Source organism: Crinia signifera, chromosome 1, assembly GCF_055691185.1.
Source record: "Crinia signifera chromosome 1, ASM5569118v1, whole genome shotgun sequence".
Lineage (NCBI taxonomy): Eukaryota > Metazoa > Chordata > Amphibia > Anura > Myobatrachidae > Crinia > Crinia signifera.
This window is the reverse complement of record NC_139217.1, coordinates 432,105,501-432,177,589: the sequence shown is the minus strand read 5'-3', so window position 1 is coordinate 432,177,589 and position 72,089 is coordinate 432,105,501. Positions and strand designations below refer to the sequence as shown.

At 44.9% G+C, this 72,089-nt stretch overlaps 2 protein-coding genes across 4 annotated transcripts; both read right to left on the bottom strand.

Annotated features, from left to right (window-relative positions):
• Positions 1–16,105: 16,105 nt before the first annotated feature.
• On the bottom strand, positions 16,106–25,693 carry LOC146031847 (G2/mitotic-specific cyclin-B1-like). Of its 2 annotated transcripts, XM_083158462.1 has the most exons (9): positions 25,603–25,693; positions 22,771–22,896; positions 22,623–22,700; positions 22,299–22,478; positions 21,755–21,913; positions 20,640–20,876; positions 19,255–19,398; positions 18,651–18,761; positions 16,106–16,291 (listed from the first exon to the last, which is right to left on the bottom strand). In XM_083158462.1, the coding sequence occupies exons 1-9, from the start codon at positions 25,621–25,623 to the stop codon at positions 16,190–16,192; spliced, it is 1,158 nt and encodes a 385-aa protein (XP_083014588.1). In that variant the 5' UTR covers positions 25,624–25,693; the 3' UTR covers positions 16,106–16,189. The 2 variants fall into 2 exon arrangements, with proteins under 2 accessions (XP_083014588.1, XP_083014589.1); XM_083158463.1 differs by lacking the exon at positions 19,255–19,398.
• A 10,964-nt stretch (positions 25,694–36,657) lies between these two features.
• Positions 36,658–66,123, bottom strand: SLC30A5 (solute carrier family 30 member 5). 2 transcript variants are annotated; one of them, XM_083152636.1, is made up of 16 exons: positions 65,755–66,122; positions 61,183–61,305; positions 59,584–59,650; positions 58,511–58,596; positions 57,222–57,309; positions 56,940–57,027; positions 56,554–56,630; positions 54,293–54,463; positions 51,300–51,588; positions 49,469–49,677; positions 48,567–48,724; positions 46,757–46,886; positions 42,852–43,092; positions 42,484–42,710; positions 39,571–39,699; positions 36,658–37,709 (listed from the first exon to the last, which is right to left on the bottom strand). In XM_083152636.1, exons 1-16 carry the CDS (start codon positions 65,823–65,825, stop codon positions 37,539–37,541), a joined length of 2,325 nt encoding a protein of 774 aa, XP_083008762.1. In that variant the 5' UTR covers positions 65,826–66,122; the 3' UTR covers positions 36,658–37,538. The 2 variants fall into 2 exon arrangements, with proteins under 2 accessions (XP_083008762.1, XP_083008770.1); XM_083152644.1 differs by lacking the exon at positions 54,293–54,463 and having other exon boundaries at positions 65,755–66,123.
• Between the last annotated feature and the right edge of the window lie 5,966 nt (positions 66,124–72,089).

Below are 72,089 nucleotides of genomic sequence, written 5' to 3'. Positions count from 1 at the left end.
ACATGGCCACATCAAGGCCAGCCCCAGGCCATGCCCTGGGCATCCAGCCCCAGCAGGAGGAGGTGGAGGATCCGCTGGCATCCCCATCCTACAGCCAAGACCTTGACCATACCCCACAGCAGCTGCAGGAGGGCCACATGTCAGAGGTGGAGGAAGATGGTGGTGAGGAGGAGGAAGACACTGGCATGGAGGAGGAGGGGTACATGGCTGGAGTAGAAAATGAGGAGGAGGAGGAGGTGGAAGCTGGCCGCACAAAAAGTGTCCGAAAGGTCCGTTTTTCATATGAGGAAAATGCAGCACTTGTCCGGGCTATCATGCCAGTGTTTGACCGTTTGCTTGGCAAATCTCACCACAAGACCACTGCACAGCACAAAAGGGCTATGTGGAAGGACATCACCCAGGCGGTGAACGCTATCAGTCAGCACAAGCGCCTGGTCCGCAATGTGAAAAAGAGATTTAACGACATCAAACGGCAGTTGAAAAGTAAAATGGCCATGGAGTTGGAGGAGGCCACCAAGACTGGAGGAGGAAGCCCCACCACTGTGTGCTACAATTCGTATGAGGTGAAGCTGAAGCGCATCATACCCCCTGAGGTCCTGCCTGGCATGCACGAGGCGGATACTGATAGGCCGCAAACGCCATCCAGAGCTGGTAAGTGTGACCCCATGCAAACTTAAACATACATGCCAATGTTTTATAACTATAATGTTCACTTGTATTGTTATGCTAAGTAAAGTGCTGCTGTGGAACTACATAGCCCAGCAAGGTCATGCACAAGAAATTGCATGCTCCTACTTTCAAATTGCTCATAATGCTGGGCCCTGTAGTTCCACAACTGCTCATATTGTTCAACACTGTAACATTCTTTCTAGCAGCCTAACATGTATGTGGCCAAAAACACAGAGGTGTACTGGTGGTTTAGCTGCCATGACCACATACCACCGATTATCCAATAGTTGTCATGTGGCCACTAATTTAATATTAATTTTACCAAATAATAGTGTTAAAAAATAAAATAAAAAAATGTGGTGAATAAATAATGCAGTCCAAATTCAAAGGAAGTATTGTCCATTATAGTCATTTCAATGCATGGGTTTTGTAAATGCTTATCCATTGTAAGGTCCATAATGGCTGCCCATCTTTCCATGTACAGGTTGTCGATCCCGAAGTGCTGCAGCATCCAAGACAAGAAGACCCGTTGCTGCAGAATCTGCGGAAGCAGGTAAATGAACAAAAAACACCCCATTACACATACAGTACACACACCCATGTCACATCAACAATATCTCACACTACATTCATCTTCTGCTGCTACATTGCAACGGAAATTAATGTCATCTGAGCTAGGCATGTGACTTATTATTAATGTCAATGTTACATGCTGTATCGGGGTACATGTGTAAGTACATAACAACCCTAGGTATGTGCGTCCAGCATCTCAAGCCCTATGTAAAACAGTATAGATGACAGTGTGGCATATATATGCATCAGTACTTACCTCTTCATCTGTATCCACAGGTGCTATACAACTAGGGACCAACCAAACAGATTCTTCAATAATGGTGTTAGACGAAATAGACATCATTCTTGAACCGGTCGAGACCTTTGCGGCAGACAAAGAAATACAGACCTCATCACAGAGTGATCTTCCCCCAAGTGGGGTGTCTCCCAACCCACCCCCACCCACCAACACACCCCATACAGCAGCTTCTGCTTCCCAAGTAGCTAACTCCTTGGTCAATTTCAAGGACAAGCAGATAGAATTCATGGCCTCCCAAAGCCTCCAAATAGGTAACATCCAGGGGTACATGCGTGACACCTTTCTTCAATTACGCAAAATTGCACGTAGTGTACGGGTAGGTGTAGGCACTCATGTGCGCATTGCTAACAGCATTGACACCCGTTTTGCAGAACAAACTTCTGCTATAAGGGAACAGAATAGGCATATTGGCAGCCTGGCGCAAAGTATAGCTGCACTAAGCCAATCATGCACAGCGCAGACCAATGCCTTAATAGGTATGCAGGCCCAAATACAGCAGCTGGAAGCCAATGTGGGAGGTGGCGCAGCATCAACCCTCAGCAGTGTATCCAGCACCCCAATAAATGGCTCCCCCACTTCCCCACCCCGGCGGAGTGTTAGGACCCATGGTGGCCTTGGTGCAGGTTCTAGAAGTGGTGTAGGGGTGCCTGATGCTGGGAGAAGGTAGCCGATATATGTTTGTTAATTTTGTCAAATCCCAAACATCTTGTAACATGCCCCCACAGTTGTTATCTTTCACCTGCAAAAATGCAGATTGCGTCTGAAAAATTAGGCAGAAGTAAAAATGTCTAACCGCATACCATTGTGTTTGTGTCTTTTTATAAAAAACAATTATTGTGTGAATTCTAACATATTGTAATGGTATATGACAATGGGATTGCACTAAAGTAGTGTGGGGTAACTCCATGGCTGGCAAAGGTTGTGGATCTACATATTCCAGCAGGCTCTGACACTCATGGTTTGGACTGTAATGGTTGTAGTGTGTCAGGGCATGCTGGCACATGTAGTTCCACAACACCAGTGAGCCATGTTTGACTGCAAACTTCATTCATACATGTATCAAATGTACTTACAAGCTAGATACCAGCAAGGGATACCACCATCTGCATCCGTTGGGCACTGTGTATTAGGCTAAATGTGGGTGGAAACAGATGGTATTGGTCAATAATTTGTTTATGAGTACACTTACACCACAGGTACATTTTTGAGTACAGGGCACATGTGCTTACCAGAAAAGTAACGGCTGATGATGTATGTCCGGCACAACTTCTTTAAAGCAAGTAACACTTGAGTAAAATGCTTAGAGAAAGTGGCCGGTGATACCCCCAAGGCCCATGAGGTCACAGACTGAGTGGAGCCTGTGGCCAAATAGTAGAGGGCACACATTAATTTGTGCTGGCCAGACACTGCATAGTTGGCTCCCCCAAAAGGGTCCAAATCATCTCTCACCTGCTCATATAAGTCCAACAGGTTAATGCGGTTCAGCGTAACCATCCCCACAACCTGTTGATCCGAGAGGGAGTCCAGGTACAGGCGAGCACGATACATACGTGGGGTACGCAGTAGTCGGGGGGCTACCAGGATCTGGTGCGCAGCTTCCTCCCTCCTGCGCAGCTCCTCCAAATGGGCCACATCACAGATAAGCAACTCCAAAATAGTCTGCAAAATCTCCATGTTTGAAACCCTCACAGGTGTCCTTAATGATGTTGGGGTTTATGTAGGGGTGTTTGTGAGTGAAAATGAGGGCACCTGTGCTGAAATTAACCATGTGTGCACTTGACCAAAATGAGTTCTGGGCCAAATCGCCAAACAGAACCTGGTCTGAAATAAGTGCGATTATTAGACACCTAAAAAGTGCGATTTGCGAATGCGCATTGCATTAAATAAGCGAGTTGTATACTTTTATATACGAAAACATCTGGATGCGATAAAAATGCGAATTAATTTCGCACTTTTGGTCCGCATGCCTTAACGCACATAATATGCGATTTCAGTCCCTTCGCGCACCCTATTAAATTGGCGATTTGACGGAAAAATGCGATGTCGCCATTTTGTTGACTAATTAACGCCAAAAAACACAAATCGCATCCCATAGAATGTCACCCTTTGTTTCTGGTGAGTTTAATCTTCAGGTCAATAGCATTTAATATTAGTTTATGTTGATGGTAAACGTCGCAGTGTAACGGACCTAGTAATTCAACCGTGTGACTCTGCGCAGTTGCTCCTGCGCGTTTTCTGAATCCCATATTCGGGCCGTCCAGCAACCTGTTATGTTCTCTAGCCACATCTTTGTAAAATAATCCTGTGGTGTGCTTTGTTGACAAAGCGTCTGAGCTATAATTCAATATAGTCTCAATATACGCACGGTAAGCATAAAGGTTGTTGGATTGTGATATGAGCCTGTCCCCCAAAGTTACATCCACCTGACTGAATAAAGTCGCTATGGGGTAATTAATAAGGGCTACCCGGGCCCCTTGGGCCATCTGTAGGTTATCGGCTCGTACGATCTTACACATCGCGTACAGCAGAGTGTTGTTCAGATCATAGTAGTGTTCGACACTGGCCGCTATATAGAATTCAAGTGGCGCAGTGTCAGATAACGCCGTTAAAGGTTGAACTTCAACATATAGACTTTTTTCTATGCTAGTTTGTGCCGGGGCACGTCAAAAAGGTCCAGCTTTGTTTTTGCGCATTAGATGGACTCTGCGTGTATGAAAGACCTGTTGTTTAAAAAATATCACCAACAGTACGCTTCAGCTTTCTCTTCTTCTTTGAGTTACATCGTCTCTGGTTTTTATTTGAAAAGGGGATACCCCAAGGCGGAAGCGCTATCATTTGCTTCCATTTTCTTTCAGGCACGCCTTTTCTTGTATATATTATTCCTGAACCATCTTGTTTTGATTGGTTTGCTTCGTGTATTTTATTCACCACGGCTGTTGTGGCTTGCCCAATAAAGTCTTTCGCGATATTTCGCGCTGCGGTCTTCACATGCAGTTTAGCTAACTCTAAACCTCTCCGGAAAAGAGGTACTGCTTTTCTGAAAAGGCTTCGAAAAAAAACGCCTAAACCGCATCCGTACATGTACGGACTACCGTGAAAACCGGGTAAACCATTTCCGGCTTGCATTTTATAATATTGTGTGTTGAGACCCGGATCACCATAATTCGGTTTAGTAAATAAATATAAATTTTGGCAACGTCTAAAGTGAAGTTTCACGATCGCTTTCCCAAACTTAAATGAGATGTTCTCATTCTGGTCATTCTTTATCTCTATGGATATGGTGTCAAATGCGCTTTGCACAATGGTACGCAATCGGGCTTCTCGTACCGTATAGTGACCATCTCGTTGTTACGATCGAAGGAAGTGACTGCTTGAACGTAGACCTGGATGTTTACACAATTACACAATTGATACATGTGGAGCTATAATGTTGCTATTTTGCATTTACTAAAACAAGGCAGAGATATGTTTATATGTATTTAATAGAAACTAGCAGAATGAGTATTCTCTTTTTTTCTAATGGATAACCAGTTTCTCTATTTAACTGTATCTATTCTGTGTCCTTGAGGAATTCCACCTCTTCAAATACTTTCCTAGCTTTTGGGAAATTCAAATCCCACCCAATAAAGGTAGCAGGAAATTGATAACACATCGAAGTATCAAACTAGCATTGGGTGTTATTTTAATCTCTGTTCTGATCATCTTTCATATATGTATGTATGTATGTATGTATGTCTATTTTGCCACATTTTAAACGTATTTGATTAAGTTAGATTTTATTATTAGCAATTTCACTACTAATCTTAAGAGTGCCCCAGCTAAAGAGTCTTCTTTTCTCCGATCCTATCTAACTGTAGACCAGGGGTGTCCAACCTTTCACCTTCCCTGGGCCACATTAGAAGATGAAAATTTGGTTTGGGCCGCACATAAAATAAAATAACAGTAACGATACCTGATCATCCAAAAAAACCATAGAAAACATAGTTAACATATTAAACTTAATTGGAAATGAAGTTAGTGAGATGTTTGACATTGTTTCTCACATTTTGACACAGAGAATAAGCCAAAATTCCCATTGTGACACAGAGAATAAGCCAAAATTCACATTTTGACACAGAGAATAAGCTGAAATACACATTCTGACACAGTGAATGAGTAAAAAAATTCACATTCTGACACAGGGTGCCAGATGACACATATGCCCCCACAGTGCCAGATGACACATATGCCCCCACAGTGCCAGATGACACATATGCCTCCACAGTGCCAGATGACACATATGCCCCCACAGTGCCATATGACACATATGCCCCCACAGTGCCATATGACACATATGCCCCCACAGTGCCATATGACACATATGGCCCCACAGTTCCTCTTCTTCACCACCCCCCAAACCATGCCACCCCACCTGTATTAAGTCTGACTTACTATTTTTGCTGCGCCGTCCGCCCCTCCACATTCATCACTGCAGCAGGACCCAGTCTTTATGCCACCAGATATGCCGCCTTGTCTCCCTATGGCCGCCGACTGCACGTTAAGTGCCAGCCTCCACCAACTCCTTTTGGCGCCTGACCATTCTGTAAGCGCCGTACGTCAGTGCGCGGGTGTGTGGTGACGTCTCCCGTGCACCCGCGCACCTCCGCAAAGGACTGCTGGGACCGGGTTTCAGAAGAAACATCATGCCCCATTGAAGCCCGTTCCCAGCAGGTTTTATTGCATTGGGCCGCATTACTAGCGGACCTGGGCCGCATGCGGCCCGGACAAGCGTGTCAACCTAATGACCGCATACCGGTCAGAGGAGATGGTGCTGTCATATGAGCTCCAGCATATACAGAAGAGCCAAAGAAAGTAGATAGTCTGCAAGAAAGTGCAATAATCAAATAGAAAAGGGATTATAAAAAAGGCCCCCCCATACAGGGCCGGCGCCACCACTAGGCATTTGCCTAGGGCACCGGCCACTGGAGGGCGGTACTGTGCGGCAGAAGAGGGCAGCAGGGGCAAAGAAGGAGCTGGGAGCAGGTTAGTGACCCCCGCCCCCCCCCCTGGAGCCCGCCCAGTGCTGCGTCTCCAACCCCCCTCCCACCACCGGCCAGATCGCACTGACCCTGCCCCCATAAGTAAGCAATTTACCAGCAATTCCGGCTCTTTTCCTGTGATTCCAGCAATCAATTGCAAAAAGAGCCCAAATTGCAGGTGAATTACAGCAGGTCCGATTCAAAGCACAGCCCCGTGCACATCACACCAGAGCCTGCAAGGCGCCACGGCTGCGGAAGCAGCAAAATTGCAGTATGCAAATTGAAGACCACTTTGTTTATATAGTGCATAAAGCCAAATATTGCATTGCCTTCAAATTATTTTAGGCGACATGCACAATAAAATTGGTGCTAATAAAATGGCTGGCAAAAATAGTTTGAGCTGTTTTTCTTCATTACATATATATTGGACGTGATGTTTGAGAAGAGCACAGTCACAATAAAGCCCCCATAAACTGGGCAATTTACCTGCAATTTGGGTTATTTTCCTGTGATTGCAGCAAACAATTACAGGAAAAGAGCCCAAATTGCAGGTGACTGACAGCAGGTCCAATGCACATCGCACGGGACCCTCCGAATCACCCCCGCTGGAAAGTAAGAAATAGGTTTTATAGTTAATCATAAGGGTATAACAAGCAGATGGGGGCGGGGCCACGACGGCGTCGGAGTAAGGAGCACGGTGTGAGAGCTCCCCAGCAGGAAGGCAAATCCCTGTTCTACTACACGGCGCTGAAATCTCCCTGCCTGTACCTGAGAGACAGTGTTAAAGTCGGGGACGCTCCAGAACGCAGCCGGTCCACCCTGAGCTCCGTGCCTGATACGCGCAGTCCGGGCATCTAACTAGAGAGAGAGGAAGCCGGGGATAGAGCGCTGCACGTGCACTCGGTGTCCGGAAGTACCCGAGTGGAACGGTGAGAGCCTGCGGCCCCGGCGCCCTCCCCTTGAAAGCTTGGGGTCCTGGCGCAGACTGGAAGCCCGATACCCCGGCACGGACCGCAGCAAATAATTATCGGTCCCCAGAAGCCTCCAAGCAGCTCCAAAGTGGGTCAGGTGACCACAGACGCCACTGCAGCACAAATCCAGCGGGCAGGATCACACCTACGGAAAGTGGGTTAAGGCCTTGGACGTCAGGGGGTGAGCCTTGAGGAGTGGTGGTCAGTGAGCGCGTTAGTGTGTAACCCTGAAAGTCGCGGGTGCTCCGTTACAGCTGCACGAGGAGGGGAAGCCTGCAGTCGGAAATTCTTTCCATAAAAACTGACTTCAAAGTCATAACGGAGCGTATGGAGGAGGTTGAGAAACGTATATCACTGATAGAAGACACTAACGCTCAGTACCTCAAGAAACTGTAGAACGCTACCCAGCAAACCTCTGAATTAAAAAATAAGGTTACAGAGATGGAGGGTAGGCTGAGACGCAATAACCTCAGATTCGTGGGGTTACCTGAGCATGCAGAGGGGCAAGATCCCCAGAAATTTGTGGAAAACTGGCTGTTAGATTCATATGGAAAAACAGCATTTACAGCCCAGTTTGCGGCCGAGCGTGCACATAGGGTCCCCCCCCCCCCGGGAGCACCCCCACGCACCTTTATTGTAACATTTCTAAGTTTTGTGGACAGAGATATCGTGCTACGCTCAATTCGGACCAACTGTCCGTTATTGTACAATGGAAATAAGATTGCGGTGTTTCCCGACTTCACATTGGAAGTACAAAGAGAAAGAGCAAGATTTGGTGAATTGCACTACAATTACTCGATGTTATTTCCATCTAAGCTCAGAGTAGTGGATAACAATACTACACTCTTTTTCGCTACTCCCACTGAAGCAGCGCAGTGGCTGGAAACAAAATCTGCTGACTCTGGACAGAGGGCACCTGTGTAGCAAATACTACAGATATGATTAAGAAACTAATATAACCTGCTGGGTAGACCCCTCTCCCTTTTCCTTCTCCGCTCAGGGGTGGCTTTAGATGGCTTATATCCCTAGCCCCCAACGCGGGAAGTTTCTTTTCTTTGTCTTGTTTGAATTTTGTTTGTCATTGTGGGGTTTTTGTGTTTTTTGTCTTTTTTATTTTCTTCTTGGGGAGGGATGGGAGATAGGTATGCCTACGGGGTATGGGTATACAGGGTGGGGGGCGGGGGGTAGGGAATCCTGCTTGGTAATAGGTAACAATAGAAGAAGAAGTTTTAATGTATATGGTAATATGTTTATATGTGATTGGCCTTTTTGCAAAGGCAGACAAGCTATTTAAGGGTCAGAGTAAACCATTCAGAGTATACTACATGTACGACGCCGAATAACCAGGGATTTTGTAGATGGTTAAATTATTAGCCTGGAATACCAGGGGACTAAACAATAAGATCAAACGCTCCCTGGTCCTGAACCAGCTGCGCACAAATGGTATAGACATCGCCTGCCTCTCTGAAACTCATCTTACAGGGGGGAAACTTCTGGCCCTTAAACAACGGTGGGTAGGATGGGCATTTCATGCTCCCATTACCACATCCTCTAGAGGGGTATCAGTGCTTTTAAAAGCAACCAGGTGGAGATAGATCCAGGGGGCAGATATGTCTTTTTAGACTGTTTCATTGGTTCTTTACCTGTGGTAATAATGGCAGTTTATATCCCGCCCCCCTTCTCGTACGAAATAATGATCAAGGCTACTGCATTTGCAGCAACCAATGCTTCTGCATCGGTCATATGCGCAGGTGATTTTAATAACATCCTCGACCCATCTATGGACAGATGGAGCAGTAACCACATCCCAGTAAAGGGTGTGGAGTTCGCTTTTTCAAATTTCCTTCGAGATGTAGGGTGGAAGAACATCTGGGGGAAACGCAATTTAACATCGGTACAATTCTCCTGCTTCTCTCCATCATATCAAACGTTCTCTAGAATTGATCTGGTGTTGGTCTCCGGCCCTCTTGGGTCGATGGTCGGGAACATAGAATACAAGCCACGGGGTATTTCTGACCATTCACCTATAATTATGGAATTCTCGAATGAACTGGAAAGAGGCCACGGGTATTGGAAGTTAAATCCGGCATGGCTACATTATTTAGGGCAAGAAGATAGTATGATTAAACTCTGGAGAGAATTCTGGGAGGCTAATCAGTCCCCAATAAAAGCTGCCATTGTATGGGACACTTTCAAAGCCTTTATGCGTGGAGTATACAGGAAGCACATAGCAGAAACCAACAGGGCTAAGAACCACCGCCTGCAGGAGTTGGAGGATGGCTGTCTGGAGTTGGAGTCTGAATACATACTAAATAAAACAGAAACCACCAGACTGAAATGGCAAGAAGCTCAAAAAAACTGGATGGAAGCCGTTCAGGACGAAAACTCCAGACTGCTGATCCACCAATCCTGTAAGTCATACCAGACATCGGATAGAACAGGTCGATATCTGTATAGAGCAAAAAAGTCTGTTTTTTCCTTTGCGCAACAATCAGAATTCTTTAGGCTGCTATGAGAAGACACCTGGAGCCTCCACCAATCACTCCAAACAAATTCAAATGTACATGCAAAAAGTTTGTGCTCTCAATTAGCGCCACCAGATGTTATCATCCACCAGAATAAATAATTATAAGAACTTTCCTTTCTTCTTTATAATGTGTGAAGACTTCCAATATGTGTTTACTTCGAATTCAAATACTGGATCTGAAAATAACTTCAAAAGACCAAAATAGTGCAATATTGTTTAAATACCATAAGTGTAATTGTTGGTCTGATTTTACACTCACATGAACTGATTTTTAAGATCGCATATCAGTCCACCATATGTGGATATTTGCAAGGTGTTATCTCCTTCTGTGCAGATACTGTGAAATCTCAAGAACAGACATCCATAGTGCAAAACTGTCTTATAATTTAAAAGAATACTTTATTACACAATTGCACTCACATTTAAGACATAAAAAATTTGCATATCACCATATATATGGTTGTTGCCCCTCTGGAGAGTCCACTGCCAGGATGTCCAAGTGATGGTATAAGGAAGCAGCCTGGTTACAGTCCCGGTAACTGGTAGTCCAAGATGCGACTCCTTACTTGTAGTCCCAACAGCAACTCCGTTCCTCAGATGGGGATTCAGTGACTTGTAGCCTGAGCGCTTTCGGACGTGTTGTCCTTCATCAGAGGCATAAGTCACTACTGTCTGATAACATATTTATACCCTCCTTCATTACACAATAGCCAATCGTAACTTTTCTAAATTCCCGCCCTCTAAGTTGCCTAGGAAACCGCGTCTATAAGCGGGTCTCCCGGGAAGTTTATCTCGTTGTCCGGGAGATTGCGTCACTTCCCCCGTCACGATGACACATCTTCCGGAAGTGACGTTACGCTGTATTGGACCCGTACATCGTGCAGCCGGGACCGGATATGACGTGACATTTTATTGTCGTTGAGTCTGGTTACCACAGTAACTTTCCCGGATATGACGCTTTGTTACTCCTGGTTTCCATAGTAATTCTCCCAGATTCTATGAGTAGTTGCGGAAGTATGGCTGCACGATGTACGGGTCCAATACAGCGTAAACTGGGGAAAGTCACACATTTTATATTTGGACACTACGCCGGTTCAGGAACCCAAAACTGAATACTTCAACCAGACACACAGACACTAGATCCTCCATTGGTTAAGCAAGCCATAAAAATATGGCAGGAGGTGGACAGAATGGCATAGGCGTGCGCAGCACATTTTATTAGGGGGTGCACTGTCAAAGGGGGTGTGCCCAGCACCACATATTGGGCATGTATAGCACCGCCCATTGGATGTGTCTAACAGCACCAATCAGGTGTGTCTATCATCATCTATTGGTATTCGCAACAATATAAAATGGCTCTCAGTGTAATAATACATGCAAATAAAGTAAAAAACATATGGATGATATGTAGTGATATGACAATGGTCTGGTACAAGTAACAATGCAAAACACACATAATGGATTGATGGGTGCTTGTTTCAATGGAATACAGTTCTAAAAAGCAAAAGTCTTTGGTAAAAGGTATGGTTGGTAGGGAGATGTTCATAAGGGTGGGCACAGCATTAGGGGGTGCCTGTGCACCCATAGGACTCAATGTGCGCACACCTATGCAGAATGGTGAATATACAAACTATCAACCCACAAACTTTAATAGATAACCCGTTGGTATTTAAGGAATTGAGAGCAATTCAAGTCCAAGTAGTTTAGAATCGATATCAAATAACAACTCTAGGTCAACTATACCATGGCGGCCTTTTAAAAACGTTTTCCGAACTAAAAGCCGAATTCGGCCTCCCGAAATCATATTTGCATAGATACTTGCAGCTGAAAGCGGCAATGACAGCCCAGTTCCCGAGGGGCCCTCCGAGTCTACTCGAATCCCCGATAAAAACTACGATAAAGACAGGTGGGCCAAAAAAGCTGGTCAGCAGGATATATAAACGACTTAAATCGAGATAAGGGGAAAGATAGTATGGAAGACCTGAGACATAAGTGGGAACAGGATGTGGGACCAATAGGGCAGGAAGAATGGAGCAGGGCGGTCTCTAATCCTGTACATGCCACAAATGCACTCAGGGATGCAGCAAGTACAATACTACATATTACACAGAGCCTATCTATCTACAACTCGAATTGCGAAATTCAATGGTAGGGCATCCACTTTATGCCCCAAGTGTAACCAACAGACAGGTACTTTTATTCATCTTATATGGCCGTGCCAAAAGGTAGATTCATTCTGGGTGGAGGTTATCCAAGTATTAATAGATTCAGGTATCCCAGGGACAGTACTTTCTGCAAGAGGCTGCCTGCTTAATATATTGGATTATGGCAGTTGGAACCCGGAGATAGACAATATGTCATTAATCTATGTGCCCTAGCAAAAGTAATAACAGCCAGGAGATGGATGGCAAAAAATGGGCTGAAACTTGCCTGCTGGAAAGCGTTAGATACATATACTCATAAACAAGAAAAGTCCCTCTATAGTAGTCGTAACATGTTACATAAATACCATAAAATCTGGCACAGATGGACTGAGCTATTCCCCATTAGTCAGTAAAAATAATTATGCGGTTTTGGGCAAATTATATATATATATATATATATATATATAAAAATTCAAATTCACGTTTTAGAATATGAAATGGAGTATTAATAGCTATAATAAACACATTTTTGAGTGTGAGAAATATACAAACACGTGTCACAAGAGCACAATGTTAGGGGAACTTAGGTTCTCACAAGCCCTGTAACGATAAAGTAAAAGGTAACTTAATGTACTATGAATTAACTCGAGTATACACCATTAAATAAATCGATAACTAAATTATTAAAAAAGGAAAAAAAAACAAAAACTTTTTTTTTATTTTGTGTCTCACTCACTCGTAAGTTTGTATAGACCACAAGATAACCTTAGGAGCGAAATATTATCCATAACCACAGGAAGGCATGAAATATAATAAAAATCAATAAGAAAATAAGCCAAAAGCGTAGAGATAGCATAACATACAGCACGACTAATTGGAAATAAAAAGTTACTAAAAAATGTATATCGTACTATACCAAGCGGAGGGTTGGGGGGGGGGGGGGAGGGGAAATGGGGTGGGAAGATCTAGGGTGGGTGAGTTGGGGTGGGGATATGCAAATTAAACTGAAATGTTTGTAATCTGAATGTAATATTTTTATTTGATATACCCCACCGGGGATTTATATGTTATTTGTGAAAAAGAAATAAAGAATATTTAAAAAAAAAAAAAAAAAAAAAAAAGGTATAACAAGCATTAGTTCAACCACTGAAGATCGACACATGAAAAAGGTCGACCGGGCAATTGGGTTGATACAAGCATTAGCGCGATTGTCAAAATGTCGACATGGGGGTTTCCAATTTTTTTTCCCTGAATGTCGACATGGACACGGAAAAAGTGCATTGCATCCCTTCGTATGGCTCACTATGCTTTGGGCTTGGTGCCTCGCTATGCTCAATACACTATTATATTCTCCCTAGTGGATGGTAGGCAGGATTTAAGTGGAATGCTCACTGAGGATAATGAGACAAACATGCAGGAGGCAGTCACTTGGGTTATTGAGAAGTCTCAGGGAACTCAGAATGTTGTATTGGTATTCAGACAGCATACTATGGTCATGGTTACACAACCACCAATAGCACAGCGGTAGAGCAGGAGTAGCCAAGTGAGTGTGTCTGGTGCAATCTAGGGCAACACTTACATGCACATTGTAACTCATTAGTAATTAATCATGGGTATTCTGGATATGTATGAGTGCTTGAAGAGCACTCTCCTCCATTAACGTTAGTAGGTATGACTTGATGTGGAGAATCAAGTACCAAGGAAAGGGATTTAAAAGTTAGGAGACCTATTGATAAACAGCATGGCCACATGGGAAATGCTGAACCCATGAGCCACCCACCTGTTTCCAGACCAGCGCTTTCCCCAGAGCTTCTGGAGCTGGACAGCCCCCAGTCTTTTCCAGATCCAGCACAGTGTATAGATGACATGTGTAAGTCATCCAGCACTTTCTGCTGTTTTGCAGTAATGTCAAGTTTCCTTCTAAACCCCCCCACTGCCCATGGGACACTGCAGCCCACAGGTGGTGCAGGCCCAGAAAAATAGTATGGTCCTCCTGAATCTGAATAGTTGGAAGTGTCATTATGTACCAACCAGCTTCCAACTGTCATTTCAGACAACCTGTACCACTGAGGCCAATCAATGAACCATTGTATGATAAATGGTGCTTCAGCCAATCAGCTACCAACTGTCATTGTTCAAGCAGATGCCATTGCTGAATACACTACAGTTATCTGATTGGGTGGAGCACCACCATTTATAATGGGTCTTAATGATACAGCCCTTTCCTGGTTCTCATCTGATCGCTCTTTAAGGGTTTGCTTCTGACTAACTCTGTCATTCGGAGTTCCGCAAGGCTCAGTCTTAGGTCCTATGCTTTACTCAATCTATACTCCCTCTCTTGGCAAACTCATCAGCTCTTTTGGATTTCAGTATCATATGCAGATACTCAAATCTATCCATTAACCCCAGATTTGTCTCCAGTGGTTTTGGGCCATCTCATCTTGGATGTCTTCTCGCCACCTCAAACTCAATATTTCCAAAACGGAGTTACTCATATCCCCACCAACTAAGAACAGTTACCATCCGGATAGCTCCATCACTGTTCACAACTCTACAATCTACCCTACAAGCTCGTTGCCTAAGAGTCACCCTCCACTCTGAACTGTCCTTTGTTCCCCACATTCAATCTATCACCAAATCATGTCACATGCATCTAATAAAAAAAAAAAAAAAAAAAACACACATATGACACACACAGACTAAATCTCTTATCCATGCACTAATTATATCCCGCATTGATTATTGCAATAGTCTCCTAACTGGTCTTCCCAAGAACAGACTCCCACCACTGCAATCCATTCTAAATGCTGCTGCGAGGCTGATCTTCCTTGTAAGACGATCATCATCTGCTGATCCGCTCTGCCAGTCCCTCCATTGGTTACCTGTGTTCTACCGTATTCAATATAAAACACTTCTACTCGCATAGAAAGCAGTGGCGTAGCTTGGTTTGGGGCACCCCCCCCCCGGCCACCCGTGCCCCCACCCATTGCCACAGGCTTACCTGTCTGCGTGTCCCGGCTCCCCTCCTGGCTTCAATTAATTCTATGCAGACGGACCATGATAAAATGGCCGCCCCCATACCGCAGACAGTCTCAGAGAACTGTCTGCTTTATGGGGCGTCCATTTTATCGTGGTCCGTCTCCATAGAATTGATTGAAGCCAGGAGGGGAGCTGGGACGCGCACTGCGCACAGACAGGTAAGCCTGCGGGGGATGGGGCGGGGGCATTACTATAGCACCACAGCCCCCCGGCACCCCCACAGCGCCCCCCCGCGCGGTGCTATAGTTACGCCACTGATATAAAGCTATTAACCATACTGCACCAGAATATATCTCTTTACTTATCACAAAATCTCCCATCTCGACCACTCCACTCTGCAGAAGATCTGCGTCTTTTCTGCACGGATCACCATCTCTTATTCACTATAATAGTCATCGGGCTGCTCCCACCCTATGGAATGCCCTTCATCACACAATAAGACTCTCCACTAGCCTCCAAACTTGCAAGCATTCCCTGAAAACTCAACTCTTCAGGCAAGCATATGATATTTAAGTACCACCCACATAACCCTCTGAGGCAATTATGTATTATATAGCTTCCCTTCTGGACCTACAAGCTATGCTATTACTGGTGCCTGTCCTTGTATTTCTCTCCTATGTCCCTTTAGAGTGTAAGCTTGCAGCAGGGCCCTCGTGCCTCCAAATCTGTCTGTTGCCCAGTTTGTTTTATCACGGTCTACTATTGTAAAGCGCAAAGGAATAAATGGTGCAACAAGTTTAGACTCTGATAAAACGGGCCCCTTCATGACTGCTTTGCTACAGATCCCCAGGGAGAGGGAGGGAGTTTGTGCACTAATATTCCTGGGATGAACACAACATGCTGAACAGACAGCTAGGCCAGCCAAATCTTTTAAAAACGTTAAAAAGCTTTATTAAAATAAATTCCATTTACAGGAACTATGTAAGACTAAAAATCAGGAGAAGAGATGTTTAAAGACAAGGGCTAGCCAGCTTCAATACAGTGTCCGACGTCAGTTTTGGATGACAGCTTATCTTCATGTATTGACTGCTTGCATACTTGTTCCTTACAGACTGCATAGAAGACAAAGAAAAAAACAAATCATTTCATTCATGCAATGTCTATTCAGTGCTCATAAGTGCTTAAGTTTCCAACTTCTAGCTCTATCAAATAAAGCAGAACCGTCTGAGCTGTACTTTGTGTTTCTCAGAGTTAGCTAGGCTCTCCCATGGACATTCTTACAGTCCCTCAAAACCCTTTCAGACTGGGGAAGAACACCATGCAAATCCAGTCTACCACATTGCAGCTACCCCATGACCTTCAATAGTGTAAGGCAAGCATGTCAAACTATGGCCCTCCAGCTGTTGTGAAACTACAGGTCCAATCATGCCTTGCCACAGTTTCGCTATTAGGGAATGCTAAAACTGTGGCAAGGCGTGAAACTACAGGTCACATCATAACAGGAGGGCCATAGTTTGGACATGCCTGGTGTAAGGTATTCCTGGTCTAGAGCCACCTTGTTCCGGAGACCCTAGATTACGAAACTGTACCAGCAACGCAGGCTTTATGGCCCCTGGCAATCGGTCAAGTTGGTACCTTAGTCTCTTCTGCACGGATCACCAGCTCCCATTCACTATTATAGGACTTTCATCGGGCTGATCCCACCCTATAGAATGCCCTTCCACGCACAATAAGAACTCACCGCTTCAGGCAAGCCTATCATATTTAAGTACCACATGCATAACCCTCTCAGGCACTTATGTATTCTATAGCTTCCCTTCTGGACTTACAACTTGGTGGGACTGCTATGCTATTACTCAGGGGCGGAACTACCGGCGGTGCAGACGGTGCAGCGCACCGGGGCCCAAGGAGTTCATGGGGCCCGCTGCCATCTGCACCGCATCCCGCTGTCTCCATGTTTTTTTCTTTCTTAAATTTCATCTCCATTAATGCGGGCCGGATGGGATGTTGCGCGGCAGCAAGGGAGTATGGACGGATCGGATCTCTGCTGTGGATCCGATCCACTGCCCTGGTGCCCCCAGTGACAGCCGTCACAGCCGCTGGCGCCGTAGATTCAGTGCGGGCCAAGACGGCTGTTTGTGCAGCCTGCGCCGGATGCGCACAGGAGACCACAGCCCGTCCCGCCGCAGAGGTCACGGAGGTATACTGTTACTGTGCTGCTGTTCGGGTATGTGCCATGTGATGTTGAGGCTAGCTGGGGCATGGATGATTGGAGGTATTTTAAGGAGTGTTAAAAAAGGGGTATTGTAATTTAAGGTGAGTGTATGGATGTGTGCTGAAATGGGTGAGGAGCGCTGTGCTGATGGCTGTGGTAGGATGGGGGTGCAGTGCTGCGATCAGGGTGGCTTCTGTGAAGGGAAAGGTATGCTGTGGTGGGAGACTTGTAATAGAATGGGAGATGGGTGCTGTGTTGTGAAGGGAAATGGGTGCTGTGATGGAAGAGGGGTGCTCCGCTGTAATGGGTGAGAAGTGCTGTTCTGTGCTGTGATGGGAAGGGGTATTGTGCAACTATTGAGAGTTGCTATGCTGAGAAAGGAATAAAAATGGTGGACAGTAAACCTATCAAACAAAAGAGAGCTGGGTCCTGGGGGGAGCAGCGTATGGGCACTCACAACCCACCTCCATGGCTCTGTGCGGTGTGCACTCAGCTCCTCGGTTGCTGAGGTACTTATATAAGTGCTGAAGGACATTTGAAATATGGCTCCTGCGGTGTGCGGCAATGTGTCATGGGCATTACGGTGTGCAACAATGTGTAATGGGCACTACATTGTGCGGCATAATGTGTAATGGGTACTGTAGTGTGTGACAATGTGTAATGGGCATTATGATATTGGGGGGAGGCGGGGGCCCGAAGCATATTTTTGCACCTGGGCCCACAACTCACTAGTTCCGCCTCTGCTATTACTGGTGCCTTTCCTTGTATTTCCCTCCTATGTCCCTTTAGAGTGTTAGCGTGCAGCATGTCCCTGCTACCTCCAAGTCGTCTGTTGGTACCCAGTTTGTTTTATCACTGTCTACTATTGTAAAGCGCAACAGAATCTGCTGTGCTATATAAGAAACTGTAAATACCTGTGGTCTACATGGGCAGCTGCCAGAAGAGGGAGGAGCTGTACAGAACACTGGTCAGCGGCACACCTAGGGGACAGACTGGCAGCTGCTGAAACACCTCCACAGACAGACTGACAGTAGCAATCAATCATGTAAGGTAGCTGGAGTCCAGACCACAGTTCTGGCCTATCTAGACATCTGAGCTTAATAGCCACACTAGTTACTACAGTGTACTGCCTTGTAAGTAACTTTTCCACTACTGGGCCGAGACCCCTAAAACAGATTAGTTTAGCTTTAAAGTGTACCCATTACAGCCTAGTAGAGGCCTAGGCAAGAGGTGAACTTTGTATGCAGTCTACTTACCATTTGCACAGTAAGTTTTTTATTCACCTTCACCACATTCTTTGCTATATGCTGCATAACTGGAAGAATTGAATCCTCTGTATAAGCCGTATAATATTGGAGTGTTGTAGTCTGAAATCAGTGAGATGAGATTAGTTATTTTCCTAATGCAAGGTTAAGGCCTTTTAGTTTGTAGGCAAAGCAGGAAAATCTAAACGCTTTTCCAAAGTTTCCACATGTTTAAGGACTATACTATAGGTCAGCAGAAGGTGCCATTTCCATTTCCATATTAGGCAGCAGAATAGAAACAATTTAATTCTAGAACTAATTGCATAATGTATGCCCAGATTAAGATTAAACAAGGATGACCCAAATCACCTGCTCTATTGCTGCGCAGGGTCTTCTGACCTTTTAGTTAGTCCAGGGCAGGTCAACACCAGGACAATTTAGCGACAATGTAATACCCATAGTACAGATACTCAGACAAACAGCCCTATAGGGAGATCCACTTTCCCAATCTGCGCTAGTCAGTTATTGCCAGTAGATGCATCAAAGGCTTATGGTGCATGGCCTAGGATTCTTCAAGGCGCCCCCGCCCCAGTCACTATTGGAAAATGAAACTCACCCACTTCCCATCATCTACAAGAAGTTTCTGGGATAGGCAGAAGGCTGCTGCTGCCACTTGTGAGGGTGGATAGTGAACCATGTCGTAGTCCACCATAACCAGCTCTATCAGGTACTTTGCCAAGGTGTGCTGTCCCGAGTCAGCCTAATCCAGGTGAGGGAGAAAATAGAGCAGTTAGGCCAACAGGTACAGTATGTTGAATAAACTAAGAGGGGAGAGGGGCAACATGGTGACAGATGTGGTACTAGGTCTTATTGCAAATTTGGGCAGATGTATTAAGCCTGGAGAAGAGATAACCTGGAGATAAAGCACCAATAAACTCCAAACTGTCATTTTCAAACAGCTCATTGGTTGGTGCTTTACCTCCAGTTCTCACCTCTTACTGTAACTTTTTCTTACAATGGGGCAGATGTTTTAAGTTATAGCCAGTATGTACAAGTGTACTATTCTTGCTTAGATGCAGACTTTGTTACAGTGCAAGACTGTGGTTCCCAAACTGTCCCATGGCACCCCGTGGGGCCTTTGGGGTACCCTGGGTTAGTTATTCAGGACCAATTCAAATTTACAGTCAGTTTAACAGCCAAAACCAGTGATTGTGACTGCCAATCATGTCATCACCTCATAACGGAACTGTAGGATCACAAAATAAATTAAAGGTCTTTTGGCTTGGGGAATTTTTATATAGAGATCTTTTTGTGTAGGTGGTTTAGGTTCCTTGCTCTTGTTATCAGCAATATGCTGAATTTATACTGTGCTACATTGCCAGCACAACAGATCGGTGCTGGATTATCTACAGGGGTCCCCACACCGACACTGCTGTGGGGGTGGTAGGCAGGGTGTCCCTGTGACGGATGGGAACTAGTAGCGCTACTAGCTCCCATCTGCTGCAGGGTCCCTGCTGCTGACTGCTCATCTGCCGCAAGGACCCTGCTGCCTCCCCATCTCTGCACGGATCCCACTGCCTGGACTCCATGCTGCCCAGGTACCAGGGAACAGACCTGCCTCTGGACAATTCTGTTGTCCAGGGCCCCCACAGGCCTTAATGATAATCCAGCCCTGGATCAGATGCTGGCAAGGAATAAAGTGTATCCCAGCATTAGGACAGGGTTGCACTGTACTCAGGAGGTGGTATGGGTCATTAGGTCAACCACCATTTGTTAATAATCAAAAATGGACTTGGTCAAAATGTTGACACAAGCAAAAAAGCTAGACATGCATTTTTTACGGTCTGTCAACATTGACACCAAATAAGTGTACAGTGTCCCCCAGCATGGCTTGCTGTCACATTATATTTCCCCTCTATGCCGACTTAAATGGCAAAGTATGAACAAGTCGGTTATATATAAAAAAAAATAATAATAATAAAAAAAAAAAAAGTTACTTACCTCACCAACCTTGGATACTCTCCTCAGGAAGTGCAGGGGCAGGGGCCTTCCAATTTTAAATTTCAGCACAGTGAGGATCTGCATTTCCATGTTCCTGATCTGGGCTGTGGTGTATGCATGATTGGTCACATAGGCAAAGTCTCCTATCTCTGGTGGAAACATCTCTTCATATTTACACGCAACAAACATAGATGTCACGCCAACCAGTTGCATGAGCTTCTTGGACACCGGGTTCACCTAGTAAAAGCAGTCAAACAAGGACCGATCATGAGATCAGGGGTAGGATGTGCTGGAGAGAACACTTCGTAAGATCGGTCAAGTGGTTACATTGTTGCTGGTCTGTATAACAGGAGGATACCCCTTTCACACAAACCTGGCTTTAACCAGATTCTGACCCAGGACATTGAGCATGGGTAGTAGTTAGCATTTCAGTACTTATCCTCATTTCACACATGGCTGTTTGACCTAGGTTATTCCCTGGGTTGATGCTAGACCTGCATCTTCCAAGTGACCAGTCAGGCAGTGGATGCTTGGAAAGGTCATCACCAAGTGCCACTGACCTCCAATCTACACTTCTTAGAAATGCCTTTGGTTATGTTGTTTGCAACACCCAGGTCCATGTGTGTGCACCAGAGAGGCCGGTGTGAAAGGGGTATTGGGAGTGACAAGATAGTCACCATAGTAACAGTGAAGTATCATAGCCAGCAGCAATTTAACACGAGGCCTGTTTAAGAGTTGATGCCAAATTCCTCAACTGGACAAAACCACTCTGCACTGTTCAATGTAACATGAACAGAGCGTTATATTTGGACGAGGTGTGCTTAAACTGAAGTTTAATTGCAGTGTAAAAATAAAGCAGCCAGTATTTACCATGCACAGAAACAAAATAACTGTTCTGCTGACAAAAGTTTGTTCATATTTATGATATGCTGCATTAGAGCAGATAAAGCACAAGTTAAAGGGGCATACTTTAATTAAAATATGGCAAGTCTATCTTTTAGAGCAGATGTGTATGTTACTAAGATACAAGTTCATTCACTGATTTGCCAATTCAGGTCATCCACACAGAACTAGCGGCATGTTTACGACTTCCAATTCCATATTGAGTCACTTACTTGCAGAAACTGATCCATAATAGCCACCGTCATGAACATAGTCTCCTGGAGAAGTTTGAACTTCAGGTGGACCTGCACCAGCCAGTCTACCAAGATGGTCCTCATTTTCCCTGATATTTCTTTGCCCGTCAGGTAGTGCGGTCTGATTTGTTGTTCAGCCTATGGGATGACATTAAACATGCAAATTTATATTATTGGAGGGTCTATTATGCTGGGTAAACACCTACAGATTTGTCTGTCCAATCTAGTGGGAACAAAAATCTGGCAGCATATGAGAATCATCCATTTCCTCCAAAATGCCGGAAAATCCAATACTAATGCAGAAAAATTGGTTACCAAGTCTACAGCAGGCATTGCCAACCTCAATCCTCAAGTCACTTCAACAGTGCAGGCGTTAGCGATATCCAGGTGTTAGAATCGATTTTTAAATCAAAATACAGCAACACATTTACTAATTAAGTCACCTGTTTTCAGGTTTGAATATTGCACATTACCAGGCAATTTTTCCAAGGCAGAGTAACAGCCAAATAATTCATAGACTTACCTCCAAGGTCCTCAGATAGGAGTAAATGTCCATCACATAATCGCTACACAACATGGGATTATCAGCATCATCTGCATCCATATCCTTGACAGAAATAAGGACACTGGAGAACCCAAGAGCAAGTCCAACCTCTTGGGAGCCGATTGAGATCTCCATAGGATCTAGAGACTCTTCTACAGGCTACAGAAGCAAGATGCATTTTATTGAAATTGATTTCCAGCATGCCAGACCAACAACATAAAAACATCAACAGTCAACTATTTATTTTGATCTAGAACCTAAAGTTCACTGGAAGACTGTTAAGAGATCAGATTAAAATTTTACCTCTTTCAGTTCTGAAAGAACTTCATTCTTAACCAGTTTATCTTTTCTTCCAGGAGGTTGCAATGCTGGTTTCTTTTCCTACACAAAAATGTTTAGTTAGTAACAGGGAGTATGTACTAGTTTAAATGTTTAGAAATGAGCAATTTACCTTTAGTGGAACTTCTGGTTTATCTACTTTGTTCCCAATATCACCCAAAGCTCTACGAGGTCTAACTTCAGGTTTCTTCCCAGCCACGTTTGGCACCAGGTTGCTCTCCAAACTCCTCATCTTACTCTGGTAAGGGGATGAGAATAGTTAAAGGTAAAAAAGCTCCCCTGGGCAAGCAGTGCAGGTAGAAGAGACAAGTGCTGGTAGACCCAGCTGTGGCTACTATAAACTACACCCATGCAGGGAAGGCAAGGGGCATACATAAGGGAGTCAAAACGAGAGAAGACCACAGAAAGGCTGGCCAGCAACAGACAGAAGTAATGCCAATGGGAGGACAGATTCAAGGAACAACACCATTTTGTACCCGGTGGCCACCATGCCCATTTACAATACTATCACATCATTCCAAAGGGTAAAAAAGGGTTTCCAATTACACAAGTGTCCATCATGTGATACCATACTGTAGGTTGAAGCATTTTTTTTTTTTTAATTTACTTACATGTCTCAGGTATTGTATGGCTGTCTCACATGTTTCATTGGACAAGACCATGCACCCTCTAGTTTTACAGGAACCTCAGTCACAACTATGCTGCTCAAGTCCCTGGATACATCTAGCGCCCATCCTCTGACTTCCTTCTTGGCTACTTGGCACTCCTAGATGAACACTCGCCCCATACAACAGTGCAATATCACATACCCTATTAGGTACAAAATGCTGTTCCAGGACTTCCCTCTTATATGATTGTGTCACCACAGGTGATGGCACCTTTCTTATAAGTGAACTAGTTAAACACAGGTGACAGCAATCAAAAATTAAGAGGGAAGTCAAGGGACAGTATTTTGTACCTAACGGAATGGGTCATGTTGAAGGGTATGATATCAAAGCTACTGGGCCATTAACTTTTGTAGCAGATCGCAGATGTCCATAGTCTGATCAAAGTAATATTTCAATTGCAGTCATGAAAGGAGCAGTAACGTCTTGCCACTGAGCAACAAAGTCACACGAGTAATATCTCTCCAGATTCAGTTTGTACCAATTATTTGACCCAAGAGACAGCCTGCCTTAAAGGACACTAGACCGGTTTCTAACACTACACCAAATTGCAAAGTGGTCTTGACATTAGATAGGCAAACATTAGGATTCAGGGAACTGGGTGGTGAAGGACATGTCCACATAAGAGATCTGGCCTTGTACTCAGAACATGATGGGTATACTTTGTAGTACAGAAGTATTAAGCCCCGTACACACGGGGGAAGATATATTGCTCAACAATATATTGCTAGCAATATATTGCCCAGTGTCTCCTTTGCATCAGTGACCAGAGATGGTCGCTGATGAAAAGGAACCTCTGCTGGGGGAGCCGCAGAGGTAATTAGCTGGTCGCAGGAGCAAGCTCCTGCGACCAGCGATTACAATGGGGCAGAAAACGGGAGCGCGAACCCGGCGATTTATCGCTGGTGCGCACTCCAATCACTGGCAATATAATCGCCTGCGACCATATTCCCAGCGATTATAGCCCCTATCGCCCCCGTGTGTACACAGCATTAGCTTCTACAGTATTCCATACTGTAGTAAATTATTTGTTTACAGTTTCAGTTACGTTTCTTCACCGCTTTATGGAAGATGTTAACCCTTTGAGTGCCCAACATTGCTGTGAGATTTGCAAAATAGCCGTGAAAAAAAAAAAAAAAAAAAGCCAGCCTTGCTCAGTGACTTTTTGGGGTGCAATAATTAACTAAGCTTCAAATAAATTGCCACCAATAACTAAAGTGATACATACTCCCTGGCATTTTTTTTTAGCGCATATTTTGCACATCTCACAGCAACGTTGGCACTTTAAGGGTTAATTATCTGAGCAATTGTAGCTAGTGCCATGGGATTAGCTGCATGAAACTATAGATCTATGCAAATGACACTGCAGTTTGGGCACAAAAACAGTAGGTGGCCAAAAGTCAGACTTTAGTGTGATTCTTCCATCCCAGCGAGCAGAAATCCACAATACATAACGTGCCCCAGCAACAACTGAATAGCTCCTATTACTAAAACTTTTTAATCCCCCTGTAAGCACTTCCCATTGGACAGTAGTGAATATTTTTACAACAAGTTATATTTTGGGACTATTTTTGTTAAGAAAGAAAAAAAAAATTAACTTTTATTTTTTGTAAAGTGGTACTCTTTAGAATTTATTTTAGGCTGATCCACGTGTTATTTAGCCACAGATATAAAAGGTATCTTTTTTACAAAAACTGCTAGTGCTTCACAAACTATGCCAGTGGTTTTTAGAAACTGGTCATGTTTCAGGATTTCTGTCTGAAAGCAGGTGGGACAATTACTGAACCAGCTTAAATAAAATATACACAATGGTTCAGAAAGATTAGTTAAAAGCACCTGGTTCTATAAATGTGTTTCAACATCTTTTCTAAAGTCAAAGAGCAAGAAACCAATTTAATTTCACCCCCATCTATTACCAGATGGTCATTCCAACCAGACAACTAATACTTTAAAATGAGTAAGCCAGTTAAATGAATAGTTTAAGGGTAGAACTCTGGGTCTTGTTAAGGCTGTTTTTAAAATACAAAGAGGAAAGGGTAGAGACTATATCCTTTAGTCCTCCATTCTAATTGGAACACATTAAATAACTACAGTCATTGTAATCCTAATGCAGTAAATAAGGTTGTAGATTGCCTATAAATCTAGAATCACCAGATAGCACAAAGAACTTTGTGAAAGGTTTTGTTTGTCTGAATTAGGATAGCCTTGAATACAGAATACACTGCTTGGTTTCTAGCTAATATAATTATAAACTACTCCAAATGATACAAAGACATTACCCTGAGCGCATATGTGTCCATCACTGCTGCACCTTCTCAGTTGATCCCAAATTCCAAAGCAAAGTAACAACCTACCAATTCTCAGGTTTAAATACCCACCAGTCATCACTCTGATTGCCCAGCATGCAGCAATTTACCAATAATGAATATACTAATCATTTCACTTCAAGAATCCAGCCAAATAGCAGTCAGAGTTAAGCCCCGTACACACGGGGGGAGATATATTGCTCAGTATCTCCTTTTCATCAGCGACCAGAGATGGTCGCTGATGAAAAGGAACCTCTGCTGGCGGTGCCGCAGAGGTAATTAGCTGGTCGCAGGAGCAAGCTCCTGCGACCAGCGATTGGAAAGGGGCTGAAAACGGGAGCGTGCACCCGGCGATCTATCGCCGGGGCACACTCTCAATCACTGGCAATATGGTCGCCAGCGACCATATTTCCAGCGATTTCAGCCCCCATCGCCCCCGTGTGTACACAGCATTACGAAATGCATAGGAATTGTGTCATTTATTACATGTTGCAGAAATACGACATCATAGTGAAGTTGAATTATTTATTCTAAAAATGTTATACATTTGGTATTATTTAATGGACCACATGATCGGAAACAGTTTTATCATAGCCCAATAGCAAAACTGTAGCAGGACATGCTGGGATGTGTAGTTCAACAACAGTTGGTGGGCCAAATGGGTTGGGATCATTAGGTCTACAGCATTATGGTCGACAGTCATTAGGTCGACACCATTAGGTCGACATGGGAAAAGGCCGACATGGCTCTAGGTCGACATGGGAAAAGGTTGACATGGTTCTAGGTCAAAAGGTCATTTGTTCGACAGGTCGTTAGAGATGCCAGTGTAAAGGTGGCCATACACACGCAGATTTATCTGCAGATCTGTCTGGTTGGAACAAAAACATGGTTATGGATGAGAGCAAATGACAGTTGACCATTTGTTTGGAAATGCTGGAAAACTGACAAACTGTCACTCATCCATAACCATGTTTTTGTTCCAACCAGCCAGATCTGAAGATAAATCTTACTAGTGTATGGGCACCTAAAATGTATGAAATCTAAATAACAATAGAAAATAATTAGTTTATAAACTCATGTAAAAATGAGATGTTACACAAGCATTTATGGAATTAATTTTTAATAGTGGCTATTCAAGAGGTTATATACGGATGACCGGCGGTGGGGATCCCAGAGGTCAGAATACAACACCGGCACCCCTATGGAGGGTACACTTACCTGCCCCCTAACCTGACAAGATTCAGGCAAGTACATTTACCCTGCCCCAATAACACTTACCTTCCCTCACCGCCTAAATGCCCCACTTGTGCCTAAACCTAATCCCCGCCCCCCCCCTTCCGCATACTTACAGAGTTAGCAATTTCCTGGTAATAACAACCAAGTATACGGGATACGGTCATATTGTCTACAAGCATTAGGTCTACACCACTTGGTCAACCTGCATTAAGGTCGACCTGCATTTAGGTAGACATGCATTTAGGTCGACATGACTTAGGTCGACAGGGTCATTAGGTCGACTTTTATAAGGTCGACAGGTTCATTAGGTCGACATGGGGAAGGTCGACAGGCAAAAGGTCGACATGGGGTCATTTCACTGTTTTATGAGTCGACATGTACCGACAGGCGGTATTTCATGCCCTACCATCCACTAGGGCGTGGTGGGAGAATAAAATAGTGTGCCGAGCGTAGCGAGCCATGCGAGGGGACGTGGTGCTATGTTGACTGTGTCGACGCTTGAAAAATGATTTTTTTTTTAATAAATAAAAAAATCATGTCTACTTTTTCACTGTCGACCTAATGACCCTGTCGACCTAATGACCCTGTCGACCTAACCCATGTCGACCTTCAGTCAGGGCGACCTAAATGCAAGTCGACCTAATGGTGTAGACCTAAATGCAGTCTGACGAATGATCCCATTCCAAGTATACACACCCCGGAGCCCCCATGTCACAGAGCTGCCAGCCTGGAGACAGACAGATCGTCACCACTTTGGATGTACATTAATTGAATTTAAACAATTAGAGATAACATTTTGGATAATCCTGAAAATGTCGGGTACACAGCAAATTCAATGCGGCAAACCGAATGTGTTGACAATATGAAGGTCGACACATACCTCCCAACATAACCCTCTCCAGGAGGGACACAATGCTCTGTTTCTGAATTTCACTCTTAATGTATGATTGCCATCATCTGTGGGGAAGCACCTTTCTTGTCAATGTACCTGTTAACAGGTGACAGCAATCATACATTACCGGGGAATGTGCAGGAGCAGAGCAAAGTGTCCCTCCTGGAGAGGGTCATGTTGGGAGGTATGTCGACATACAATAAGTCAACAGGGCTTAGGTGGACACATGGAATAGGTTGACAGGTCAATGTCGACTTGAGTTTTTCCATGCTGCACTCGGCACACTATTCTGTCTCAATGCCCTAGTGCACTGGTTCTCAAACTCGGTCCTTAGTACCACACACAGTTTACGTTTTCCAGGTCACCCGGCAGGTGCACAGGTGCGCTCATTACTCACTGACACATTGAAACAAATCCACCGGTGGAGCTAATTATTTCACTTGCTATTCTATGAGGAGACCTGCAATACATGCACTGCGTGGGGCCCAGCGGACCGAGTTTGAGAACCTGTGCCCTAGCGGATGGTAGGGTATGAAATACCACCTGTGCTTGAGTGAATTTTTTTTAAAACTGACGTCAACCTTATCCCTGTCGGCCCTTCGTGGTTGATCGAGTGTATGTTGAACTATATACGGTTGACCTAGGGACTGTAGGGGTTATTGTAATTTCCACACTCCTCTGGCTGTACTCGCAGGGGAGCGATTTTTCACGACTGCGCATGTGCATAGTCATTTATGTGTTTGTGCAGCCGCTGTGTGCAAGCGGCCACAGCGAATAGATTATTTACCGGGTGCTCGCAGCCTTGAGAGTCAACCAGAATAATGGTTCCCATAGCAACTTTTTATCTTTAGTTTAAGCATGAGAAACTTGCTTCCTTGGTCTCTTCCGACTGTATGTTTAACTGTATGTATATCAGGGTTGCCTACTTTTACAGTCTCCTCTGCGGGAGAACCCCAGAGAGGAGACTGTCAGCATCACTTCTGGGGGCGTGGCCTGATGGAGACCCTGCCCCCCGTAATGCAAATACTGCAATGTGCGGGTCTCCGATGAGGGGCGGGGCCAAATGTGCACAGTTTGCATATTTAGCCCCACCCCCTTCCGCCGAAAAGCCGCCAATTTAAAGCTTCTGCCACCAGGTACATGAGGGGCGGAAGGGGGTCCGCTGGAATCCGGGAGGGTTGCCCACCTTTTTGGGGGGCCGGGAGGGGGACCCGATTTTCGGGATCCTCCCGGCCATTCTGGGAGGGTGGGCAACCCTGATGTATATACATAATCTGTAACTACTGTAACTAATCTTTTGCAACCTCACATGTTGGATGGAGTATATTCTTTTCTGAAAGGTGAAGGGAAATCCAAGGCGATTAAGAAGTTTGATTTTCTCACTTTTCTAGAATTATAAATCTGCCCATGTATCAACATTGTCACATTACATGACAGGAGAATATACACTGTGGGTGAGATTTAATGGGATGCACTTTTTCTGCGAATTCGCACATTCTAACCTGGTGATTTTTAGTAACACTTCAAATCGCATCCAGATGTTTTCCCATTATAAAGTATACAATTCGCAAATTTAATGGGATGGGTTTTTTGGTAAACGTTACTAAAAATCGCCAAATAAATAGACCAGGTTCTGAAATTGAATTTGATAGAACCATGAACAGATCATTAAGATCTGTGCATGGTTCTGTCTTGAAAAATGTGTAAAAGTATATAAAAAAATAATGGTGTGGGTTTCCCCCTTCTGAGCATAACTAGCCCCAGGCTCATTGAGCCAGACCTGGATCCAAAAATATGGGGGACAAAAAGCGTAGGGGTCCCTCTCCGTATTTCTGAAACCAGCCCCGGACTCTTGGACCGGTCCTGGTTCCAAAAATACGGGGGACAAAAAATCTGGGGGTCCCCCATATTTTGAAACCAGCACCAGACTCCAACAGCCCATGGTGTCATGCACTGGGGACACTTTTTACATAAGGTCTCCCAGCGGTATCATGCTCACTGTAGCTAGTCAGCCGTGGATGGGGTACCTGGGGGAGTAGGGGCCCCCCCCCAGGCTTCACCCATCCAGGGCTGAAGCACGGGGTTGCCCCCGGTGTCCGTGGGCTGATACGCGTTAAAGTGTAAAAATACCATTGCTTTTTACAGATGAACTACAAGTCCCAGCAGGCGTCCCCGCATGCTGGGACTTGGTGAACCACAAGTTCCAGCATGCGCTGCATTAATGGGCCCCTTGGACTTGTAGTCCACGTGTAAAAAGAATGTAAAAAAAAACTCCACAGACACAGAGAAAAGTAAAACTTTATTTTAGTGTATCATCCTCCGGTTTTTGGAACCAGGAGCAGTCTAAGAGTCTGGGGCTGGTTCCAGAAATACGGGGGCCCCTACACTTTTTGTCCCCTGTATTTTTGGAACCAGGCCCGGCTCATTAAATCCACATTAATGATGTAGCCAAAAGGTCGACAAGCAAAAGGTCAAAAGTCATTAGGTCGACCACTATGGTTGACACATGAAAAAAGGTCAACGTGAGTTTTTCATTTTTTTTTTAAATGACTTGTTCACATTTTACCATCCCATAGAGGGAGAATATAATAGACTAAATCGGATCATAAGTGTATGGCATCCCCACGCATGGCCCGCTGCCCTAGCCAAGCTTTGGGCACGATGTCTCCCTCTATGGGATGGTAAAATGTGAACAAGTCATTAAAAAAAAAAAAAAGAAAAACCCACGTTGACCTTTTTTCATGTGTCAACCATTAGTGGTCGACCTATTGACTTTTGACCTTTTGCTTGTTGACCTTTCGACCACATCATTAATGTGGATTTAATGTAATTATATAGTAGGTACTTGTATTGTTGTGAATTTGTCTATTTCTTTGCGGTTCAAATACCTTTGTATTATGTATATTCTATCCTACTGTACGTATGACACTGCGGAACCTTTCTCACACATGGAAATGAAATATAATGACAATAATATGTATGATTTCCTGTCACATGGAAGACGGTTATGGTACAACTTTGATCATGGCAGAGCATTAATGTTTAGCTGGGAAGGTGTAAGCCTCTGTGAAATCCTGCCTCTGCATAAGGTCTACCTCCTTCTATCTACAGTAAGTGTTTACAGACAGTGCTGGTTTTTCGGGACTAGTCAAAAAACAACGTCACTTTTATTGTATAGGTCAAACATAAATGATTAAAAAACCAGCAACTTTCTGTAATGAAATATCAGCAGATATTCTAAAACTAGTGTTATTAGTAAATCTGACAGTGTAATACTATAGATAGGTTTGGAGGTCCCCTGTAATCCCAGCAGTCGCATACAGGCAGCGTGTCGTTTCCTGAGTAATCCGGCTGTTTTAGTACTCCAGCATGAACATAGTATATTTACAGGTAAGCTAGGGAGGCGATGCCTGAGGAGGGGAAGGAAGACCTGCCCTGCCCTGCATGGGTGCCGGACGGGTTCCCGACAGTCGGGATCCCGACAGTCGTTTACCCGTCGTCGGGATCCCGACTGTCAAAATGCCGACAGCCAGGTGCCCGACGGCCGCCCGCTATTTTCCCTCGTGGGGGTCCATGACCCCAATAGAGGGAGAATAGAATAGGTGGCTCGCGTAGCGAGCCCGCAAGGGGCTTTTTTGCGCTCGCCATGCTGTCGGGATAATGACTGTCAGGATCCCGACTGTCTGAGTCCCATACCACACCCCCCTCTATGACATTGGGAGATGAGCCTTCCACAACTTCCCATGACCTTATTGGGATTCAGAGGTGGAATAAACCATACGCACTTGCCAAAACCAGTACTGGCAGTGGCAAGGACCCGGCCTTAAAAGTGCATACTCACTTGCCGATTCCATCATTAAGGAGAACCTTCCTCAGAACATGCAGGATGAGGGAGGGAGTCGTTAAAGATGCACGGGAGTGCGCATCCTTGATAATATCCAGTTTACACACTAGACAAAATAGTATAAGATATCGCTCAGAGGTGCCCTTCTGAGTGATATCTTATACTATATCGTCTAGTGTGTATGGGGGCTTAAGTTCTTCCAAGTCACCCAGGGCCTTATTCTGATCGGTGCGGATATTCCCGCTTGCGTACGGGCCGCCGATGTTTATCGTCTGCGCATGTGCAGAGGTCACTCTGCGCATGTGCAGGCGATTTCGCCGCATGGATTCTTTATACGCCGCACGAGGGGCGTGAGGGGCTACTTATCCTCATTACCCTATGCATACGCCCCGCGTTTCATGGGCGTTCCCATGCAAACGCGGGGCGTATGCATGGTAATGAGGCCGTGACGCGTGGGTACGGGGCGGGCATCTGACATCGCCGGATGTCAGCTGCCCGCCCCCATACAAGATTTCACACGGACAAGTGTCCGTGTGGTCTTGTGTTGCGGGACCTGGTGGAGCGTGCGGCCCTGCATTCGATGTTCGGCGACCATCGAATGCAGGGGCTGCTCCCACCATGGAGGAGGCGTATCCCCGTCCACATTCATGCGGACCGCCACATATCCGCATACGGACGGCGGTGGCGATCCGTATGGAAGGCGGGGATTCGCCAAGACGGACATCACCGCATATTTCTGATCGGGCCGCACCGATCAGAATAAGGGCCCCAGAGACAAGTTGGAGTTTGGTGTCGGCCTTCTCACACAAAAGGGGAATCAAATTATGGTGTGTGTGTATATGTGTATAACCACGCAACGTACAGAGTTACATAGATAGTCAGCCAGTCTACAGGGATCTGAGCCTGCAATGCATTGCCGGGGCTCCAGCTACGCTGGGTGACCATGGCTGGTGGGTCAAGGTCAGACGCACGAGATCCAGATCAGTGCTTGCTGCAGCACAGGCTGGATGGTACCAGGTGGAGGGATGCAGTTAGAATCCCGGCGTTCAAAATCCCAAAACTTTCTTAAGGTGCGTACACACAGGGGCGATTTTGTGCAAAATCGAGGGAAATATGGTCGCTGAGCGACCATATTGCCCGCAATGGGAGTGTGCACCGGCGATATATCGCCGGGTGCGCGCTCCCGTTTTTGCCCCTGTGGTGATCGCTGGTCACAGGAACATGCTCCTGCGACCAGCTGATTACCACTGCCAGGCTCCCCCGTCAGTTTATTTTTCATCAGCGACCATCTCTGGTCACTGATGTAAAGTAGAAACTGAGCAATATATTGCTCAGCAATATATGGCTGAACAATATATCTCCCCCGTGCGTACACAGCATTAGTGTGCCGAGCGTAGCGAAGCATGGGGCCCGCTGCATGGCGAGTGCAGTGAGCCCGCAAGGAGGGGATCCACGCCGCCACCCCCCCCCCTTGTCGGGATTTCAGCGTCCGGGATTCTGAACGCTGGGATTTAGTACCAATCCCCAGGTGGGAACCATCCTGTCCTTTATTAGCAGGGCTCCTGGTAAATATCCAATTTTAACTAGGCAGCAGAGCTCCATTGGAAGAGCAGCGGTCACACTTGGATTTTGCAATGAACCACACAGGTGCTGCTGTACAGTTGACCCTTCAGGTTTTGTAGCACAGAGACCGGCCACTCCATTGGGCGGTATTATATGAGACTGATTCGCCATGTTTTTATGGCGAATTTGTGCTGTTTGGCGAATTTTTGATGACCTATTCAATGACCACATGGCGAATACATTTAAAGGTTTTTTTCGCCATGATTCACCGAGTAGCAATTGCTATCTTTTTATGGAGAAGTGGAATGTGAACTTTTAAAATAAAGTGTTTTGTTTTTTACATTTGGTGTAAAAAAATCAGGAATTTTATTCTGAGGAGGGGCATGCTATTTTTATTCATGTGCTGTAAGCACATGAATATATATTTAATAAAAAAAAAATATATATATTTTTTTTTTTACACAGCAGCCAGCAGGGGGCGCCGGAGCCGAGCCGCTTATTACATATTCATATATTCACTGCACCCGATCGTTACGATCGGGTATAGTGAATATACGGTCCCCTGCTGGCACCCCCGGGGGGCAGCCTGTGCTGCCTGGCACCCGGGGAGCCCACCTCCCCCCCACAAACGTTCTGGGGCAGGCAGAGAGACTTCCATCTCTCTGCCTGCCACCATCCTCAGGCTCCCTGCGACATTCGCCGCAGGAGCTTATATTCGCCAGTCAGGGGCAGCGAGCCCCTGACACGTTGAATACCAGAGCCCGCCGGCTCCGGAACGTGGCGAATGTGCAGCGAATCCTAAAAAGGATTTGCTGCACCTCGCAGGTATTCTCATTGAATACCGCCCATTGTCTCTGGGAGTTTCCAACCTGCTAGGAATGAGGGAGAGGTTTTATATATACAAACAACCATCTCTATGGTACACAGTGACCACTGGAGAGCAGTCACTGCATTCTCGGTATTAACCTAGCATCCTGAACAAAGGTCCATCTGTGAAGATACCGCTATGGTACTTCTTGTACTAGTCATCACTATGGCCCTTATTCTAATTCGGACGGTACGGCCCGCGTGCGGCCGTACCGCCGATGTTTTTATTCTGCACATGCGCAGAGGTCAATCTGCGCATGTGCAGCCCCCTTCGCCGCAGACGGATTTCGTCCGCCGCAAAGGGGGCGTATAGGGGCGTGAGGGGCTTCATACCCTCATTTCCCTATGTGTACGCCCCGCGTTTCATGGGCGTTCCCATGCAAACGCAGGGCGTATGCATGGTAATGAGGGCATGACGCAACTCATGGGGGCGGAAAGCTGACGTCGCCGGATGTCAGCTCTCAGCCCCCATGCAAGCTATCACACGGACGATTGTCCGTGTGGTCTCAGCTTGCGGGAGCTGCTGGGGCGTGCGGACCTGCCTTCGATGGTCGACGACCATCGAATGCAGGGGGCAGCTCCCACCATGGTGGAGGCGTACGCCTCCACCATTTTTATGCGGATCGCCAGCCGTCCGTGTACGGACGGCCGTGGCGATCCGTAGGGTGGGCGGGGATTGGTTTGTGCGGCCGGAGCACCGTGTGCGGCTCCGGCCGCACCAACCAGAATAAGGGCCTATGTTTGCTTGTCAATTTTCACACCTATTTTGACAAATTCACTTTGCACTCAAACCTGTTCCCAGTGTCACCCACTTGGAGGACTAAATCAATCAGATTTTTTGTATTTTATATCACGGCAGAGTACATGGTTCTTCCATTATTATTTATAGGACAAAATCTTTATTATTAAATAAATGATATACACGATATTGACCATATAAATAAAGTAGCTAAAATATTTGGGATTGTTTATCATAATAAAAACTGTGCAAAAAAATTAAATATCACCAAGACTTTTTTTTAAACAAGAAGACTATTATACATATTGTATAATACTCTATAGAGAACTCTCACCAGCAACTGCTCAGACAGAACAGCCTCTTCTGTAGCTAACCAGCATTCACATCCCTACATCAAGGCAGCCAGACAGTGACTCCTGACAGACTGCCTCCCTCCCTGACACACCCCCTGATACACTGGTATTATCCACAACCTGAATAGAAAAAATTAGAACCCAATATATCGTCCAGAACTGAGATCTATGATTACATTGGAAGCGAAGCAAAGCACAGTGAAGACAGAAAAAAGCAGGATAGAGTAAAATATGTGGCAAAAGGAGAGGAAGATGGAGGGACAGATTTAGTGCCAGATGTATCTAACTTCAAAAAGTGATAAATAAGAGAGTGCTAAACAACCGGCCAATCAGCTCCTAACTGTTCTTTTTCAAACCCAGCCTGTAACATGGCAGGTAGGAGCTGATTGACTGGTTGTTTATCACTCTCCAATTTATCACTTTTTGAAGCTTGATACATCTGGCCCAAAAAGAGATAGAGAAATGTGAAACGTTGGGATAGTAAAGTCATATTAGGCAAAGGATAGGAGTAGAGAGATAGGGAGAAAAGGGGGTGCGAGGAACTAGGGTAGAATAAGAGAATGTCAGACTGGGAAGAGAGCACAAGAAAATGATAGTGTGGAGAAAGAGAGAGTGGGGAGACAGCCAAATAGGGGCAGGAGAAACTGAACAGGACACACACACACACACACACTCACACAAGTAACGATACAACACCTGCAAATGACAGGTTTAAAATACAGGTGGAGCATCCCTTATCCGAAATGCTTGGGACCACAAGCATCTCTGGATAAGGGAATTTTCCGGTTTTTGGAATAAAATTGTTTTAGGCATACTTACCTGTCCCCTGGTGGTGCCCGGTGGTCCCTCGGTGTCCACAGCAGGCATTCATCACAGTCTCCGGCGGTCCCAGGAGAGCTTTGCGCGAGTTCCCAGGCGCACCAGTGACGTACCGGCACTCACGCAAAGCACTCCTGGGACCGCTGGAGACGCCAGAGAGGATGCTGAAGGCCTGCCATAGACGCTGGGGGACTTGGCAAGTATAAAAAAAAGTGTGTGTGTGTGTGTGTGTGTGTGGGGGGGGGGGGGTGTTTAGAAACAAACAAAAAAAAAATTGAATTGTTCAAAAAAAAACACGGTTATTGGAATAATTCGGATACGGGATGCACGGATAGGGGATACTCAAACTGTACTTACATAGAGAAAGCTTTAGAAACCTGTGGCACTTTAGCTTTTGTGAAAAATACAAGTCCCAACAACGTATGCATGTCATGCTGTTCCACAATAAATCCATTTAGATTGCCTAGCACCAAGATTTAACAACATATTTGCATTCATGACTGAATATGTGCCACACAACCAAATTTAACAACGCTCAAATTAAACCTGTGACAATCAGTTCTGAGATTGTAAATGTAGATCAAACTTACAAATCCGTTATTTCAGTTTGTTTTGTTAGAAGATGAATGCTAAGGAATATAACGTTGTTTGGCCAAGGTACAACTCTCAATCCTATTGGTTGCATCTAAGGTGATGAGAAAGAAGACCCCCAGAGTATAAATGATGCCAGTGTGTTTTATTGAACAGTTATAGAAAAATAAAGCCTAGTTTTTTTTTTCCTTTAAAGTTCAGCCTTCTATATAAACAGGTACCCCAAAGTGCGATATTGGTCCTTTCATGTGTCACAGAGGTGTCTTATTACATGGGAGAGTCTATAGAGCGACAGAAATAGACCATTTTATTCTGTTTATTACAGACAATGCAAACTGGTAAAAAGGTTTTATTCTATCTTCCTATGTCCACTTGTGTTGTGTCGTTCAGTCCGTCACGCTACAAAAAGGGAGTACACTTGGAGTAGACAACCGGACAAGATGCTGAACCACAACTCCCAGCATGCTCCAAAAGCCATTGAGGATTGCAGTCCAGGACAAGATTGGCAGGTTTTCAAGTAAACCTGGTATAAACCATAGGTAGATTTGTGAATAATTTACAGGTATTTGCTGAAAGGCACAATGAAAAGAAATAATAAAAAGAAATAAAATATATTAGATCCCATATATTAAACACATAAAATGTCCCAGATTCAGTCCACTCCTTTATATTAAAAATGTTTTCTCTAGTGTGCAACCCATAAGCACATACATCATCCGCAATGCATGTACTAGGTCTACACATACATGTACACATACATGGAATGGTGGATTGTTGGTCAGATGACCTGTCGCACGTTTCATATATAACTTTCAAAGCTTCAAAATAGGGAACCGATTGGTACAAGTTGTCTTTGAACATTGTATAAAAACTTCCTAATAGACAAGAATAAACTTGGTGTATAAAATCCAGATCTGTACATGTGATATCTGTACAATTATGTTCAAGTCTTTGTTTCCTCTTAAGTGCGCAGGAAGAATACTGAGCGGAAGAGCCGACCGCTGGTTACATGATGTAGGTCCCGTCCTTGTAATATTTGATGGTGTCCGTGTGCTTGGTCATGACTAAGACGTCATGGAAGCCTGTACTCAGGCCAGACATGTGCTGGAAGTAAGCCTCCTTCTCCACTTGTATTGTGAGATTATTAACGCCGGCGTCTTTTAGTATCGATGTGACCTTTAAGAATAAAAAGGGATACGTAAATCCAGGGGATATTGGGTTGATAATACAATACTGTAGTTGAACCATACAGACAGGGGAGCAATACAGTAAAGTTCACCCAGTTTATTTTGATTATGCTCTATTTCGGGTGTATTCAACATTGGACCCTCCAGCTGATGTGGAACTACATAGCCCAGCATGCTCTGCTTCAGTTTTAGCATGAACTAGTATCAAACTGGCAGCGCATGCTGGGATATGTAGTTCCATGGAAGGTGAAGGGAGGCATGCTGAATATCCTGGCTCTATCCGACGGGTATGGATAATTGGATAGGCAGCAACTAGGTTGACATACTGTACATGAAGGTCGACAGCCAGAAGGGTGACATGGGGTTTTTCACCTTTTTTTGTCACAAATGTCGACACAGTCTACATGGACACCAAAACGTGGCACCGCGTCCGCTCGCTATGCTCGGCACATTATTTTATTCTCTTACAACGCCCTAGTGGATAGTAGGGCATGAAATACTACCTGTCGGCATAAAAAAAAAAATTGTGAAAAACCCCATGTTGACATTTTGACTGTCGACCTTCCCCATGTTGACCTAATGCTTATGTCGACCTAATGCTTGTACCCCTATCTGACACTGGAACATTTGGTATTGCTGCACAAATAAGGAGAAGAGGGACAGGACAGAAACTATCCTGGGACTCATACTCGGTACAGTTTCAAAGGACTGCTGTTTACACACTGATGGCACTCGCATCTGGTGCAGCTCCGGGGTGGCGGAAATGTTCTCTGATGGCACTCGTACCATATGTAGCTCTGGGGAGCCTTGCTGGCACACGCACCTGGTGCAGCTCTGGGGTGGCGGAAATGTTCTCTGATGGCACTCGTACCAGATGTAGCTCTGGGGAGCCTTGCTGGCACACGCACCTGGTGCAGCTCTGGGGTGGCGGAAATGTTCTCTGATGGCACTCGTACCAGATGTAGCTCTGAGGGGGCCCTGCTGGCACACGCACCTGGTGCAGCTCTGGGGTGGCGGAAATGTTCTCTGATGGCACTCGTACCAGATGTAGCTCTGGGGGAGCCCTGCTGGCACACGCACCTGGTGCAGCTCTGGGGTAGCGGAAATGTCCTCTGATGGCACTCGTACCAGATGTAGCGCGCTGGGGGAGCCCTTCTGGCACTCGCACCTGGCACAGCTCTGGGGTGGTGAAATGTTTTCGGATAGCACTCATACCAGATGTAGCTCTGGGGGAGCCCTGCTGGCACATACACCTGGTGCAGCTCTGGGGTAGCGGAAATGTTCTCTGATGGCACTCGTACCTGATGCAGCTCTGGGGGAGCCCTGCTGGCACACGCACCTGGCGCAGCTCTGGAGTGTCGGAACTGTCCTCTGATGGCACTCGTACCAGATGTAGAGCTGGGGGAGCCCTGCTGGCACTCGCACCTGGCGCAGCTCTGGGGTGGCGAAATGTTTTCGGATAGCACTCATACCAGATGTAGCTCTGGGGGAGCCCTGCTGGCACATACACCTGGCGCAGCTCTGGGGTGGCGGAAAGTTTCTCTGATGGCACTCGTACCTGATGCAGCTCTGGGGGCCCTTTGACGCCCAATAACTTTTTATCCTCATTTATCTATCCCCTTTAGCAATAAACCCTGCTGGGGTAATATTTTAATCATATAGCATCTTTCACTGATGTTGTTAAAATGCCCACTCGTATTTATAATTAATAATAAGGAACAGAGGGCATTCACAGAGCTGTAGTTTTAGTTTAATACACAAGCAAGCCAACTGGTGTAAGAATGTGGCCTAAAGTCGCGCTTTCTCCCACCACCAGCTTTCTACAGTTACGCGTGGAGAACAATAATTACCTGTTGAACAGTCCATTGTTCTACAACATCTGACATCACTTGAACATGTATAGTCCCTGCAACAATAGAGGCTGAGTGGCGCCAAAAATGTGGGTCCCGGTAAGAGATCAGACCATCCACCTTAGATATCTGCAAAGAGACATTTATACCAATATATTTTATTCAGATTTATACAGCGGTTTCCCATGAAAAAGGTGTCCACATTAAATACAGAGGGGCAGATGAATTAAGCCTGGTAAAGTGATGAAGTGGTGCGTTATAACCTTCCACGTTATCACTTTACCATGCTGAATACATCTTCCCCATACTTACGCTGTAAGAGAGGGTCCTAAGCTACATCTTCACAACATTATATCTAGAATACACCTTAAAGAGAAGACCCAGTATTACATAAAGAGAAGACCCGGTGTAATGGTTAGCATTACCGCCTCACAGCACTGAGGTCATGGGTTCGATCACACTGCCTGTCCGCTCACACAGATTAAAAAAAGACAAGCGGCTGTCAGGCTGCGGCGGCGGCACCCCTTTGACAGGGCTGCGGCACCCATGAGAGCCACGTCGCACAGTTTGGGAACCTCTGGTCTAGTGTATTAGTTCGTTATTTATTAGAGCGCTTTCAAAAAGGTTCCTACAGCCAGGAAAACTCAATAAAATGAATTTGATATTGAATTGGGTGGCGGCAAAAAGCTCCGTGCTGCTTGTGCCCTGGGATATTCCCAAACGCATCCAGTGTTTGATATGGTAGATGATAGGTCATCCGCCTGCACGTATAGGAATTCCATATATGGCACTTTGCTGTTGTGTTTGTGATTCAAACACTCTAGCAGGAAAGTGGCCTTATAGAGGGAGTGACCAGAGGTACAGTCGCTTCTGCACCCTCACTGGGGCACAAAGATATCAGCTACCATGTGATGTAGCTCTTAAGCAATCGGAAATAAATATAGGAGATGGCTTAAACCAGGAAGAAGCAGTGTAGTTTTAGTATGATAGAGAGTACACAAAAGAAAAAGGGGGGGGGGGGGGGGTAGATTTACCAATGAGTGATATTCTTGTTATTACTCGCTATGAATGATTTATGATGTTCCAGCCAATCATTTCCACCAATGGAAAAAGGCCAGTTGTACCCAACAGTGTGCACTGCCCAGCCACTTCCTAAATCTCATCACTAACAGTACAATTACAATCAGCACTGCTCTGCTTCTCAGTCTTCTACATATTCCCTTAGCATCTGCGGTTATAGGTGACATCATTGCTTAGTGGCTATGTTCCCACTGCCCCTACACATTTCTTCTACACTGCATCCCTGTCTATCAGCGACGTGCGGTGAGGTGAGAAACTGGTGAGGCTCTGTGGCCCCATTTTTGAAATGCGATTGAGTCCCACCACCAAAGCCAGATAAAGCAACTCCAGCGACAGTATCCCCACAATGCCCAATTGTGAGAGCTTTGATGACTACCCCCTAGGTATGTAAAATACAGGGTATATATTATATAGAAGCAGTGATGAAATGGACTGCTTGTATGTATATATATATATATATATATATATATATATATATATATACACACATACATACATACATACATGTATACACACACACACACACATTGTATTTTATATTCAGATGGTGTGATAGACCGAAGAAAATGCCCCCCCCCCCCCCCCCCCTAATCTGTGAGAGATGGCTGGATGAAGGATTCACTAAAAACTTTCCAGATACTGCAGCTCCCTCTGGAACCCATTCCCTCTGCCCCAACACACAGACCTCAGATCATAGCATAGCCCCATCAATCATTATGTACTGTATGGGTGAACAATCCTAGAAATGCTGCTGAGTTTGTAGAGATAAGGGACGGGGTAGGGGCTGACCTTGTCCTGTTTACTGCAGTCAGATGCAGGGAGAATCACCACGGACAGAGACAGACTGTGCTACTGATCAGTTTTAACAGAGCAGGACACAGCTGAAATACTTTGCTTGCTGGAGCCAAGGCTGGCTCACAGAAGAGGGGAAAAGCCAGTGAAGGGAGAGAGGAGGAGCAGGCGGGGCAGAGTGGATCCTATTGGCCGGGACTCGGGAGAGCTCTCCTACCTCGGCAAAGTGCTGCTGCTTTCTCACTTCTGTCTGTCTGAGCCAGCAGTGACTTCACTGTTATGGGAGGGATTGATTCAGATTCCTGGACTCCGACTTCAGCACACCGCGGCAGCACATGGTACTATGGAGCTGTATAATGTATCAGAGGTGATCTCCTTAACCCGCCCCTGCCCGCAACCATGACAGCGGATACAGGCTGTCAGTGTGTGACAGCCTAATCCGCTGTCCTATCACATCTGTCACAGTGACAGGGGTGTGCCTTGTATATGGGGTGAAGGCACATCCCTGTCACTGATGCAGATGTCTAGGTGCCACTTCCCCATTGTTTTTCAATGGGCTTTGCAGCCTCTTTCTCTGCCCGTGATTAGCCCCGCCCCCCGCTGCTGATAGTTTGTAATTGTCAGCGGGAGGCACAGCTCCCGCAGCCTCCAACCCTCACAACAGTGTCCCACCTAATACTTTATAGAAAAAAAATACAAATAAGATATTTATTACACAGTATATGAGTTATAAATGCACTGCCTCCCCTGACTGCACGTCCCTGCTGTCTATAATCAGTCTGAGGAAACATTAAAATAATCCTCTCCCCTTTAACTACCATGTCACAATTTCCTTAGCAACTCCCCAAGCTCTCTCCACCAAGTACAGTCTCCAAATGAACCGCAGACAGTGTACACTTTCCCTAAGGTTCCTACTGAAGCCTCTGCAAAGTGCTGAGCTAGTGATGCAGCTGTATGTGTATATAAGGCATAAGCACAAGCGAGTTATGTAACATACAGCTCAGTACTGGTCTATGAAACACAGACCCAACCACCTCTCACCTTCTCAAGGGCAAGATTTATCCCCTTCTCAATCTCAGGAGGCACTCTGAGGAGGATCACCTGGTAGGCATCTTTCAGCAGGGGGATAACGCTTCCAAAAATGAGGACGGCAATAAATAGGGAACACAGAGGATCTGCTATGAGCCAGCCGAACTGCTGAATCAGTATGGTAGACACTATAACGCCCACGCTGCCCAAAGTGTCCGCCAGTACATGCAGGAACACACCTGGATGGATACAAAAGTGGTCACTACCGCACAGCACAAAGTAAGCGGTGTTAGTAGACGTTAGCGCACAATGCTGCCAACAATAGGAATGATACTACCATTACAGCGCACTACTTGTCTCTACCACATACACACACTTACCGCGCATGTTAGCATTCATCCCTCCTCCGCCAGACCCATGAGAATGGCCATGGTTGTGAGAATGGCCATGGTCGCTGTGTGAGTGGCCATGACCATGTCCGTGGCTGTGGCCATGTCCATGGTGAGAGTGGCCGTGGTCATGAGACGGGCATCCTCCTCCTCGGGAACCGCCGTGGGAGTGGGCATGACTAAAGGCACATATACCGACAAGGTTGACAAGTAGTCCTCCAACTGACACCGGCTGGTACAAGAAAAAAGAAACGGAGTCAGTATTGATGGGGGAGAGGTATCAAACGATGAAAACAGTCTAACAACTATGGATCAGTGGCGAAGTTGTCCCATAGCAACCAATCAGCTTCAAGGCAGCATTTATTAAGTACAAAGCAGTGGCGTAACAATAGCCCTGCAGATCCCACGGTGAGGCAATGGGTAAATGTGAGCCCGGGGGTCTGCGGGGGCTATCGCTGCACTGCTACCGGGACCTGCCTTAAGCCTCCGCTTGCCAGCGCTGGGACCTGTACATCTACTTATCTGCGGTCCCAGCGCTCCTTCTGGCTTCTGCTGTTCAGTGCTGCTAAGGAAAGATGACCTTCACAAAATGTTCGCCCCCTTACAGCAGACCGTTTTTGAGGATGCTAGAGGAGGCGACGGTTTCCTCTAGCATCCTTATAAAATGTCTGCTGTTGGGGGCAGCCATTTTGTGAAGGTCATCTTTAGTTAACATCAGGAGCCAGAAGGAGTGCTGGGACACAGACAAGTAGGTCTGCGGTCCTGGCAGCACACTCAGAGGCGGTGGCGGCAAGCAAGGCATGGTGGAGTGTTTTTTTTTTTACTTTAATTGGTGGAGTGGGGGGGCTGAGTAGTTCCTCTTTTCTGCATGGGGCATCTGCTGTTGTACTTCTAGTACACTCTGTTCCATACCTCAGTATTGAAATACAAACCAGATTGTACCTGAAGCACCAAGGCAAAGAGAACACCCCATGCACGAAGAATGAACTACATGGGTTTTGAGAAGTGCAGGGTGCTACAATGAACACTAAGCGGGTTACTCAATTAAGTAACAAAACCAAAAAAAAACACCTGGACTTTTCTATTTAATTGCAGCAGGTTTTGTCTGGTTTTTAGACATGTTTCACCACTGTAGTTTCACTTTTTTTAAGAAGCCCAAACTGCGGCGGCAAAACATGACTCAACACGTTATCTAACTGTACTGGATCCGCACTTTAATTGAATAGGCTGAATGGCAATTCAACCTCAAAACAGCGAACGGTGTAGATTTTTTGTTAAAAAATCTGGCACGTAATTGAATGCTCTCTAAGTACATTCTATAAAATGATCGGTAAATGCTGATGAGTTACTTTGGCCAGCTTCTCCACTGGTACACTCAATCTCTGACTTTACATGGTCACGGTTTCAAAAATTAATAATATTAATTATATATATATATATATATATATATATATATATATATATATATATATATATATATATATATATATATACACACACACAGTATGTAACTGTATGTATATATCTGGGCGCCTGATGTATTATCTGGGCGCCTGATGTTAAAATCGCATGCCTTAACTTAAGGCATGCGATCAGACCCGACCGACCCGATTTTCGGGGTTTTTAAGAGGTTCCCGTACAATTAAAAAAAACGGTCGCATCACATGCCATTATAATGGCATGCGACGCGACCGACCCAGTTTTCCCATTGGACTCAATGGGGGGAATTTACTAAAGGAAATTTGTAAAAAAAATGGGTGTATTTGTATTTAGAAATACACTTATTTTTGACATTTACTATCCCAAAAATATGGCAATTCGTATTTGTATTGATGTGCTATCAATACAAATCCGAATTGCCGTATTTTCGGGATAGTAAATGTCAAAAATAAGTGTATTTCTAAATACAAATACACCTATTTTTTACAAATTTCCTTTAGTAAATTTCCCCCAATGTTAAATTGTACCTGAGACGAGTGTGGCGAGCGCAGTGAGCCACCAAGCCCGAAGTGTGGCGAGCGGACGCGGAATACGAGCCCGAAGCGCGGCGAGCCCCGCGGATTACTTAACATGTATTCCGTGTCCACTCGCCACGCTTCGGGCTCGTATTCCGCGTCCGCTCGCCACACTATATAAAATCAACTCCACGCCGACATGGATAGTGGGGGTATGAAAAGGTCGGAGGATGCGGACCGCCGCCGCTCGCCACGCTTCGGGTTGGTGTTGATGGTGGGGTGGAGTTAACAATGGGGGGGGGACCTAAATGGTTAGTATGACATGGTTTTGGACATCCATCAGAAAAGGATCCGATTGTGATTGGGAGCACATTGCGGAAAGTGATAAGGCAGCTAGAGCATACAAGTGCGGAGGGCCCTGATTGTGAGAGCTTATATACTGGGGGATAGAAATATAAACTGGGCTAGAAAAACAATCATGTATTATATACTTACATTTTTGAAATGCTTCTATAAAAATGCTTATCCAGCAACTTCAATTCATATGTATTAAGAATTTAGGGTCAGGACAACAACCAGGCACAAGCAATACATATTTCTGGGAGTGTACAGAGATCAGGACATTCAACTTGAATAAATTTGGGATATTTATACACTCCATATTGTATAACAAACAACTTTTGACCAAATCATATTAATTACATCATGGTTTATGATATAAGAACATCTAATGGATTTAATAATGGTGGTATACATAGGTATGGTCCCCCCCCCTTCATGTCTGGTATCAGAAACTGTTTTAATTATTAATTTGTTCTGTGTCTAATGAGGAATCAGAATGGTCAATAAAATGGAATGGGATGGTGTGTGAATATATTGGAGACGAGCATTTCGGACATGACCATATTTTTGCGCAGCAAGCTATATGGTGAGAAGCGCCAATAGCCCACTGTCAGTATTCAACGCTCCTCCTCACTCGCAGTTTCCACCTCAGACAAAAAAGTTGTTTAAAAGACTGCGCTGAGTTAGTGGTGTCTGGGAAGTTGCTTCCGAGATAGTAGGGTGTACTACAAAACACACTCTGGTCATGGGAATCAAGAAAGGGAAAGGGGAAACTCCTGCGCATACCTTCACCACTTAATATCCATTCAATAAATGACCTTTGCAACTTTGTAAAAAGTATAAAATACGTTTTTTGCATGGATAAAGAGTAATAATAATGGTGATAATTTAAAAACAAAACAAAACATAAAAACAGTAAATACCAAAGTCCAAAATAAATGTGAGCGGTTACCATGCACCAGTAATGCGGCAGACTGTTCTCCTCTTGCTGTGGCTGTATAGTGCGGGGATCGATTGCTTTGCACAAGATCACCATGTACTTTCCAGCTGTATACTATACATCCAGAGCATAGCTCTTATTATTTGGACTGTCCTGCCCATATACAGGATTTTTATATTTTTTATGTGTACCGGTATTAGGTTGCACTCAATTTTTAGAAAAATGATCACCATTATTACTCTTTATCCATACAATAAACTTATTTATACTTTATATAAAGTTGCAATGGTAATTTATTCATTTCTATTCATTTAGTATTTCATTTCATTTATTTCTTGCAGTTTCCACCTTGTCTGCTCCCTGAGGTGAGGTGGAAACGGCAAGTGCGGCTGTCAAAACGACGAGGCTCGCCGCAATATGCCTGGGAATCCTTGCCTATGATGGAGAGGATTTCCCCGGAACATAGAATATGGCGAGCGGCCGGTGAGGATGGCTTTTCCTCGCTAAAAAAAGCCATCCTCACCAGACAAACCCCCCTCGCCGTTGCTCACCCCCTCATTGAATACCGCCCATAATCAGAACCATCTTGTCACACACCTGACCGCATTTGTATCTGGTGCATTTCTGTAAATGAATGATTAACCCTTCTTTAAACTTACTGTTAACATATCGGTGTTGATGTCTGGTGGATCAAATATTCTGGCCATAGCTTCAATAAACACGAAGAAAGATATCACCACCAAGAAGAGTCCATTGATGAACCCGGACAGTATTTCCACTCGCCCATACCTACGATGATGCACAACAAGAAACTGAGACTATTGGTTCTTGTTCTCCTCAATCCCCTTCATGTTAAGTCTAAAGTGAATGATTAAATCTTGGGAAACATAAAAGATTGTGGACTCGCACATGTCATTCGCTCAGAGCTATGGTTACTACGGCTTGATTGGCAGCTACACTACAATGTCAGTATACACTTTCCTGAAACTTAAAGGATTATGTGAAGGATCATATGCACCCGGCACCATTCTTTAAAAGGCATGATGGGTCCATGGATTTACAGGACTATGGTGTCTGGCCCCAACACCCAGCCAGAGCAAGCTTCAGTTTACCCAGGCTGACCGTTGCCTAAATCGCAAATAGCAAGTGATGGTCTTGATGGTGATCCGAGGCTGCATTCTCAGATGCAAAGGCAAACAGAAGGCACCCATCTCCTACAGGCGGCACCCATCTCCTACAGACGGCATCTGAGGCTGCATTTGAATTCTAATTACGCTGTATTGCACAGCTGCTTCTTTACAGCTGTACAGTTCCAGACAATCATGAAATATAAGGTTCTCTGTCTGTTGCCCTAATGGTCTGCCGGGTACAGAGGAACGTGTTTCGGTGTATCAACATCTCTTTTCAATATTTGTTGGACAATTGAATGAGGGCAGGATCACACAAATGTCATACAGTTTCTTAAAATGGACTTGGCCATGCAGCAGAAAACTACATTTGTGTCGTAAAATATGTACAATATCTTATCAGCCATCACCGTCATTGAAGATCTTGTCAAAGTCACTTTTGGACTGGTAGCTATGCAATGGAATATAGTGATGAGCACATAACCAGTATGTTACTATGCATAGGTCTACATTTCTACATTGTTAACTTACTACAGCTTTTAATAAAATAAGGAATGTTGCCCATAGCAACCAATCAGCTTCTATTTCTAGGATGCAATATATAAATATGAGACATAATCTGATTGGTTGCCATGGGCAACATCAGTTCTTTTCATTTTTTAAAAGCTTTAGTAAATGTACCTGTTTGAGTGTTGAGAACCGTGTTTGGGAATACCTATGCTGTAATAACTTTTTGTATTGTTAATATTAAGTGCTGCTAAGCTAGCGAAGTCTAAAGGTGCATACACACTGTACAATTTTTTTGACCAACTTCGTTCATTTCGGCCATTCTGAACGAAATTGGTCAAAATATTTTTTCAGTGTGTTTGCGACGAAAGACAAATGAGGTTGCGCATTCCCGCCAGTTGTTCATCAACTATGCATGCAGCTCAATTTGGAGATCTTTCAAAAAGCCTATAAACTGTAGCTAGATCTTTCGTCTGTCGTCAACATCTTTCGCCCAGGACACTGGGTTCAAGAGAAATGTCTTTCAAAGAAATTGGTCAAAAAAAATTGTACAGTTAGTATGCACCTAAACAAATCTACGCACACTAGTTTTCTTTCCAGCAATCTGCAGTTCCTCTTTCCTGCCTGGGGTGTCGCTCTGCTCTGTTGCTTCTAGCACACATTGGTCTGTATCTCAGTGCTGATACACAGATCAGAGTGTGCTAGAAGTAGCAGAGAAGAGAGCGACACCCCAGGCAGAAAAGAGGAACAACACAGGTTGAGGATGAACAGTTACACATACCCAACTGTATAATGCAAGCTACACACATATCTATCTGCTCATGGAAGCACTTACCCATAAGAGAATATGCGTGTCGCCTTCCATCGAGTCATTAGTGCAGCAATAAGCCCCATGACAAGAGCAGAGCAGTCAAACAACATGTGGAAGCCATCAGACAACAATCCCAAGCTATTGGTCCACACTCCGTAGAACAGTTCCACAAATGTAAATGCCTGAAACAAGGAGCAGCATTGAGACAAGCCTTTATATTATAGCATTAGGGCCAGTTATGTGCAGGCACCAATATCCATAGCATGCATTTCCCCCCTCCAGCAAGTCACTAACACATCTCCGAATAAGGTGATCATTTACGTAAACCACATTCAGTTCAGTTTGGTGGATCTGCGTCTGGTTCCAATGTAAAATTATGGATGAAATATTAGACTCCTGAAGCAATCCCAGCAAGTAAGTAAAACGCCCCCATTAGTATGGGATACGGTCATTGGGTCACCAGCATGATTTTTGACAAGCATTAGGTAGACAGAGCCATTTACTGTTTTTGAGCCAAAATTTGCCGACAGGCGGTATTTCATGCCCTACCATCCACTAGGGTGTGGAGGGAGAATAAAATAGTGTGCGGAGCATAGTGCGGCACCGTGTCCGAAGCATGGCGAGCACAGAGAGCCATGTGAGGGGACGCGGTGCTACATTTTAGTGTTTACGTTGACTGTGTTGACATTCTGGTTAAAAAATTTAATAAAAACAAAAAAAAGCCTTGTTGACTTTTTCAATGTCGACCCATGTTGACATAATGACCATGCCGACCTAAAGTCATGTCAACCTTAACTCATGTCGACCATTATGCTGGTGACCTAATGATCCATACCCCTTAGTATAGGACCCGGCACTCATTTCAGTCTTGCACATAGAAATGGCCAGGAACTTGTCCGCACATGGTCCGCCACTAGGAGACTTACCAGATTCAGGCACAGAAAGTAGAAGATTTGCCGGGAGTCGTGCTCTTCAAGTATTTGTTTCAGAGAATCCTTAATGAACCTAGGCATAGACGGGGAGGTGCTGTGCAGGGCGTCCCCCATGAAGTTATACAGAGGGGTCCCTTCCGGTGAGTAGCCCACAAGAGTGCCTTTCTGTCCCCTCCTGGATGTCATTGACAAGATGTTTGCAGCTGGAAAATGAGTTGGAACGGTAGACATGATAAAAAGTGAGGAACTCCTGCTATTTCATATGGTGTGTACACACGGTACAATCAGCATGAGATTTTGACTAATATTCAAAATCGCATCGGGATCACATGCAGATGCGCGCTCCCCTGACAGCACAAATCGAATGAAGATAGCATGAATTGTATGAAAATAGAACAAACCAATACACTCTAAAGGCCCAGAAACACAATGCGATTTGGGCCCGATTTCACCCCAAAACGCATGTGCACACATCCCGTCCGACCCAATACGCAGTCCCGTGCGCATCAGGTCGGACGGGCTGCACATAAGATTTGGTAAATCTTATGTGCTGCCTGCAGGCAGGCAGGGGACGCGGCGTATGGGAAGCCGGGCGGAAGAGGGAGCAGAGCAGGGCTGCAAGCAGAGAGCTGGCGATGGGAAGCCGTACCCCATTCTTCACCTTGCGGCGTTCACTGCCGGGGCCCAGTGCGCCCACTGCCTCCCCTGCCCTCTACTTGCAGCCCCCCCCCCCCCCCCCCCCCGGCTTCCCATCGCTACCTCCCCTGCCCGGCTCTCTGTATATACACACACCAGTTAAAAGCCTGTCACAATGACGGCCTCTGCAATGTACTTCCAACTTTGAGCTGTGACCGTTTTTACTTTCACTTAGAGCTGTGACTGTTTATAGCCCGCAAACTCTCCACCGCAGTCCCTATCTGCACCTACCTCCAATCTCTGTCTCCAGCAAGTTTGAAACTTATCACTGTCCCTGCAAAATTTGCTTTCACTTTCACAATGGAGTAATTTGGTCCATCAAGTGGCCTCTAATGGTGGAGTGGCCTCCTCGAAGAGGTTAGGAGTAGTTTGAGGCCATCGTTTCTGGTGCACTCCAATACAAAACATAAAGTGTCCAAAGGGAGAGAGGCACTCAGATGAATCACACAAGTCAAGTGAAAAAACAGCTGTATTCAGCCGTTTTTTCACTTGACTTGTGTGAATTATCTGAGTGCCTCTCTCCCTTTGGAGACACACATACATACATACATACATACATACATACTCTACAGTGCCACTCAGTGGACAAACATAGAATGGTTGAATGCTTAACTCAGTGGTTCCTAAATGTCTAGGTTTGAACAATGTCCTTCCAGCTGTTGTGAAACTACAAGTCCTATCATGCCATGGAATGCTGGGATGTGTAGTTTCACAACAGCTAGAGGGCTACAGTTTGCACATGCCTGGTGTAATCAATCTGACTCTGTACCAAATAAGTAATCGGTGCCTAAGCATAGATATCCCTAAAACCTGGATGTTGGGGTGCCTTGAGGACCAAGTTTGGGAACAACTGGCTTAACCATAACACTTTCTTAAGAGCATTTCTGAGAAATCAAAATGGACTTATTTCTGGCAATTCATGGATGTGTCTTTACCAGGTTTTCATAAGAAAATGTGAAGCGCCCACATAGCAACCAATCAGCAAATAATGTGAAAGGTCACCGGTTGCGGCACATTTGAGCTGGCTTCCAGAACTCATGGGGTCTCTTCCTAACCGGATACTAGTACAGCGCATGGGTTGGTTCCACAAGCCAGAGGCTTAGCAGCGCCACCTTGATGCAATACTTACACAGCATGAAGAAAATGGCGCTCACCACCACCCCTCCGGAGAGCACGTGTTCCGTGCCGGGTTGGTGAGCCGGCTTATTCATGGCTCGGAGCTGGTCTGTAATTGGATGAGTCCAGAAATTCCCCAGCAGCAGAGCACTGAGCACGAGGATGAGAGACCCATAGCGGGCGCACTTGGACACTTCCATTTTAAGAGAGCAGATGGATTCTACGTAGAAGTCCAGAATCATGACGGAGAAAATGACGGTGATGAAAGGCATGATTAGAGAGGACCAAGACTCCACTTTACTCTGAAACAGACAAGGAAATCAGTGAGGACGTATGTTTTGGTTAGGAGTCCAGAAACAGACAACAAAACAAGATTGCTTCCTCCTATATGGCAATAGGCACTTTAAATAAGGCGGGACCACCAGATCTGGGATGCGCTGTATGGCTCTGCAGTATTCATTCTGGCTGCAGGGTTACGTTCAATGCAACCAGCGAGCCACATGCATGTGTTGTGGATCAGCGATGGTGCCGCCCCTAACAGCCTGCCTCATGTGCAATGACACCGTATGCACACCCCAAGTTATGATCCTGATCACATTTTAGATCCAGTCCACTCTCAATGGTTCAAATACTAACCATGGCGTAACAGAGAACCATAATGCAAAACCTCTCATTGAGTCAGAGCAGGGTATACTATTATTTCCAATCATCACTGTAATCAGTGATTCATTATGCTCAAGGCATTTATTTTAATATATGATAATAAAAAAGATCAGATATAAATTTGGGTACTTGTGTATTATCACGGCGCCCATCGCATCGCATACCATAAGGCATGCGATGGTATGCGATGCGATATCGCGCGATGTTGTACAATGTCATACAATTTAAAAATTGTATGACATTGTATATGGCATACAATGCGATTAAAAATTGTATAAGCACCCTAATGAATGCTTACAATGTTAAATGCACCCAACCGCCACCCCCCACTATAAACGTGATCCCGAAGCATGGCGAGCACAGCGACCCTGCGAGGGGCAGCGGTACGCGTCCTACGACCTTTTCATACCCCCACTATCCACCTCGGCGTGGAGTTGATTTTATAAAGTGTGGCGAGCGCTGCGAGCCCGAAGCATGGCAAGCAAGCCCCGCGAGGGGACGCGCACAACTTCACAGGTATACGCGTCCCCTCGCGGGGCTCGCCACACTTTATAAAATCAACTCTATGCCGACGTGAATAGTGGGGGTATGAAAAGGTCGTAGGATGCGTACCGCTGCCCCTTGCGGGCTCGCTGCGCTCGCCACGCTTCGGGTTCACGTTTATAGTGGGGGGTGGTGTGGGGGTGAATTTAACATTGTAAGCACCCTTTAGGGTGCTTATACAATTTTTAATCGAATAGGTGGCTAAAATCGCATGCCATCGGGTGTATGGCATGTGATGCGATAAAAACATTGCGCGATCAATAAATAATAAATTTGTTCTATTAAAAGAGTGTTAAAAGAAAAAAAAGTGTCCATGTGTATCGGAGACAAATACAAAGTCAATAATGATTACATCTAGACAAAAAAAACTTTCATTTACATGTTGAATACACCAATGTATGTGGAGAATAGGTATACAAGTTACTGCTTCGGCTATGGGTTATTATATATAGTGAAATCCTCTTACTGGGCTAGTTTGGGTGGTTCTCTCTGTACTGAACCTTGGTAACAAGCCTTACATCCCTAATATAGTGTTCACTCTAGGATTTTCTTAGGTCAGGGTGCTGACCACCAAGCAGGGCGCTCAATCGGGATGGTATATTTTATATTAGAAATTTACATTATAAAAAAAATAAACAAACAACTATCTAAAAATTGCACACTGCACTAGAATTATGCACATTAAACATTGTCATATTCCGCTATGCCCATTACATATTCTGTCGGAATGACCATTACACATTATGGCACACACTGTAATACCCATTACACATGATGGCACACACTGAAAGTTCTCAGTGGCTTGTCAGCATGGTGGGGGAAGCTTAGAGGAAACACTACGAATAGCTGTTGTAAAACACATACAGTAGATTGTAAACAATAAAAACTTCAAGTATTGATCAGTCCCTCCGGCGAGTTTATGGGCGGCCGGAAGACCAATGTCTGTTCAGACATATTGGGGGTACAGACATGCCATTGCGCTTGTGGTATATCTGGCATCAGCTCTAATGGCAGATATATCATCTAGGGCAGGGGTGGCCAAACCTGTCCTCAAGATCTACCAACGGTGCATGTTTTCCAGGCAACCTGTGGATCTATAGTTGGAATGAATGCAGCAGGTTTGAAAATGTGACAGTTAGTAATGACTACAGCTGTGCACCAGATAGGTAACTTGGAAAATGTGGACCGTTGGTAGATCTCGAGGACCGGTTTGGCCACCCCTGATCTAGGGTGAACCCACCATAAGGCACATTTATTTTATATTAAAAAGACAAATAAAAGAATTAGGGCGAGATGTACTAAGCCTTGAAAAAATGATAAAATGTAGAGTGATAAACCACCAACCAATCAGCTCCTGACTGTCATTTTTCAAATGCAGCTTGTAACAGAACAGTTTCGAGCTGATTGGCTGATCACTTTTCAAGCTTAGTACATATGGCCCTGACTGTGATACAAGGTATATATTTTTAGTTGACTAATGGAAAACAAAGTTGTTCTTCGTTTCCAACTTACTTTCAGTTCAGTACCTACTACCTGCCCCAGATACTGGGCTATATTGCCAGTAACATACTAGAATTATGGCCATTAGAAGAATTACAGAATGCTGCTTCCAAATCAAATCTAAGCATATGCCAGGTCTTCAATACGTAGCAAAATAAGTTTGAGGCTGTCTTCGGCTAACAGATGTAGACAGCTCTGCTCAGTCTCCTTCCACTTATCATAATGTAATACTGGCCCAGCCGATGTAATCTGGACAGTTGTATAATACATGACTTGTGTACAGATGGAGATGGTGATTACCTCGGTAGTTGCAGTGAGTACGATGACCCATGGGCACAGTAATATGACAGAGACAAGGTGAGACAATGCCTGCAGACGCTTGGCTCCACCAATATCTAAAGAGAGCTTTCGGGAAGCTGTGTGGAAACCAACATTGAAACATAAAGCCAACACAAGCAACAGTACTCCTCCCTGAAAGCAACAAGAAAACAGATGCACTTCAATTAATAAGGAACTTTTAAAATAGAAAAAAGGTGACAACTGTTCAAAATAAAATAAATAAAATGGAGGAGATGCCTAAAACACACAGGGATCTAACGCAGGCCACACACATGCAGATCTGGCCATACAATGTGACTTACTTGGGTTGAAAACAGGGTAGTAGGGACTCATAAATGATTATACTATTGTGGTGGTAAATACTGCAAGGAGTAAGAACTAGGAATGCCAATCCCGGGATCCTGGTAATTCAAATAAAATGCCCCGCTCTGCACATTTACTTACATGTGCGGCGTCGGCCGGGAACCGGTGGGAGGCAGGGGTGTGCAGTGATGCTGCTGAAAGTGGGTGGCCGGGTGCTGGGATGACGACAGAAAGGGGTGGGGGCAGTGGTGCGCCCTGTACAGCGTGACCTCTGACTGTCACGCTGCAGAGCCGCATGCTGGGGATCGGCAACAGCTGGGCAGCATCTCAACTGGTGCTCAGATGCTGAAAACCTGGCAATTTGGGGGCCAAAGGGGGGGGGGGTGGGAGAGTAAAGCTGTGTACACAGACGATGTGCAAATGTCCCGGCTTTCATTAAACGCTTGGGAAAACTATATAGTGTGTACACATTCTGCGAAATTTCAAACAATATATTGTGTGTCCTTTGGTAGTTTGGTCTTTCAAGATAGAATAGGTATATATGTATGAAGTGCGTTAACACTGCAAGATTTACTGAAAATCATTGACTACAGTATATCTTCAGAATAACCTGCATGCAGGAACAATCTGAAGATGTGAGGAAAGTCTCACAGAAGTGTGCGATAGTGCATACACCAGTGATGGATAACCTTAACACTCCAGCTTTTGTTGAACTGATCCCAGCAAGCCCTGCTACAGTTTTACTATTTGGCCATGCTAAAGATGATGCAGGGCATGCTGGGATGTGTAAGTTAACAACAGCTGTAGTGTCAAGGTTAGCCATCACTGGTGTACACACTGGATGATTGGTATTTTTTGTTGTTTTGATCCATTGGAAAAAAATCAATTGTTTAAAAAAAATCATCTAGTGTGTACCCAGCTTAAGGTGCCGATACACGGTACAATTATTGTATACAATTTGGACTAGATCGCATTGCACTGCATAGGTTTTGCAATGCAATGAGATGAGATCTAGTACAAAAAGTAGGTGCAGCACATACTTTTTGAGCTGTGCGATGAGATGTGTGACGGGAGCGCGCATCTCATCGCACCCAGCAATTGTATGGGCACATTTAACGCACTCTGCATGTTACATCTGCCCCACCTGCACGACAGAATGGTTTAATCCAGTTGCTTGCTTTTTTTCTCTAATTACAAACATGAATCAGTCCCTATATACTTCTTAATGAATACAACAATCTGGCCATCAGCCACATAAGATGCAACATGCATGTATTTGGTAACTGTAAGTAATGATTTCTGAAGTGTGAAGAACTACAAGATCAGTTGTACCCCACAGGGAAATATATGGCAGGTATGCGAGAGAATAAAGAAGCTTTATGGTGATTATACCCAAGTGTAAACTGCGCAATGATATGTTTTTGTTCTACATTTAATTAAAGAAAAATAAAAAATAGTAAATTGTGCACCAATTTTAATGCAGAACCCTGTGTTTAAAGATAACGTCCCTTATTCAGATCTGATCGCAGTACAAATTTGTTCTCAAAACGGGCAAAACCATGCGCACTGCAGGTGGGCAGATGTAACATGTGCAGAGAGAGTTACATTTGGGTGGGGTGTGTTGAAACCGAAATCTAAATTGCAGTATAAAAATAATGCAGCCAGTATTTACCCTGCACAGAAACAAAATAACTCACACAAATCTAACTCTCTCTCTATACATGTTACATCTGCCCCACCTGCAGTGCACATGGTTTTGCCCATTTTAAGAACAAATTTGTACTGAGATCAGATCTGAAAAAGGGCCAAAACACAATAAAGCAGGCAGTTTTTTTCCCGTTAATTATTGAGTATAGTTTAAATCACCGGGAATTATTATATTTTAGTCATTGGATCGCTAGCTAACCAGTATCTCTTACCTTATGATCAGCCACTCCAAGCAGGGAGAAGGCCGTGTACAGGAAGTGGGTGAGAGCACTGTCATGGTGTCCTTCAGCTGTTCCAGTGGAGTTAAGGGAACAATGAGACAATGTACATTTACCACTGTAATACACCACTATGTCATGCAGAATACATCATGTTAAATGGCCACTTAGTGTAAATGAAAAAGCATTACATATGTATGTAAATATACATTTTCCAGTAACAGTCTGTAAGAAATGGGTATGACGTTAAGTATTTTGAGTACAAGGCCTTGCAAAACAGTCATCAGGTTATAATCTGCATGGGAGAATCACATGAAACCTGGTTATCCCCCCCCCACCCCTCATCACAAGAAGAGTTCAGTGGCATGAGGAAAGGATACGGTGCTCAGCAATTTTGGCCATTAGATCATCGTTGTCAAAGAGAAGTAAACAGATAACAGCAATGATGAAGAAGGCAGCACCCCGAGTCTGGGAAGCAGAATAAAAAGAAGGGACGGAGTTAATACTTCTGTGTCACTGGGAACAACAATATAGCAATAGAATATACTAAGAACATCAGCAGAATTATCATAATCTAGGTCAAAACATTTTATTCAACATTTAGCGGTAAGTAAAAACCAGTTAGAACACCAATGCAATACAGGATACTGGGGAATAAATACCTTAGACGGCACCCCGCTGGAACCAGTGAAGAGTACGGTAAGCAATGTTATAACGACAATGTCACTATGTTCAAAAAGCAGCAAGGTCCTAGAAAACAAAGATAAAGGTCTTACGATCAAATATATACAGATAGATTCATGGCTCAAAGTAATAGAAATAGCAGCATAGGTGTGCGGGCTCTGTGCCGCTAGTGTAAGCATATTCCTGGGGAGTCATTAATGATGAACACAAAGCGGGGAATTCAATGGTTATCACATCCGTATCTCAGGTCTAAAATGACGGGAGATCACACAGCCGATATTCAATTGATGGTGAATATCATGCTGATCAGGTTTAGTAGGGTCAGGTTTGGCCACACAAAGCAGATAAGCCGGACTAAACCAATCGGTGTGACGTGAAATCTTTATGGGGTGCAAGGAAAGAGTTACAGGCAAGACACAATGGGGTATCCAATTAGCCACAGTATTTTTCATCCCAGATTTTTTTACATTAACGATGAGGTTTTCATTCCCCCTATTCAATTTCCCAGACAAATTTTTTTTTTTTCCCTTTTTCACATGAAAACACATTGGGGCTAATTGGACAGCTCTGGGCAGGTCATTTAGTCATGGTAAATTAGCACAGGTAACTGGGTACCGCCCGACAGGTTGTCCTGGAATGATATCAATGTTGAGAATTTAATTCCCGACACCCATGTGTATCAGAACGTAAATGTATTGCAGATTAAATTACAATACATAGAAAGTGTGTATATTTTTAACTAGCTGAGCAACAAAAATGTCTGCTTAAAAGGACAGTATCATCTTTAATAAAAGCTTTGAATGGAAATCAGTATAAAAGCAATTAGCAACTGTATCTACAACAGTACAGAAGTTGTGTATCAGGTAGCTGTAATGATAGGCTAAAGGTTCCCAAATTCGGTACCCAAGGAGCGGTTAGCAGTTACCCAATTCACTTCAGAGGGGCCTGGAGTGCTTTCTACTGCTCCAAATGAGACAAAATTTAAACTACAGATAATTAAAATGATGCGCTAGTCATTTGTTAAATAAATAAATAAATATTGCGCAAGCATATAGCATTTACAGTATGTACAGGTTATTGGACAATACAATGTATAAGGCTATTGAACATTTAGAGTGCCACCTTTCAGTGAATTTATGAAATTAACATTTTTATTTAACAAAGGACGAGCTCCTCAATTTAATTATCTGTTCATTACACAAATTGAAGTTGTTGTTTTTTTATTTTAAAGAGAAAAAAAAGCCAAAGACAACAAAAAAGCCATTACCTTAATGGCCCGCAAAGAGTGAGGCCAAAGAACCACAGGAGTGAGATAATACAGCCAACAAAAGCATGTTTCACAATACTGATCCACTGAAAAAAAAAAAGACACAAAAAATAATTTTATGGTATTAAATACATTGAATCGCAATCATCTTTCCATTAATCCAGTCAGTGCGAAGAGGTTTTAAAAAGTTTTAAAAAGTAATAAGCTGTGGTGGATGTACAGGGGTGAACACTACTTATCTAAACTATAAATACAATATGGTCTATTTAAAATATATAACTACCATTAAAAATGGCTTATAGTTACAAATTATTAACCACAAACCCAAAAGCAAAATCATATTCTCCCTTCTCTGTTCTCCCAGGGAACATGCCCAGAGCTATCCAATCAGTGACCAGCAAATCAAACCACATGCAGCAGGTAAAGCTTTTCTTGCCTACACCTCTAGAGCGTTGATTGCAGGCCTGTAACTGAATAACTCAGACCCGGCATTTTGGTGGAAAAGGGGTATGCATATATTATGGGTAATCGGTTGTAGAACAGCTTCTGAATGGGACCTGTAACAGAAGGGAAACAATGTAGGAGACCGCTGAGTGTTCTGTAAATGCGGTTGGCAGCTTTGGCTAAAGCTGGGTACAGTCCCGATATCGCTGCCCATGGGACTCACACTTTGTGATGCTGGGTGCGACCAGAGGGAGCCTTGCAACATGCTGCATTCCACGTATCCAGCTTAAAGCCGTGTACACACGGCAGCGATATGGGCTATAAATCGCTGGAAATATGGTCGCTGGCGACCATATTGCCAGTGATGGGAGTGTGCCCCGGCGATAAATAGCCGGGTGCTCGCTCCCGTTTTAAGCCCCATTTGACCAGCTGATTACCTCTGCGGCTCCCCCAGCAGAGGTTCCTTTTCATCAGCGACCATCTCTGGTCGCTGATGAAAAGGAGACACTGAGCAATATATCTCCCCCGTGTGTACGCACCTTAAGTCCTTCTGGTCTAATAGTTACTAAAGGGAGTGTTGCCTAACTTGTCTGATGGTGCTAAATATTTACCACTAACTGGTAACTTACTTGGCGCTTTGTAACCGACTTCCCAGAAGAAAAAGGCTTTTGAAACAAAACCATAAAACATGCAGATCTGAGGAAAGAAAAGAGAAATCGGGTTAGTGCGACTCTCATTGCGATACTCGCTATTTGTCTAGCAGCTATGCTCTCCAACTAACGTACAACTACATTTCCCGCCAGGCAGAGTTCTAGACTAGAATGTCCAGCTCGAGTCACAATACCATGATCTACAGAACAGGGTGAACTGTAATCCTGAAAGTAAACAATCCCAATCATACACTGTGTCCCGCTCCTAGTGATCATACTGTAGCTAGTTCAAGTCAAACAGGTTCTATAGCGTCTTGTGCGGCTGCCAGCCCATTGAAAAAGAGTACAGGATGCAAAAAACTACACGAACCTCCTTATACACTAAATGGCACAGCTCATGCCCACAAAGGCCGATATCATTCACATGTAACACTTAAAGAAATGTAGCTATATTGACATAAAGGTACATTACGTACTGTAGTAAAATAGTTCATTACAAAGCATTGTTCTTATTAGACAAGGTAAAAAATATCCTTCATTGCAGATGTGAGCAGACACGGATTTCATATATAGGAGGAAGTAAGAATGTGTCACTTACAATCCTCTATCCTGATTGGCTCCTAAACTAATAAGAGTACGTTCAATCATACTCTGGGGAGAGTATGATTGGATTCAGAGTGATAACATAGGCAAAATCTTTCTCAATTGGACAAAACCATGTGCAGAGAGAGTTAGATTTGGGTGGGGTGTTTTGAAACTGAAATCTAAATCTAAAAAAATTTGAAATAAAGTAAAATAAAGCAGCCAGCATGGAAACAAAATAACTCACCCAAATCTAACTCTCTCTGCACGTTACATCTGCCCCACCTGCAGTGCACATGGTTTTGTCCATTTGAGAAATAATTTGCATTTTAAGTTGAATTAGGCCCATAGCATAGTAGAGCAGTGCGTTAATGTGCAGGTTATGAGAGGGCAAAGTTACATAGGTGATGGACGGAAGACAAAGGACAACTGATAGCGGTTAAGTAATGAGGTCATTAATGTACACATCACAAATATTGAGCTGACTTAAGCAGGCGTCAGCACTTTACTAGGCAATCTAAAAGTAGCAGCTGCTTTGCAGATTGAATGGTTCACAGTCCAGGATCTGCAGTCTTCAGACTACGCACAATACGCACTAGGAAGCACAGTTTCCACCACAAACTTTACTGATCGAGTCAGAATTACTATGTGATCAGAGCAGAGTTGCTATAAAAACTTCATCACCACCATGTTTCCCACAAAAATAAATTTTACTTATAAAATTGTAATTACAAACAAAAAACTTTAAGTTTAAAACATTACATGGTACTTCCTCATCTTTGCGGCCACTGCTTACGCTATGGGACTTACATAGCATCACGCTTTGGACTCAGTGGCCCTATTACTAAAGGTAATAGATGGTGGCGTGGATACAGGAGGCGTGGACCCAGTTAAGTAGTGGATATCATAACTGGCGTAACTTGTGTCCAGGTAAAAATAGATCACCAATTTACAAATTCACAAAAAAAAAAACCCCACAGAACTAATGACACTTACCCTAATTTTAATATAAAGATAAACTGTACAATATGAACTACTTTTAGTAGATCGTACGACTCAAAGATTCCAAGAGCCTTCAAGAACTTTGTGAAGCAAAGAAGTACAAGGTATCGGGTGAGCCTGTAAGAGAAACACAAACTATTATGGAATTTACCGGTAATCATCACATCACACATCATCTATCTGTGTAGCTGGATAACACAAAATACAGCTTAAAAAAAAGCATTTCATTTCCTGTTGCTATCTTTACAGTTAAAGCCATCAAGTCTTGAGCATTAAAGTTATATGCACAGTTTAAATTGAATACTCTTATAAAATCATATGATAAAACAATAATGGCTGGGGTTCTGGGGTGCACACAAAGTAAGCTGGCAATGCTCTCTGTCACTCTGTCCCAGCAGGTTGCTATGTCAGTAGGGAGGAACCTCTTTAACTAAGCAGGTAGCAAGTCTGCAAAGCCGTCACTCAAATTCTATGTCGAAATGCACTATGTTAATTGGTGGATCCATAAAAAGGGATTGGACGGGTGCGGTCACATTAAAAATTACGATTTTCTCAGCCTTTTGATTTGTACAACAACCCATAAATACACTAGGGTACTTGTTTCCTATCTGGGCGCCCGCTAAGTTAATTGCGCACCATGCTATTCTCCGTAGAGAAATCTGATCGCATCGCATCGTACACATACACGATATTGAACGATGCGATGCGATTCGATTTCCCATAGGAAACAATGTTAAATGGATCAATTTACCCAAATCAGCATAGGGAAGAATGGTAAATGGGCCAGAAACCCCAAAAAAACGCACAGAGCAGTGGAATGTCCCCCCAAAAGTAGTTGACGCCACCCCGCCATCAACGTGAACCCGAAGCGTGGCGAGCCCCGCGAGGGGACGCGGATACCTTCACAGGTAAACGCGTCCCTTTGCGGGCTTCCCAAGTGTCCGCGTCGCCATGGACACCTGGGAAGCCCGCGAGGGGACGCGTATAACTGTGAAGGTATCCGCGTCCGCTCGCCACGCTTCGGGCTCGGTGGCTCGCTGCGCTCGCCACACTATTCTATTGTCACTCCACGCCCTAGTGGATAGTAGGGCATGAAAAGGTCGGAGGACGCGTACCGCCGCCGCTCGCCACGCTTTGGGTTCACGTTGATGGCTGGGTGGCGTCAACTACTTTTGGGGGGACATTTCAATGTTCAGGGGTGTTTTTGGCCCATTTACTATTGTTCCTATGATAATTTGGCTAAATTGAGCCATTTAACATTGTTTCCTATGGGAAATCGGATCGCATCGCATCGTTCAATATCGTGTATGTGTACGATGCGATGCGATCAGATTTCATTACGGTGCCGTACGTAGAAAACCTGGGCGCCCAGATAGGAAACAAGTACCTACACTAGTGTTCCCGCTAGGCTGTTTTAGCGGGGCGCTGCGCCCTGCCCGATTTTTAAAGGGCAAAATGCGCCCTGCCCCTCTAGCAGTGCCCCGCTAAAACAGCCTGCTGCCTGTCCTGCCGGAGTGCACCGGTGAAGCCCAGCGCCGCCATAGATTGCAGTGCACGGCGCTTTCCCGGCAGCTCGGGGACGTAATCACGGCCGGGCAAGCCCCCTTCGGGAACGCGGCGGCCCGGGCACGCCCCTATTCGTGACGCACCGCCCGGGCACGCCCCCATTTGTGATGCGCCGGCCCGGGCACGCCCCCATTCGTGACACGCCGGACCGGGCACGCCCCCATTCGTGACGCGCCGGCCCGGGCACACCCCCATTCGTGATGCGCCGGCCCGGGCACGCCCCATTTGTGATGCGCCGGCCCGGGCACGCCCCCATATGTGCCGTCGCCATGCCTGGTCCGCCCCTCCAGCGCCCTGCCCCGTTTGGTTCCTAGAAGGAACACTAATACACAACCCTAAGGATTAGGCGTTCTCCTTGGCTTTGAACTGTATTTTGCTCTCCACATTCAATCTGTATTAAAATCATGCTACGTGCATTTAAAAAATATTTTCAAAATATGCCCAAACCTCCATGAACCTTATTGATTTGAAGTATTGATCTATTTAACCCAACACGATCTCTCAATCCCTAGTTATATTTTGTCATAATAGTTCTTATTTTTTCTTAATCACTATATGTATGACAACTGCCTGCCACACCAATGTAAAATACACTACCCCCAGCAATTGCTGCCGGGTCCAACAAATCTTACGTGCAGCACTTGTAATATTCGGATCCAATCCAATGAGCGGTCCCGGAGGCTAGGCACATACGATTTGGTCATTTTTCACCCGATTTCTCTGCCAGATCCATTGGAATCGGGTGAAAAGGGCCCAAACCGTATAAGTTCATGGCCAGCCTAAGATTGTCTAGGACTAAACGTCTACTGTAGGTCATGTTTCTTTTCCTTTGATACGAGGCTGGACTGACATAATAACATGATAACTCAGTTTATCATCTATGTAATGCACTAATTACTTTTCAACGTAGTCCCCCATCCCTTTCCACGCATGTGCTCCGTGCACAAGACACTGCGGTACTTATGTATTATCTGGGCGTCCGATTATTGCATTGCATCGCATGCAATATAGTGGCATACAATGCAATGCGATTTTTCATTGTAAAGACCCAATTTTTAATTGTATAGTCAACCATGGGTGATTTCATACCCCCACTATCCAACTACGCATGGAGTTGAATTTATATAGTGTGGCGAGCGCAGCGAGCCACTGAGCCCGAAGCGTGGCGAGCCCCGCGAGGGGACGCAGAATACATGTAAAGTTATCCACGTCCACTCGCCACACTATATAAAATCAACTCTATACGTAGTTGGATAGTGGGGGTATGAAATCACCCATGGTTGACTATACAATAAAAAAATTGGGTCTTTACAATGAAAAATCCCATTGCATTGCATGCCTTAAGTAGTGACATGCAATGAAAAAAATCGGGAGCCCAGATAATACATAAGTACCGACACTGCTAAAATTTGAATCCATGCTCTCATCATCTCCCACATTGATTATTGTAACAGTCTCCTTACTGGTCTTCCCCAATACAGACTCTCACCACTACAACCCATCATGAATGCAGCTGTGAGGCTAATCTTCCCCGCCAGACTTTCATTGTCTGCAAAGCTACTCTGTCAGTCCCGCAATTGGTTACTTGTATTTTAACATATTCAATATAAAATACTTTTACTTACACACAAAGCCATAAACCAAACTACAGAAATATACATCTCTTCTCTTATCTCAAAATATCGCAAAACCCAACCTCTACTGCATCTCTCATCCACAAGCATTATTTGCTCCCATTCATGATTGCAGGACTTTCTTCAGGCTGCGCCCACTCTGTGGAATACCCTCTCATGCACAATAAGAGTCTCAGCTAGTCTTCAAACCTTTAAGCTAGGCATGGCCAAAATGTGGCCCTCCAGCATAAGTCCTATTATGCCTTGCCACAGTTTTGCAATTAGGGAATGCTAGAACTATGGCAAGGTATGCTGGGATGTGTAGTTTCACAACAGCTGGAGGACCATAGTTTGGTCATGACAGCTTTAAGCATTCCCTGAATACTCACCTCTTCATGTAAGCTTATATGGTTCCAGAACCACCCACATAGCCTTCATAAACCAAAAATAATCGTAAAATCCCTCCACATTGTATTATGCAGGATAGACTAACGACAGGCCCAGAAAAGGTAAACAATATACTGACCACACTATCAGTACAGAGGCCTATGACACCTTACAAACCACAGACACACTAACTAAAAACTGCAGAGATCGGCATCCCAATCTTGGTTGTGTTTTAAAAATGACAGTTCCGAGCTGATTAGTTGGTACTTTCTCTCCGAGGTTTAATAATATGAGTCTAAGTCTTATGAACATCACAGGGGTACGCGGTCTACTGGTGCAAGTATATCATGCAGCTTCTGTGTGCGTAATCTGGGATAAGAGGCAAAAAGACCAGATCCAATACCAGAACCACCATTATGCTAAACCTCCCACTTTATACTGATTCCTTTGGTAAGGGAGAAGTGATAGTGGGGCAGATGTATTAAGCTTTAACAAGAGATAAATCCAAGGGTGATAAAGAGAGATAAACATCCAGCCAATCACCTGCTAACTGCCATGTTACAGGCTGTGTTTGAAAAAAGTCAGTTAGCAGGTGATTGGCTGGACGTTTATCTCTCCTTATCACCCTTGCATTTATCTCTTGTTAAGGCTTAATACATCTGCCCCAATGTGCCTGTACCTAATCACTGGCCAATCAGATCCTAACTGTCCCCTTTTAAACCCAGCCTATAACTTAACAGCTGATTGGCAGATGATAAAGTACCAGTACTTTATCACTTCTCCTTCCTTCTCACTGCTTCATACATCTACCCCATAGTGCCAAAGTTCTGCCAAGCGCCTTGTGTCATATGGTATGCAAATGCTGAACAGCTGACACATCTGCAGCATGCTCAGCTACATGGAAAGCTTTTATCAGAAGCATAAGCACATGGATGAACTACAAGTCCCAGCATGCACGGGGGTAGCCATGTAATGCTGGCACACACATAGCCTCTCATACCTGGACTCTGGGGCATCCACAGGCCCCAGTCTGCCGGTACTCATGACATTGCTGCTGTACTTATCCTCCATAGCGACTGCTGTTACAAAGACTCCCCTTAGAGCTTCATCTAAGAGCGCCTGGCTCCACTATAAGGATTCAGCACCTGAGCACCTCTCCAGGCCCCACCCCGGCTGCTCGAAGTGCTTGCAGCCGCGCATAGGAGACATATTCCGGGTACACAGCCTCCAGCACTGCCAGCTAGCCGGCCAGCGCTGATGATGGAGCAGGGAGCGTCAGCCAGTACGTGATGTCAGCAGAAGCAGGGTACGAGAGGCCGGCGAGGACACAATTCCTCACAGCGCCTTCTCCCCCTGCCAGTATGTTACGGGAAGCCTAGAGGAGAAAAACTCCTCACAATAGCGCGATTCGCGTCTTGTCGCAGGGCAATGAATAATGCCACCCACTTTAGTAGTGAATACACTGGTGGCTGCTGCTGTCTTACAGCACCTGCTTTATGCCCACTAGCAGCATAGTAATACAAAAGTCAATATTTTCTTGAACATCTGTTAAGACCTTTTAATCATGGTTAGGGCTAGCTCCAAGTGTGCTAAAACACCTCCAAGGGCCTTATTCTGATCAGTGCGGATATTCCCGCATGCGGACGGACCGCCGATGTTGATCGTCTGCGCATATGCAGAGGTCACTCTGCGCATGTGCAGGCGATTTCGCCGCACGGATTCTTTATACGCCGCACAGGGGGCGTAGAGGGGCGTGAGGGGCTACTTAGCCTCATTACCCTATGCATACGCCCCGCGTTTCATGGGCGTTCCCATGCAAACGCGGGGCGTATGCATGGTAATGAGGCCGTGACGCGTGGGTACGGGGCGGGCAGCTGACATCGCCGGATGTCAGCTGCCCGCCCCCATACATGATTTCACACGGACAAGTGTCCGTGTGGTCTTGTGTTGCGGGACCTGGTGGAGCGTGCGGCCCTGCATTCGATGTTCGGCGACCATCGAATGCAGGGGCTGCTCCCAAGACGGAGGAGGCGTATCCCCGTCCAATTTCATGCGGATCGCCACATATCCGCGTACGGACGGCAGGTGGCGATCCGTATGGAAGGCGGGGATTCGCCTGCACGGTTGCGGCCGCATATTCTGATCGGGCCGCACCGATCAGAATAAGGCCCAAAGTTCCCAAATGCGGCTCCCGACAGTTAGGATTCCGATGGTCAGTAGACCCCCCCCCCCAGGGGTTGATATAATCTAAACATTGAATACACAACTGAATCATAAAAGCATATTAGTTGTCGGTAGCACAAAGAAAGAGATGCGTACCAAAAATAATACACTATTTAAATAGACCCTGCAATAATCATAACACATTTCATACCTTTGACCAGGGTTGCCTACCCTCCCGGAATGGTCGGGAGGGTCCCGGAAATCGGGCAACCCTTCTGGCCCCCCGGAAAGAAGGGCAACCCTCCCGCAAAGCCGCCCGGCTCCCGCGACACCCCCTCGGTGAATAGTGAATCGCGCCGTTTTAGCCCTGCCCACCGCCATGCAATGCCTTTAAAATGCCATTGCACGGTGTTGGGTGGGGCTAAAACAACACGGGCGCTCTGACTAAAAACGAGTGGATGGAACTAATCAAAACAGAGGAATAGCAGAGACTTCCTGTGGAACGCAAACAGGAAACCCGCATGGAACGCAGAACAGCCATCTCCTGCGTCACTTCCGATTAGGAACCCGGCTACACATCCGGCTAGGAACGTTTCTTGCAGAGACTTTGTACATAGCCGGAAACGAAATAGCGCAGGACATGACGTCACATCCGGGCAAAATTAGCCGGAGTTTCAGCTGTTTATTGTTGTATTGATTGAACGGGGGATTTAAGAGCCGCCCCGTTAGATGGTGATTATTATGCTTCTGAGGAAGGGCACATTTGGCCCGAAAGCGCGCTCAAGCACAGTTATCACCACCAAACGGACCGGACACCGGGGACCACCTCTGGATACTTCTACCTCAGGAAACCACTGATGATCCGTGTTCTTACATACCCGGAATGGGTGATATGCTTTTATTCTTTTATATTGTTCCAACTTTCAAGCCACAGGATTGCACTATTTTATTTTTTCATTAAGCCCATTTAGGTCTGAAACAGCTCCTCAATCTGCTATCAAAGACCTGTTATATGCGCTTTTATGACCCATATCATGTGAGTGGCCTGTGAAAATTAAAAACGTTGGAAGTGTTTTACAAAACTTCACTATGGTTCTCTCTTTTGTTTTTTGAGTTTTTCAGACTTCAGACTCTGACCCTCATTTTACTAAAGATACCTTATTGAGTAAGTTTAAAATCCAGTCTCGCCAGTGGGTATACCATCATTTGTAATTTGTCTCCATGCCTACAAACAAGTTGCCACATGTTTGGCTCTGCCCCCGCCCCACCCGCTTTCACTCCCCACAGCCCCCCCCCCCCCCCTGAGCTGGCTGCCCTCCCCAGAAAGTAGGTAAGTATGAATTTGACTTTGTAACTCAGGACCTGCCATGCAGAAGGTGGGACCGTCCCCGAATAGGGGGTGGGGATTGAAGTCAGCTGGGTGGGTCTTCCTGCAGAGGGAGCAGGGCCTAGTGCTGGAACCCCTGTTTTCATCACTTTGGGGGCATGCCTAGCACTTCCCATGGTGCTGGGCAGCCCACTGTAAAGAATGATGCTGTGCCAGTGTACTACAGTATTTTGATCAACGACTGCTATGCAAAAAGCAGAGTAGCAGTGATCAATGGCTCCCCCGACTGCCATCGGCCATTTGCGGACAGTGGGACAGTCTGCAAGTAGTGTGACTGTCCAGCTGTAATCGGGACAGTTGGGAGGTATGCATTTAAAAGATTTCTATTCAAGATTGAGAAGACAAATAAACATTGTGAGCCATTGTGAGTGCCTTGAAAAAGTCCCCCCTTACACAAAGGGTTACGAAACGCGTTGACGCAAATCCTGTCTCCTGTTGATTCTCCTGCTTGTCGGGCCAAGCTCTGCAGCACCACGCTAAACACAGAGCGTTTACCTGGATGCACCGGATACAAGCAGCATACAAGTGACCCACTGCCCGGCTCCTGGGACATGAGTGCGGCGGCTCATAGAAACGAGCGTACCAATTAAAGGTATTTACCGGCTTTTCGATACAACAAACAGCCGGCGGACTTAACACCTTATCCCGCCCACCCAGGACCGGACTTCAGCTTTCAGTAGGTGAGCACATTATCTGCAATCGACATTTCCATTGTGGACACACGATCCATGACTTAAATCATCTTTCAAACTTGTGCTATCAGCCCCATCTCTAAATTATTGAAGATCTGCGTGTTCTGCTTACATGCTAATAAGGATGGACTGTCTGCACGCCACATAAATGATATGCTTGGACTTACGTTAAATCCTACTGATTTGCCCAGATTTATTTGCTGCTAATTAAAGCACTTTAGACCGGTACAAAAGTAACAACAGGAGACCCACATCATATATATTTCCCCATCTATAGGGAATAATTATCTTGATATTTGAATCCTAATATTGGCTGTCATTTTTATAGCATTTTATGCTTTTTCTTCTTTTATTAATTGTATGTATTGTGAATTTCTGTGTGCTTTTATTTTACTATAAAATTGTTACATTTGTAGCAGTGTGTCCGAACTCATTTCTTTTCAGTGGACAAAATCAGCATTTACTCTTCCAACAGCGCATTAACATCCAACTGTACATTTTCTAGTTTTTTCCTCTTCTGTGAGTCCTGGCTAACTCACTGGATGTATGCAGCAGTTGGTTAGAAGATGAAGTATTATCTCAGAATACACTCTGGTATATTTAATTACTCCTTTTTTGATATCTACGGAGCGCCGGGTCCTGTGTACCCAGGTGAAGATTATTCTTCAACAGGAACTACACTGCCCCCTTTTTCATCCCCATAAAAACAATGGGCGTTCCCCTGGCATGCTAGCGAGGGGATGCGGGAGACGGGTGCAAGCGTTCGGCAGGGCGTCGCTGATCTGTTCGCTAGCCTGCGAGTATATAAACACTAGGTGAACATTGACAAAATGGCGACATGCATAGGTGGACATTGACAAAATGTCGACATTCACTAGATCGCCATTGACAAACTATCGACATGAAAAGGTTGACACGGCACAATTCCAACCTGCTGTATTTTAGGACAAAATGGCAAACTGCCATGATTACATTCCTTATATTGTCATTTTCTTAAATCCAAGGTGTTTTCTCTTTGTAGTACTCATTATTTTATTACTTCTACAAATGTTTTGTATTGGCCAACACAATAAAGTAAATATTAAGTTTTCAATAATAAAATCCATTTATACTGTGCTGTGTGCTAGATGTTAGAGGACATATTTCTATGATCAGTCAGGAATGGTCTCTGGATCTGAAGAATCTACACCTGGTAACAAGTGACAGAGGCAGCAGCCAATAGAATGAAGTCTATGACATCATGCTAGTGCCCTATTGGCTATATGCTGTCACTGTGCTTCCATTCTGCCAGCAGCAGTTTTACAAAATGAGTCCTACTGAATGAATGCTAAAATAAATCCATTAGAAACTTTTATCCAACAAAAGTGCCTCAGTGGTAAAACTTATGATATACATTATTTACAAACTAAAAGTGTTCTTTTTTTTAAATGTTATAATATTCTCTTTCTACTACTATTATTGTAAATAAATTAAACTATCTAAAGTACAGTACCTGGCGTTGCCTGGGTTTAAACCTGAAATTGTATTAATTTATCAATGAGTACGGATGGTGTACTGGTTAGCGTTACTGACTCACAGCACTGAGGTAATGGGTTAAATTCCCACCATGGCCCTAACTGTGCAGAGTTTGTATATTCTCCCCATACTTGTGTGGGTTTCCTCCGGGTACTCCGGTTTCCTCCCACAATCCAAAAATATACTGGTAGGTTAATTGGCTTCCAACAAATTAACCCTAGAATTTCTGTGTGTGCGTGTACGGGATGCAGTTTAAATCCCGACGCCGGAATCCCGAACGCCGAAATCCCGACACTTTCTCCCCCCGTGGGTGTCCACGACACCCTCGGAGGGAGAATAAATTAGCGTGCCGAGCGTAGCGAGGCACCGGGCCCGCTGCGTGGCAAGCGCAGCGAGCCCGCAAGGGGGGGCGATCCATGTCCCCCCCTTGTCGGGATTTCGGCGTTCGGGATTCTGGCGTTGGGATTTTGAACGCGTGTACATGTGGTAGGGAATATAGATTGTAAGCTCCACTGGGGCAGGGACTGATGTGAATGTTCAAATATTCTCTGTAAAGCGCTGTGTAATATGTGTGCGCTATATAACAAACTGTTAATAAATAAATAAATAAATGAGTTGGATGTAACCATAGGCGTGCGCACGGGGGGTGCCAGGGGTGCACAGGCACCTCCTAATGACTGGGCAATCACCCGCAGGATTGCAGCCAGGTAGACCCTGCGGCTGCTTGGAGGAGCAAGCGCCAGCGGGGTCTGCGGTGAGCGCCGACGCCTGTGAAGGACAGGCTGTGTATTTACTGATCGCGCTGCGCTCTGCTCCGGGTCCCGGGACCTACTTGCTGCTGATTGACAGTACTGAGCAACATATAGGGTGCCGGCACCGTAAAAGACAGGACAGCTGAGCGATGGCTCAGCTGTCCAATCATATCTGACACAGCAGCCTGCGGCTCAGTGACTGGCTGAGCACGCAGGCTGCAAGGAGAAGGAAGGAGGCGTGGACCTGCAGTGCTGGAGGAGTCGTTTTGCACAGCCTGTCTGCCTCGCCAGGCATCTAGATAAGTGAAAGTAAGGCAGCACTTTTACATTTACCAGTTACCAATACAGTAAGAGTTTGTGTGTGTATATGTGTATATATATATATATATATATATATATACAGTATATATATATATACACACACACATACTGTACTTACATATATATAATCCCCCCTTGCTCTTCCCAGCCTTCCGTCTGTCTATGCTGCCCCACCATCCGTCAGTCTGTCCCCCAATATGGTACTTTTCCCCCATCTGTCTATTAACCCCCATCCATCCATCTGTGCTCGCCCCTCCCCTTGTCCATCTGTCTATCTATATTGTTCTATCTGTCCATCTTTCCCCCCGTCTGTCCTGTGTTATATAATATGTAATGGGCATTACGGTGTGTGTCATAATGTGTAATGGGCATCACGTGTGTCAAATAACGTGTAATAATGTGTAATGGGCACAACAGTGTGTGGCATAATGTGTAATGGGCAACACGGTGTGTAGCTTAATGTGTAATGGGCATGACGGTCTGAGACGTAATGGGCATCATGGTG

What these genes read in the sequence shown, in the direction of transcription:
- LOC146031847 (XM_083158462.1), bottom strand. Translation starts at nt 25,623, where the DNA reads ATGGACACATATGCGCTCAGG. An exon ending in CCTATCTGAGGACCTTGGAG is followed by an intron (nt 21,914 to 22,298) that starts GTAAGTCTATGA and finishes GTCATCCCATAG; the next exon opens with GCTGAACAACAAATCAGACC. An exon ending in GAGTATCCAAGGTTGGTGAG is followed by an intron (nt 19,399 to 20,639) that starts GTAAGTAACTTT and finishes CACCTGGATTAG; the next exon opens with GCTGACTCGGGACAGCACAC.
- SLC30A5 (XM_083152636.1), bottom strand. Translation starts at nt 65,825, where the DNA reads ATGGAGGATAAGTACAGCAGCAATGTCATGAGTACCGGCAGACTGGGG. An exon ending in AGTCGGTTACAAAGCGCCAA is followed by an intron (nt 58,597 to 59,583) that starts GTAAGTTACCAG and finishes TTTTTTTTTCAG; the next exon opens with TGGATCAGTATTGTGAAACA. An exon ending in ACTTTCTGTGCCTGAATCTG is followed by an intron (nt 48,725 to 49,468) that starts GTAAGTCTCCTA and finishes TCCTTGTTTCAG; the next exon opens with GCATTTACATTTGTGGAACT.